Consider the following 68631-nt stretch of genomic DNA (forward strand, 5'->3'; position numbering starts at 1 on the left):
CTCACTTTTCACTTAAAGTAGGGTAAAGACAGATTCAACCCCTGTCCCCACCATCTTGGTTGCTCTTGTTCTCTCAGCTCATGAGGGGGTCTCTGTCTCCCTAGGCAGCCCTTCCGTCCACCTTTGCAGTGCGTGTTTCTGGGAGGCGACTGGAGAGCACAGTCTGAGGACGGGGCTCCGCTGTAGAACGGTCGACCATTGCCAGTGTTTCGCTATTTCACAGAACACCACTGTGAGCTTCTACTTCCTGAGCAAGTAGTTATGAACAGGGATCTGCTGTGCCCAGACACCTTCCCCGAGGGGCTTAGAGACAAGCAGGGGAAGCCAGAGCCCATGGGCACTGCCATCCTGGAGGCCTCTTGGATACAATTTATGCCTGGTGCAGGGTAAGAGAGAAAAGGTTTGGAGAGTTGTGTTTTTGCTTCTGCTTCTTCTTCTTTTTTTAAATATTTATTTTTTATTTATATACCATATCTTACTATAGATGGTTGTGAGCCACCCTGCGGTTGCTGGGAATTGAACTCAGGACCTTTGGAAGGGGAGCAAGTGTTCTTAACCTCTGAGCCATCTCTCCAGCCCCTTCTTCTTCTTCTTAATTTGGTTTCAGCTTTTCTGTGTAGCTTTGGCTGTCCTGGACTGGCTTTGTAGGCTGTCCTTGAACTCAAAACCATCCGCCTGCCTCTGCCTTCCTGAGTACAGGCGTGTGCCACCGCACCCGGCTCTCATTTTTATTTGTAAAACAAAGTCTGCGTAGACAACCCAGGGCCGGCAGTCTGGAACTCATGGTCTCCTGCCTCAGCTCACCATCACACCGGCCTAATTCATTCACCGGTCGAATTTACCGAGCACGATAAATTCAGAACAGTGTCACCGCTCTGTAAGCCCCGTGCCGTCCATCTTCGCTGTGGGCTTGACTGGATCTGGAATTACCTGGGAGACACACTTCTAGACCTGAGCAGGGGAGGCCCAGCTGGAATGTGGGTGGCACTACCCCATGGGCTGGGGTCCCGGGGAGTGTGTAGAAAGGAAAGAGTGAGCTGTCACCCCCCATCCTGCCCAGCCAGTGCCTTCCTGCCATGATGAGCCGTACCCTTCAACCATGAGCATCCTGAGTCGATTTTCTCAAGTGTGCTGTCAAGCAGCATGAGGCGTCACTGTTACAGGCACTTCCTGTGTACCATGACACCGGCCTGTGAGGTGCTGTTTTCCCCTTGTGACGATTAAACTGGCCTCAGTGGTATTCAAAAACTTGTGAGTCTGGGTCAGCGAGATGGCTTTGTGGGTGAAGGTGCTTGCTGCCAAGCCCAAGGACCTGAGTTCAAATCCTAGGTCCCACATGGTAGAAAGAGAGGCCCGTTCTGGCCTGGTCTCTGTTGCTCTGATAATACCAAGAGCAGCTCGGGGAGGAAAGGGTTAATGTGGCTGCCATTCCAGCCTATCCAGGTGGAAGCCAAGCAGGAAGCCGGAGGCAGGATTTCCAGGCCCACAATCGCACAGACACGCCCACCTCAAAGTATCATGTTGGCTATTATTACTATTATTTTGTTATTGTGTTGGTTGTGTTTTTGTTGTTCGTTTTTCGAGGCAGGATCTCTCTGTGTAGCCCTGGCCCTCCTGGAACTCGACTTGTAGACCAGGCTGGCCTAGAACTTACAGAGATCCAATGCCTCTGCTGGGATCTCAGGCGTGTGCTGTCTGGAGGCTGAGATTCCTTTTTCTGAAGAGACCTCGGGTGTGCCAGATGGGAGCAGTTTTTAATTGAGGTTTCCGAGTCCCGGGTGCGTCAAGTCGACAGCTGAAAATAACTGTAACGAGACTCCAGAAAATTACCCTCTGCTCTCCAGGTGTGCACACAGCTCGCACACACGTGAGCGTGCGTGCACGCGCGCGCGCGCACACACACACACACACACACACACAGCTATGTTGTGTCGACCAGCCTGGCCTCAAACCCCCCGAGACCTGCCTGCTTCTGCCCCCTGAGTGCTGGCAGGAAAGGGATTGCACACTGTGCCCACTGAAAAGTACAAGTTGTATTTTTAATTCATTTGTATTTCATGAGTATGGTGGTTTTGCCCGCATGTATACTTTGTGTGCCCTGTGAATGCAGTGCCCCTGGAGAACAGAAGATAGCACCAGATCCCTTGGAAGTAGAGTTACAGATGGTTTACGTCTCCATGTTGGTGCTGGAATTTGAACACAGGTCCTCCGCAAGAGCAGCAAGTGCCTTTAGCTGCTGAAGTGTCTCTCTAGCCTCCAGATCTTAAGATGGATGTGTGGAGGGATGGACTGACAGACAGACAAAAGATAGATAAAATCTTCCTTCATCCGGTTTCCTCAGCTGTGTCCCAGTTTCTCGGTCTGCCGTGGGCACGAGCCTCTCCCTGCCCACAAGCTGAAAACTAGGGATTATCCGTGAATCACCTAGCTCATCCAGCCGGTCGGTCCCACATCCAGGGCTCTCTGTGGCAATAGCTGTGCTGACTCACCCTGCAGCCATCACCCAGCCCGGGCCCTGGGCCCTTCCCCGTCAGTCACCAGCCCTGATCTCACCCCCTTTCAGCCCCTGCGGCTGGAGCGCCCTCCAAGCCCCTCTGCATTCTACCCGGAGGTCCTATGTGTCCCTTCTGACCTTTCTCTTCTGCAGACTCCGGGCCATCTGCTCCCGAAGCCTCGGACTTTATTGCCTTCTGATAATGACAGGCCTGCCACCTGCCAGGCACTCACAGCCCATTATCTGTTGCCTTTGTAACTCCTGTTAAGCTTGGGAATTGCTGCCTGCTTTGCAAACAGGGAGAATACCAAATGTATTGTGTGGGTTACACTGCATGGAAAGGAGTCAACCTGTCTGAGCAGCCTGTCTGTCTGACCCCAAGGCCTCCATCACACCTCCCCATCCACGGAAGCCCCTAGTTGTGCCTGCACCCCCCAGCCCCCCTCATTTCTGGTCTCTGGTCCCCAGCTTCTGACTGCGGAAGCTCCCCCTGCTCTCCCTCCCTCTTCACTCCTCCAGCAGCAATCTAGCCTTGCACAATTTAGTAGTTAATTACAGGGCGCTTTGGACGGGTCTCTGGTTATTTTACATTTGTCTGTCAGACTCCCAGGAAGCCTGTTAGTATCTGGTTTGGAGGAGTCCGGGTGGGGGTGCACCTCCCCTTGTTCCCATTGCCAAAAGCCATTGGCTCCTTCCTGTCACCCCCCCCCCCACGCCCAAGGTCTTTAGCAGGAACAGACACAGACACAGACACAGACACACACACACACACACACAGCTAACCAAAAGCTGCCTTCCAAATCTGACAATCACACGTCTGAAGCTGTGTGTGTGAGATGGAGCACTGGAACGCTCCGTCCCTAGTGGATGCTGGACGTCGCCTTATTGCATTATTTCCAGTTTGGAGCTACACAATCACCAGAGTCGGTGGGTGCCAGGGAAGACACTGATGTCACCACCTCCAGAGAAGCTGGGGCCAACTGGCATGAGGAGGGGGACAACTTGCTGTCTCCGTCCTAATTCTGGTCCTGCTGCCCTGTGGTGATGGTGATGGTGAAGAAGGAAAGGGAGAACGAGGAAGGGTAAAGAGGAGGAGGGAGGGATACAGAGGAGGAGGAGGAGGATGAGAAGGAGGAGAAGGGAGAGGAGGGGAAGGAGGATGGGAGGATGAAAAGAAGGAAGGAATACAGAGGAGGGGGAGAGGAGGAGGGAGGAATACAAAGGAGGAGGGAGAGGAGGGGAAGGAGGAGGAGGGAGGAATTCAGAGGAGGGGAGAGGAGGAGGGAGGAATTCAGAGGAGGGGAAGGAGGTGGGGAGGACAAGGAGGAGGAGTGGAGAATCCAGAGGATGATGGGAGGAGAAGGATAAGGAGGAGTGGGAGGGAAGGAGGGGACTAGGAAAGCTTTTGCTGCCTCAGTGGTCTGCAATGACCATTTTAGGCTGTGAGGAGTCATGCTGGGCCACCCTAGAGCTGACCTTGGTCCCCAAGTCCCTGTCCCTTACCAAAACACCTCTTGTCCTGACTGTGATATCCCCACATGGAATCTCATGACACCCCCACCCCACCCCAACACACACACACACAATCTGTTTATCTACGTGATCATCTTGGAATTAATGGCCCAGCTTTCTGCTCTTCCTTCCTATACACTGAAGAGACAGCCTCTCAGCTGGAGTGATAGCTCAGGGCTTGATGCTTTCTGGGAGGATTGGGGTTCAGTTCCCCACACCTACATCGGGCAGCTCACACCTGCCAGGCACTTCCCACGACAGGGACGCCCCCTTCTGGCCTCCGGAGCCAGCACAGGGCTTGGAGGCAGGCCGAGAGAGGGCACCAGCCAGGCCAGAGAAAGGGAGATGGAGTGAGAGGTGGAGACCCTGCTGGGAAGAGGGAACCTAGCGGGAGGGAGGAATCGCCTCCATCACACTGCCTGTGGGCAAGTCTGTACGACATTTTCTTGATTAATGATTGATGGGAGAGGGCCCAGCCCACCGTGGGTAGTGCCACCCCTGGGCAGGTGGCTCAGGTTTGTGTAAGAAAGCAGGCTGAGGTAGCCATGGGGAGCAAGCAAGCCCGTGCTTTGGTTCCTGCTGCCCCGGCTTTCCCTTGGGGTGGACCTTAAGCTGTAAGTGGACACGACCCATTTCTCTCCAGGTTGCTTTTGGTTAGGGTGTTATCGGCAGTAGAAAGCAAACCAGGGCAACACCCCCGGAGCCAAACTTCTCTGTTACAGTTTTGCCCAGAGCCAATCCTGCCGGAAGAATGTACAGAGAGGTGCTTATGTAAGAACTCGGCAGTAAGAACTTGTTTCCAGAGTCCGGGGAGGGGTGGGGGAAGCACGGGTAGGACTGGAAGGAGTTACCCCTCCTCTTGGAAAACGACAGCCACCCAGCAGCCCATCCTGAGGGCGAGGGGGACACCGGGGTGGGGTGGGGTGCGTGGTTTGTAACAGGACCAGCAGCCTGTCGGTAAAGGGAGGCGCAGGGCGAGGCAGAGATTTTGCAATTGGATGCTGAGGGCTGAGAGGCGCCGCCCTTGGGGACAGGGCCCAGAGCAGGGAGCAGGCAATGCCCCACTTGTGGGTGCACTCCGGATGGGGGGAGAGCGCTGAGGAGCTTGGGCTGAGGAGTCCAGCTAGGCCATGAAGCCAGCATGGGGACTGCAGGACCAAGACCTTGGCCCCAATTCTAAGGACTGTCCACATTCCATCCAGGCCCTGGGGTCCCTTATCAGCCTTTCGGAGCTAAACAGGCCCAGACAGCGGCTGGATGAACCAGCCGTGGGTGCTTGGCTGGGCCGGTAGAATCGCCACATTCCTGGCTGTCGGCTGACCGGGAAGGAGAGGCTGAGCCACGGCAGACAAGCGTGGGTTCCCCGGAGATGGACGAACAGGTGTTCAAAGGAGACCCAGACACCCCTCACTCCATCTCCTTCTCGGGGAGCGGGTTCCTTTCCTACTACCAGGCTGGCGCCGTGGACGCTCTGCGAGACCTGGCCCCGCGCATGTTGGACACCGCCCACCGCTTTGCAGGGACCTCGGCGGGCGCCGTGATCGCAGCCCTGGTCATCTGCGGGATTGAAATGGGTAAGAGCTTTATCCTGGGGTCTCTGCAGGGGGCTCCCGGGGGGCCGTCCGTGCAACCTTGGAAGTGCTCTGGGGTACAGAGCCAGGTCTGGTAGATCGGCCGGCAGTGAGACGGCTCAGCCAGGGTGCCCAGCTGTGAGCTGTCCTGTGCGCCAAGCCAGGATGCAAACCCTGAGGTTTGAGGGGTGGCAGGAGAAGCTGGCGACAGAAGTGGGGGGCAGCGTGGGGGTCTCACCTCTGCCCTGGTGGGCCAGGGGTGACAGTGCTGATCTGGGGCTCCTTGTCCTAGCAGGGTGGGGCCAGGCCCGGCCACGCCCACCTGCCTGGTCCCAGGCTGTAATGGGGGCTCTTAAGGAGAGGAAACATTTCTTTCAATGTTTTAGAAAGAAAAGACAGATAGCAAACTTGCAAATGGGGATGTCTCTCTCCTGTGTCGTGATGGGACGGGGTGTGGGGGAGGTCTGTGAACAGGCTTCAGCTGGCTGGGGATGAAGGGGGAAAGGGGACTGTGTTCCAAAGCTGTTCAAGGAGGGGGTCATCTCTAGGCAGAGCCATCCATGTGGACAGGGACACGCAGAGAAAGAGCGTCCCTGAGGCGACAGACGCGGGGGGGGGGGCTGCGGGCGAGGTTGAAGGAAGCTACTGAGGGGTCAAGTGACCTGAGACTATGGCAGCTGACCCCTGTGGGGTGCTGAGTGAGCCCCCAAGCTGAGTCCTAGCCCTGGTATTCCCTTCTCTGCACACGGAAGCCAGTTGATTAGCTTCCTGTGGCTCTGTGTCCTCCAACAGGGCAATCCCTGCGCTGCCCTGACCTGGGCTGGTCACAGCCTTAGTGGGCTCAGAGGTTAAGAACACTGGTTGTTGTTCCAAAGGTCCTGAGTTCAATCCTTAGCAACCACAGGGTGGCTCACAACCATCTATAGTGAGGTCTGGCGCCCTCTTCTGGCCTGCAGGTAGAACACTGTATAAATAATAAATAAATATTAAAAAGAAAAAAAAAGTGAACTGCTTGGTGACCGAGGCACAGAAGTGCTAAAAACTGCCAGCTACCTCATTTGGGGGTTTTAAGGATTCTCCAACCGCTGGGCAGCTCTGGTTGAAGGACGTGAGGCAGAAGCCAGCTGGGAGAGGAGTGTGCTAATGTGGATGTGGCAAGGATGGCGATTGGGTTTAGAATGTGCCAGAAGGTAGAGCTGACTGGACCAAGTGAAGGGCCAGCTGCTGGATCTCTGAGAAGGGCCTGCTGCACGGGCACGGGGCTGGGGCTTTGCCTCAGAGGATGACAGCAGCCCCTCTCTAAGCACCACTTACAGGCAAGGCACCTTTTCCTTTTTAATAACTTGTAAGAAACAGCGGGACATAGGGTTAAAGCTCCTACCTTACCCTGCAGCCCCAAGCTGGGCAAAGAGAGGAACAGAGATCTTCCCAGAGCTGTCTGAGGCCTGGGGCCTCTGTAGCTACCCTCTCAGCTCCCTTTCGCCCAGTGGAAGGGATGCCAGGCCTTGGATGTCAACCCCTGCAGGGGTTGTGGGCTCTCTGCCCTGGGCCTGCTAGACCCTGCACATACTCCTGCCCTCCCCCTTCTTTGTTTTGTTTTAGGCAGGGTCTCATGTAGCCCAGGCTGGCCTTGAACTCTTTATGTACCTGATAGAAAGGGGTAACCTCCCAGAGATCACCATCCTGGATTTTAACCCCAGCACTCAGGAGGCAGAGGCAGGAGGGTCTCTGAATTTGAGACCAGCCTGGTCTACAGAGTGAGTTCCAGGACTACACAGAGAAACCCTGTCTCAAAAAACCACATATATATGTATGCATGTATGTATACTGTCCCAGTAAGTTTATCGCAAGACTTTTGAGGGTCAGTTCACTTTATTCAGCTGGAGAAATAAGAAGTCTGCTTAGTCAGCCCAAGACTTCCATATGGAGCACAGGGCATCTCTTCAAGGGATCAAAGCCTAGACCCAATGTGGCTCATGAGTTTGGCAGGGTGTAAGGAGGGGCGAGGTGGGTGGACCAGTCCAGTTCAGTCATTTTACTGCCCTGTAATTTCCTGATAACTGGACCCTGATAACCTGTCCTTTGTATCAGATCCTGTTCTGAGCTTTAGGCGTATTAACTCATCCAGACCTCACAACACCCTCTGAGGGGAAAACTATTATTATCTCCCTTCACACAAAGAAGGAAACTAAGTCACAGGACAATTATACAGCTTGCCCGAGGCAATGCAAACAGCACTTGGGGAGGTCAACCTGAGCCCTGCCTGCAGAGTGGACGCTTGGATGCCTTCAGCCACATGCTGCTGAGCAGGGTGGGCCCCTGTGGGACACCAGGCTTGTGGCTGCAGGGCTAGCCCTCGGGGGAGAGTTCTTACACAGACCTGATGCAGTGAGGGGCTGGGCTGGAGAACGTTGTGGCTGCGCACACCTTTCTCCCAGTGCATGGGAGGTGGAGGCAGGCGGATCTCTGGGAGTTCAAAGCCAGCCTAGTGTACAGAGTGAGTTCCAGGACAGCCAGGGCTACTCGGGGAAACCCTTGTCTAGAAATAAAACAGAACAAAAAACAAAGAAAGTTTTGCTAAAAAAAAAAAAAAAAAAGTATGTAAAGAAAGAATAGACTTTGGGGAGAGCATTTACTGGACAGAAGGACAAGTTAGAGTGGGGACCTGTTATCAGGGGCACGGTGGGGGCCTGGACCCCAGTCTCCACATGTCACTAACCCCGGTCCCCGGCTCGGATCATGGCTCTGTTGATAGACACCCCAAGTCCCGCGGTGGCAGACAACGCAACAGTGAGCGGGCTGGCTGGGGTCTGGCACGCTCAGGTCGCGAGCCAGCCCTTCCAGACTCAAGAGTAGCCTGTCGCCGGCACACCTATGCGCGCTGGAGGGTCCTCTGGAGTGACTGTACAGATAGATCCCTAGAGACACACAGGAGTGTGCCTTCATTACCTCGGACTTGTGTATGTGATGGGAGGAGATCTGTCGCTTTTCAGTATTTATTGTATTTATTGTATATGGATGCGCGCGCGTGAGTGAGTGTGCAGGTGCACAGGCGCCGCGTGGAGCATGTGGTCAGAGGACGGTTTTCAGGAAGTTCTCCTCTCCTTCCGCCGTGTAGGTCCTGGCTCCTGTCCTTGTGGAGCTTTGGTCCTCCAACCCTGACAAGGGGCATCAAGGCAATGAAGAAAGGACAGACACACGCAGCAGAAAAGGCTGCGATGGTGTGGGCTGGGCTCCCTGACCGAGAAACGAGCATCTTGGGAGGTGGCTGTGTTTAGTATGTGCGGCTGGACGAGGAGGCGGGGCTATTATAAGCAGCTGGACGAGGAGGCGGGGCTATTATATGCAGAAGAACAAGGAGGCGGGCTTAGCTAATCTTGGTAGGCGGCGTCTCTCTCTGCAGGGGAGCAGTCTGGGACTACGAGGGGGAGAAGGCCTCTGTTCACACCATGGACAGCCACGCACAGACTCCCACAGGGCTGAGGCATGCCCTGGCCATGGCGGTGCCCATGTGAACAGCACACAGTCAGACCTCCTTCACTTGGGGCTCGCTCTGCTCCCCACAGTCCTGGGTCTGAAGCTGAGGGCACCAGGCTTGGCAGCAGGCACCTTCCACCCGCTGACCTTCCTGCTCAAAGCTGCCCCCATCCGGGGCTTCTCTGACCGGGAGACTGCCTCCTCCCTGGGGAAGCTGAGGCCGCAGAGGGTCCACCTTCCGGTCTACCTCCGTCTGTATGAAGACAGTGCCCCACGCCCCTAACACCCTGCCTGCTTGTCATCGGGGGTGACATCACCACTTCTGGGAGGACAGGCAGTCTCCATGACAACCAGTGGGGTTGCGGAGTGTCTGATATAGCCGGAAAGTGGGACACGGCCTCGGAGCCGAGTTTTCTGTATTTTGAAAATAACTTTCTTTACAAGGCATTTTCCGTGACATCCATTCATCCCTTTAGTGTGTATGTGGGGGGGTGCGCGGTGGACACCTGTGGGGGGTCAGAGGACAACTTTCAGGAGCCTGGTGTGGTCTCCTCCTACCACGTTGGTCTCAGAGTTCAGACTCGGGTCCTCAGGCCCAACAGCAAGCATCTTCATGCATGGAGCCATCTGGCCCCCCCAGAACCGACTTCTGTTTCTCATCAGAGGATAAAGATGTGGTGTTCTGGCGGCCCCTCCCCCCTCAGCGGCTGCTGTAGAAGGAGCCCAGCAAAAGATCTCCTGGCCAGCCTTCCCTCCTACCCTTTCTCACGCTTTCTTTTCTTGGGGTAAGGAGGGACCGGTTGGGGAGGATTCAAGGCCTCCGGGAAGGATGTGGGAGGACAGGGTGACAGAGGAGAGAGACCTGTGTGTCCAGAAGATGGACAGCACGGGCCAACCGATGTCACTGTTCCCGAGGGCTTTTCAGGTGGCCGGGTCCAAACTGAGGGAGGACACAATGGGCTGTGGGGGTGGGGGGCCATGCAGGGCCACGCAGCTGGCGTTCCTGGCATCACCGAGCATGGGGCTGAGGTGATCGATGACTGTTATGGCGGGTCTATACCCACAGCAGGACAAACCCTCGTGCTGGAGAGATGACTCAGCAGGTAGAGGTGCTTGCCACCAAACCTGGTGACCTGAGTTCTACCCCAAGGTGACCCTTCTCCCAGGAGCTGCCCTGTGACCCCCCCCAACCCCCAATGTAAAAGAAAGGCTTAGTGGGTTCTGACCCAGCTTCACCGGAGAAGAAACAGTGAGAGAAAAGCTTGGCACGGCACAGCACACAGATAGTCCCAGGGGAGTCAGCGAGTTCAAGGCTAGCCTTGGCTACATAGCGCATTGGAAGCCAGTCCAGGCTACTGGAGACTGGGTCTCAAAGATAAAACAGGAGTGCTTGCACCGCAGCAGGACAGGCTGTGTTCACACCCACCCTTCCTGCCTCTGAGCCCCGGTGTGGAAGCCTGCCTCGGCCAAGGCGCTGCTGCTCCTCCAGCCCAAGCCCGGCTCACAGCTCACCCCGCTGGAGAGGCTGCCTGGGTGGGCCAAAGCCTCTCAAAATAACAAAAACCAACCAACCAAAAGCCTCTGGCTTTATTGATGCGTAGCTCGCCTGCCTGCGGGCAGCTCACCCCCCTTAAAGCTGGTTTAAAGTTGATCAGTGCCTTGTTTGGTTGCCCAACAATCCCGACCGTGGGTTTCAGAACCCGGTAACCAGCCCCCGGAGGAACCTTTTACGCCCTTGCTAACTCTGCTCCCCCGGGGCCCCAGAAGTCACCGGTCTGCTTTCGGTCTCTCCAGATGAAGACATTGAACATGACGCAATTCTTCAGACTTCACATAAAAGCAAAGCAGGCGGTGAGTGAGCGTGTGCCGATTTTCGTCTGGCTTCTCCCCCTTGGCGTGATGTGACGTTATCAAGGTTCATCGAAATGTAGTATGAACTAGTCCGGGCTCCGTTCCTTTTTTACGATTGAATAATATTCCACCGGGCGGACATACCACACCTGTTTAGTCATTCTTTTGATCATGGACATCTGGGTTGTTTTGTTTTGTTTTTTTCACTTCGAGCTATTATAAATAGTGCCTTTGAGAGCGCTTCTGTCCGTTTAAAAACAAATGTTTTTTTAACCTGGAAAACACTGAGCACAGGCTACAGGATAATGGTACAAACCCCTCACATCCTCGCTATTCAGTTGCAGCCTTGACCAAGCGTGTGGCCAGCTGAGCCCTAAAATTGCTTTGTTAACTGTAGGAGGCTTTTGAAAAAACAGTAACACTTAAGGCAGGCGCTGTACCTCGGCTGGTAGACTGCCTGCCTGGTGGGCAGCAGGCGAGTTTGATGCCGGCATGACATACACCAAGCACCCCTTGAGGGGCCTGCTGTCGGGGAGGAGCGCTGCTCAGGACCACAGCTTTGCCAGCCCTGAGAACAGCAGCTAAGGGGTCCCTGGAGGCTCACTGCAGGGCTCATTGCTTTTGGGCGGGCTTTAGCGAGGAGGGAAAAGGCTTCAGACCAAAGCTAGTCTGATGCCAGGATCCACTGTCTCCATCCTCCTCCACTCTGGTTCCAGACATCATCTGTGTGTGGCTGACCACTCTGGGCCTCAGTTTACCTGCTGGACAGTGGAAGAGACACCGGCCTCCCTTTTTGCACAGAGTCCGATCTCAGGCCTTCTGCAAACCCAGGAGGCTGTTGGGAGAGCTGCCTTGATGGGGGCGGGGGAGCGGCCGGGGGCTCCTGCCTCTACAGCGCGTGTTCTAGGCCCCCTGAGGTCTGTGTGGAATTCTCTGTAGACCCCAAGCCCAGCCCCAAGCACAAGCACCTTGAAGGTGCGCACAGATGCCGTGCTGAGCCACGGCCAAGCACACTCACATTCCGTCCAGTCGGAAGGGGAGGCAGACGCACCCCTTTCTCCGAGATGGATCAGAACTTAGCTACATAGCCTCGCCTGGTAGCAAAGGATGCTAGGAAAGGCAGGCCTGCTTTGGCCCCTGGAGAGCCAATCACTGAGTAAAGAGGGGAGGGTGGCCGGCAGTCGCTGGCAACTGTTAATGGGGGGCATAAAAATGACAGGGTGCTTGTTTAGGGTACATGAGGCCCCAAGTCCAACCCCAGCACCAAGAAAGAGGGAAACTGTCCCCTGCCTGAGACCAGGTCAGAGGCTAGAAAGCCACCAGGTCACGAAGCTGTGTCGGCTGCTGGGGGTCATCTGTGGTGTCCTGCACTTGCTGGAGCTTGGGCAGTGCTTGCTCTGAGCCCCCTGCTGACCTGCTGTGCTCTCTGGAGGAATGTCCTCCCCAGCCAACATGACCATGAGCCCAGGATGTTCTGTAGAGGAGGCAGCTCTGCCACACCTCAGAATAAAGGAGCCGGCTTGACTTCAGGCAGGCACCAGGAGGGACCAGGAAGGGTACAGAGCAGAGAGCAGGACTCAAGCCATGCACGGGGGAGGGAGGGGGGTATAGGAGGTGATAGGAGATCAGACCAGTGGGTGTCTGGGACAGCCAGGGCGATCCTACCCATAGCAGAAACGGCTAATTATAGTGGCTGAGAGCAAGGGTGGAACCAGGGTGGGCAGAAGGAACCGGTCTTGCTCTGCCAGGCGCCGGAGGAAGGGGGCTGGGAGGCAGCCTACAGGCGCCCTGCCCGCCACACACACAACCCAACACGTGAGACCCGGAATGAGGCGCCCACGGCTCCGGCTTCATCCTGGGATCTCTCAGTTTTACAGGGGCCTGGGGCTCTCCAGATAGGCTAGGCTGGCTGGCTAGTGTGCCCAGGGATGGAGCTGGCTGCCCCTCCACGGTGCTGGGGTTACACTCAGCCTTTGCAGGGGTTCTGGGGGCCAAATTCGGGATCTCATGCCTCCCTGCAAGCATCTTACCCCCTGAGCCATCTTCCCAGCATCTGGCCTGGTATTTTTGACCCAGACTCTTAAAACTATCCATGTCCAGGAAGAGGGTCCCCACGGACTTTCCACCAGTGACAGGGTAGCTTTAAGGCAAAATGCTTTTATCGCTGCCTCTGCAGAGCGTGGTGCGTAAACCAGGCTCACGGCCCCTGGGGTCCAGCTGTCAGCGTGAAGAGAAACAGATGATAGGTGGGAAAGCCTGTTTGGGTGGACTGCTCTCATTAAGACAATAATAACAGTTATTATTATTGGAATGTGGTTCAGTAGTCAAGGCGGACCCACGGGAAAACAGCTGGGCCTCCAGCCAGACGGGAGCCTGAGACTCGCAGTTCCCCAGGCAGGAACTCTGAGACTCGCCAGGGCTTTCCTGGGAATCTGCTCACCCCGGCCTCCCCAGAGGCCGCCTCTCATCTCAATACAAGGGGGAGCTGGCTGGCCAGCTGCGATTGGCTAAGCTGGAGGCTGTTGCTAGGTTACCAGCTCACTGAGACAGGGTGCCTGCGCATGGGCGAGAAGCCCCATCCTCCTCCCCAGATTCGCCCTACAAGGCGAGCCTGACTCTTGCACACCCAGGAACAGAATCCAGCGGCTTACAGGGTCCACCTCAGTGCCCCGTCACCTCTGTGCGGGGGAAGGGGAGACGGGCCTGTGCTCTAACTCTTCCAGTCATCTGGAATGGCTGTTTGTCTCCTTGAGCCTCGGTGTCCCTTTCTGATTCTGAGCTCACCGATTTATCTGTGTCTGCATTCAGTTCCTGGAGTATCTGCCTAGATTCCAGGCCCTGTACTGAATGCCACTGATTCGTAAGATCTTTGTTCTTGGGAAAGGGGTAGATATTTCCAACTTAACCCAATAACGTACACGAGCATCAAATTATCTCTTTTCTTCCCTGGCAGTGATTTTTCTAGCCCGACATTTCTTTTTCTTTTTTTTTTTTTTTTTAAACTCAGCCTCTATCCCTCCGGCATAGAGGAGACGTGTTGCCAGATTTCCTCCGTAACCCCGGGACCGTGGGTGCACCCTCTCAGCCCCGCTTTCACTCTGACCACGAGTGCATTTTGCATTTTATTTTAAACTTCTGTATTTGGTGCTTTGTCTGCATGTATGTCTGTGCACCACGTGTGTGCCATGCTCCTGGAGGCCAGATGAGGGCGTCGGATCCCCTGGAACTGGGGTTGTAGATGGTTGTGAGCCACTGTGTGGGTGCTGGATATTGAATCTGGGTCCTCTGAAAGAACAGCCAGCGCCCGTAAGCCCTGAGCCATCCCTCCAGCCCCCTGCCTTGACACATCCTGAAAAGGGTGTAGGGGAGGATTGCTGCCTCGTTCAGTGAAAGCCTCATGGGCATTTACTGGCATAACCGATAATAATTCAATAAAGTCAGATATTCTTTTTTGGTCATTGGTTTTTGGGAGGCTGGGTTTCCTGTAGCCCAGGCTGGCCTTCAGTTTGCTTTACAGCAGAGGATGGCCTTGAACTCCTGATCTTCCTGGCTCTGCCCCAAAGTGCAGGGGTTACAGGTATACAGCGCCAAGTCCCATTTATGTGGTGCCGGGGATGGCCCGGGGCTCTGTGCATGCTGGGTTAGCATCCTGCCCATTGGGCAGCCTCCTCAGTCCCGTAACAGGTGTTTCTATCCACATTAAAAATATACAACCAGGCCAGGCATGGTGGTGCACGCCTGTGATCCCAGCACTCAGGGAGGCAGAGGGAGGTAGATCTCTGAGTTTGAAGCCAGGCTGGTCTATAGTTTCAGGACAGCCAGGGCTACACAGAGAAACCCTGTCCTGAAAAACAACAAACTCTCTTTCTCTGCCTATATATATCCAACTTTTGATTTTTAAAAATCACATGTGTCTGTGTCTCTGTGTCATGGAAGCACACAGCATGTGCGCTTTGTAGAGGGCAGTGAACAACTTTCTTGAATGACTTCTCTCCATCACGTGGGTCCCAGGGATAGGACCAGGCTCCATGGCCGATATCTTTACCTGCTGAGCTGTCTTGCTGGACCCTCCTTCCCCTTATTCTAAAGATGGAGAAACTGAGACTGGATAAAGGTTCTTTTAAAAAATATATTTATTTATTTATTATATATACAATATTCTGCCTGCATGTACACCTGCACAGCAGAAGAGGGCGCCAGATCTCATTACAGATGGTTGTGAGCCACCATGTGGCTGCTGGAAATTGAACTCAGGACCTCTGGAGGAGCAGTCAGTGCTCTTAACCTCTGAGCCATCTCTCCAGCCCTGGGTAAGGGTTCTTAACCAGCCAGTGATGACCACAAACGGCTTGTGTGACCCTGGGATTTGGAACGAACCTGCATAGCTCTGCAGCACAGGTGTGTGGTCACAGAAGATGGTGAAACACCAGGGGAAGATGGTGAAACTCCTGGGGTAGCTGAAACTCAGGGCTGTGGCTCCACACTGCCCTTCAGAGACTTCCCATCCCAGCACCTGCTGCCTTCACTCCTGTAGGCAGTCCCAAGTGTGGGGCTTGCCTGGGATAGATGAGGCCATAGATCATGGTCGACTGAGTTACCTGTCCGTGTGTGACCTCACGGCCAGGCTCTCACTGAGGAGTCAGGCGTCAGCTTTCTTTTCCCTCAGCGTCTGCTGAGCAAACAGAAGTGCTCACCTCTGCCCCGGAGCCTGGCTGGGTGGAGGAATGTTGGCCCTGAAGGGTTCCCAGTCTTGCTGAAGGGTTTGCAGATACAACTTCCTTACAGGCCACTGAGGAGAGAGGGGAGGCTTCAGAGACCTCCCCCGAGACCTGCGGCCTCTGAATGGAAGTAGATAAATCTAGTGGGGAGTAGATGGGGGCCATAGCCTGGAGCTTCCCGGCCAGAACAAGCTGAGCCCAGGATCCTACTTTCAAGCCCACGTTGCTGTAGTTGGTCTAGAAACCACGGCTGAAGGAGCCGGGCAGCCCGGAATGTGTCACTGCTTGGAGTGACACGAAGTACCTGCCAGAGCAACCTATGGGGGTTGGAGAGACGGCTCAGCAGTTAAGAGCACTGGCTGGTCTTCCAGAGGACCTGAGTTCAATCCCCAGCACCCACACGGTGGCTCACAACTGTCTGTACTGGTTCCAGGGGATCCCAAACCCTCACAGAGGCATACATGCAGGCAAAACACCAATGCATGTAAAATTTAAAAAATATATATTAAAAAAAATAGATTGCCAAAGGAGGGTTTTGTTTCGGCTCACAGTTTGGGGGTGCTGTCCTTTGTGAGGACTCCGAGAGAGACTTTGGCTGGTAGCTCAGCTGCCTTTCTCCTCCATCCGCCCAGGGCCCCAGCTTCTGCCATTCAGTTAACTCTCCAGAGGTTCCCGACACGCATGCCCAGAGTCGTCTCCTAGGCGACTCGGATCCTTCCCCGTGGATGGCAGGAACCACTACAGAGGCTGCTGAATGGGAGAATGCTCTGGAAAATCACAGGCGTGGAGAGAAGTGAAGGCTCCGACCCCAGCAGTGGCCACGCTCAGTCTAAGCTCTCTTGCTCTCCTCTCTCGCTCCGCTCCGTAGCCCGCTCTCCCTCTCACCTCTCTCACCCTGTGAGCGTGGCTGGAGAGTTCTGTGTGTGGACCAGATGCACTTTGAGCTAGAAGCAATCCTTCTGCCTCCACCTCTTGAGCTCTGGGACGATAGGCATGAACCATCCTACCTACCAAAGGACATTTGCTTGACCTGCAGAGTTATCCATCTCTCCTCCACATCACCAAAAAATAGATAGGAAGAGAATAAGAGAGGAGGAGAGATGGTTAGGGAACACACACACACACACACACAGACACAGAAACCAGGAGAGAAGCATCAAGATGCAGGTGGGACCTTTCGGTTTGGGCCCACGTTAAGTGTCAAGGAAGGATTTTAAACCAAACAGCCAGACAGCCGCCCCCTCCCTCGCTCCCTGGCTGTGTTTGATGGTACTCAGCTGACTGAGCCATTTGCAGACGGACAGACCCCGCAAATGTCAGTACTATTTTCATCCTCTCCGCTGCTGCTCGTCCCTGTCCCTCCCTCCCCTGGCGGGTGGGTTCTGAAGCCGCCCTCCAAGTAAGCTTGCAACACGCCGGCCTTTGACCTCGCGTTCCCACTTCTAGGGATTTGTCCCGGGCGTGGGCAGAGGATTTAGCGTAGACTATTCCTTCTGGGGCGTATTTGTTTTAATTCATCGATGTATGTCTCATGTTTAGGAGAGTTGGCCTGCCTGTGTTGGATGCCCTGAAACTGGAGTTACAGATGGTTGCGAGTGAGTCATTTATTTTATTTTCCCCTGAGACAGGGTTTCTCTGCGTAGCCCTGGCTGTCCCTGACTCACTTTGTAGACCAGGCTGCCCTGGAACTCACAGAGATCCGCCTGCCTCAGTCTCCTGAGTGCTGGGATTACAGGGGTGCGCCACCATGCCCGGCCCCTGAGAGTGAGTCACTTTGCGGGTGCTGGGAATAGAACCCGGGTCCTTTAGAAGAGTGGCCGGTGCTCTTAGCCACTGAGCCGTCTCTTTAGTCCTGTGGCAGGCTATTCTTTAAAACTGGGGGGTTTCGGGGAGCGGGTTCGTGTGCCTGCCTTCCTGCTTGAGTGAGAATGTCCCCCGCAGGCTCAGATGCTTGAATACTTGGGCCTGAGCCATTCCCAGCTCCCTGAGTATGGTTTGAACTGGGGCCTCAGCTTCTGCTCTGGCCGCCCTGTCTGCTGCGGCTTGCTGGCGTGTTCCTGCATCATCGCAGACTCTCTCCATAGTCATCATCGGTCCGCGTGCGCGAGCCTGTGGCCGGCAGAGGACGGCTCCTAGGAGCCACCTCTCACCTACCTAGTGAGTCCTGAGAAGAGAACGCAGGTTGGCAGGCAGCAAGTAGCTTTACCCACTGAGCCATCTCACAGGCCTTTAAAGGCTGCTGCTTCTTCTTTTCTGTGTGTGTGTGTGTGTGTTTCAAACAGGGTTTCTCTGGGCAGCCCCAGCTGTCCTGAAACTCACTCTGTAGACCAGGCTGGCCTCGAACTCAGAGATCCGCCTGCCTCTGCCACCAAGTGCTGGCACTCACCACTACCACCTGGATTCGGGCAGATGTCAAAGCCAGCCTGGGTTACATGAGACCCTTAGTGGAAAAGAAAATAGATATTTATTTATATAATATATATATGTATTATATATATATGGGCCAACAATAGGGCTCAGTGGGTAAAGGTCTTGCCACAAAGCCTGAGGACCCGACACACGCTCAGTAAGTAGGTAGGTGTTTATTGACAAAGGCGCGTGCATGTTTCAGGTTTCAAAAGCAAGTTACAAGCATGCACAATAATACAATGTGTAGCCCACCCCTCGTGAGAATGAAAGCAGACGACCTGAGGAACCGTCCGGACCCCTGGAGAGGGGCACTCTGAGACTTCCCGGTCTTTCTGTCTTGTTTGTCTGTTTTGAGGCAGGGTCTGTAGCCCAGGCTATCCTCAAGCTCCGGATCCCCCTGCCTCCACCTCCCAAGTTCCGGGGCCCACGGTAGACTTGTGCCAATGCCCCTGCTTTTAACTGATTGGTGCTCCCTGTGGAGTGCTCCCTGGGGCAGAAGCACGCTTCCCTGTATCACCCCCGGGAACAAGCTGACTTGGGCTGAGGGAGAGCAGGCCGGTGACGTTGGTCAAAACCCGGGGCTGGGGAGATGGCTGGGGGGTTAAGAGCGCCGGCTCCTCTTTCAGTTGAACTAGCTCCATTCCAGTGCGCACAAGCACCTCAAACTCCGGTTCCGGGGCGCCCATCACCCCTCTGACCCCGTGGGAACCGGCAAGCATGGAACTCAGGCAGACGTGTGTGGGTGTAAGTAAGCTCTTAATCCGTCCTCTGCTGAAGGCACCCACCCCTCACCCCAGCACTGGGAAGGTGGGTCAGGGGGAGGGGGGGACCCGGGGTTCAAGGTCATTCCTGGCTGCGCAGGGTTTGAGGCCAGCCTGGGCTCCGTGTAACGAGTCCCAAAAGCATACGCGTCCTCCGTTGTACCCTGTCTTCTGGTGAGTGGCCTGAAACCTTGGTAGCTGCTTGCTGGGCTTCACAGCCCTCCCGAGGGGGAGACGCTGATCGCTCGCTCGTGCCTACGCGTGGTAAGGCTGAAGTTGCTGAAACGACCAGGCTTCCTACTCCCAGGAAGGGGCGTGATCGATACGTGTTCACATCAGAGTATGGGGTTCCCACTACTCAGTGCAGGTGTGATCTGGGTGTGGGGAAGGGGTGGAACCACCTAACAGCAGCAAACCAACACTGGCCTGTGTGACTTCAGGCAAGACACTGCTCCCTGCCTCGGTTTCCCCTATCGGCACTCGGGCGTTAGACCAGTAACGTGTAATCTGAGAGCTAGCAAACGTGACAGGAACAAGCCATCCTTTTGTCTCTAACTTGCCTGCGACTTTGGGCAAATTGGTTACCTCCTGCCCCCCCCCCCGCTGTGTGCGGGTCGATTGCCAGGCACGCCCTGTACCAGACTCTCTTGGCTGCGAAGACGCAGCCCTTCCCGCCCACGCGAGGATCTTGTTGATTCGCTCTCTGGCAGAGATGCTTACGCAACCCCAGCTCCGCGGCCTCCCACGCCAGGGAGCTCATGGCTGCATAGGCCCCTGTTACATATGCAGGATGCTAACTTTATTCAAAAATCTCCATAAGATACTTGATCGGGGACTGGTGGGATAGCTCAGCGGTCCAGGCCACGCAAGGCCCAAGTTAAATCCCTGGCACCACTAGGTGCTCTTGGGAGGACCTAAGCTCACACACACACATACATACACATGAATAGAAACAACATTTTAAAACTCCAGTTATGGGAGAGGGGTTGCGGCTAAGAGGGCAGCATGGGAGAAGGTAGAATCAGGAGTTCAAGATCGCCCTAGGTTACATAGTGAGAGTGAAGCCTGCCAAGGGTCTGTGTGCTCTGTGTATGTGGCCTCTTGGGCTCCTGGACCCAAGGGTGAAGCTGTTAACATCAGTGAGAGACCCCCTCCCCCTCCCTCTCCTCCTCCCCCACCCCTTTCCCCCTGTCCAGCTCCCTACCCCTCTCTCATCCCCCTCCCGTCCTGCACTGCGGGCTGATGGTGCGCCCCTCCTCCCTCTGCTCCCTCCCCCCACAGAGGAGTACCTCCGAGTGCTGAACATGGGCCTGGCCGAGGTGAAGAAGTTCTTCCTGGGACCTCTGTCGCCGTCCTGCAAGATGGTTCAGATGATGCGACAGTTTCTGTACAACGTGCTGCCGGAGGACTCCTACAAGTTCGCCAGCGGGAGGCTGCACGTGAGCCTCACGCGGGTCACGGACGGCGAAAACGTGGTGGTCTCTGAGTACACGTCCAAGGAGGAGCTCATAGAGGCAAGGTCCCCGGCCTCCATCACGGGCGGGGTGGGGGCGTGTGAACCGCCGGGCTGGGCCAGTCCAGCCGCCTCCTCCCTCCTTCTCCCCTTCTCCCCTTCCCGGCCCTTCCCTTCCTGCCTGCATCTCTGCGGGGGGGGGGGGGTGAGGGGGGGAAGTTCCAGGAGAGATGACACAGAGATCCCTACAGCCAGCCAGAACCGGCCACCAGCAGGTGGCGACCATATAGGGACCCTCCCTACCTTCTGCCTTCACCTTGCAGGGCCTCTGGGCTGACTCTGGTGCTTCCCAGAAGTCTAGAAGTGGGCCCTGAATCCAGGCCTGGGTCCCGGTGTCCCCCCTCCCCAAATTGTAGAAAGGAGAAGGAACAGCTCCCATGCTCCCCCTCCGTCCCAGTGAGCTTTAATGGGTTGAATTACCCTCTGTAGCTCGGTGGGTTTTCTGCCTAGCTCCTTTCGAGGCCCGGGTTCCATCCCCAGCATGTAAGCAGGGCTGACTAGAAGTTCAAGGTCACCCACTACAGAGCAAGTTTGAGGCCAGCCTGAGCTACATGAGTTCGAGTACACACACACACACACACACACTTTTAAAAAACAATTAATGGGCCCTAAGAGATGGCTCCGTCTTTAAGGGTACTGGCCCTCCTCCAGATGACCTTGGTTCAGTTTCCAGAACCCACATGGCGGCTCACAACCCTCTACAAAGGGGATCCAACACCCTCTTCTGATAAGTGCTGATGAACATCCACACAAATCTTGAAAAATAAAGGGTTGGATTTTCCCTCACGGTTTCCCGCCCCGGCGTGGCACTGCACCGAGCTCCTAGGTTTTGGTGACTAATCGTGACCACTGAACGGACCCTGGTTCTGTTCAACCTTCCATCTCCTAACTTTACTCTCCTCCCCTCTCCCGGCCTCCCCTCCCCAGGCCTACCCCATCCAGGAGTTCAGGTAAACAAGTACCAGGCCCCCTGGGTGCCACCCTCAAGCCCATGGCTGCGGTCTCTCTCCCAGCCTCCCCCAACTCCCTCTCCTGCTATGGAGTCCACAGCTCATCAAACAGGCCACTTCTGCTGCCTGCCTCCTTCCCACTTCCGGCCCAGCTCTCCCTGCTTGGCCAGAGTCCAGCTCCTTTTCCCCACCCTGCCTGGCCTCCTCTTCTGAGGCCACAGCAGCCTTCCCACCTTCCCCTCTCTGCTCCTGTGCCCTCCCCTGGGGGGCTTCTTACCCTCCTTTGAGTCCAGGGCCTGGTCCAGGACAGCGGCAGGGTCGCAGAAAGCTGGTAGTCAGCGGAGACTCTGGGTACATCAAAGCCACCCGCTTTTTAAGGTTGGGGCGTCAGGTCTGACTAGATTGCCAGTCTGCTAGGTGATCCAGTAGATTACCAACCGCTCAACTAAGGATCAGAATTTAAGACTGTTTCCCAAGCTGGTACCCTGACTTTAAATTTAAGAAATTGGGAACCAGTAGGGGTCAGGGGTCAGCGGCGCCCACCTCAGGGACTGTGACATCTCAGCCCCCGTCTCCTGTCGCTTTCCAGGCTCTGTATTGTAGCTGCTTCGTTCCTGTCTACTGTGGCTTCATCCCCCCAATGTATCGGGGCGAGGTGAGTGATGGGGTGATCAGACCCTGAGGTGGGGTACGTTAAGGCGAGGACTGTTTACCTCTCAAAATTCCTAATGTAGATGGGTGCCTAGGTCTTTGAGGGGAGCTGCCTCTCGAGGTTTCAGGGTCCTCTCCCTAGACCCACCAAGCCTGTAGTGAAACCAGCAAGTCAAGGCTCCCGGGCTTGCCTGGTTTTCCCGGAAGTCGGTGTGCAGAGTACAGAGCCCGGAACACAGGAACCGGGCACCCTGACTGAGTAGACCTTCGGGGCCAGTGGGCACTGGCTTTCATGTGCCCAAGATGATGGGGACTCTGCTCCCACAGATCTGGGCAGGCCATGATCCTGCACCCCCTGGCGGGCCTCGGGGTGCCCTGAGACCAGTCCCTGGCTGCAGTCTGATGGGGTGCACCCCCTGGCCCAGACATGACGCTCTCCTCACCAAGCCTTTCCCAGGCTTACAGAGTCTGTTAGGTACAGCTCTTCCCTCGCTCAGTTCATTCCTGAGGAGACCAAGAGAAGCCGCACCCACACTCCAAAGGAAAGGGGCTGGAGACCCTGTGAGGCTGTAGGAGGGGGCTTGGTCTCTGGCGTCATTCAGAGGCGGGACCCCCACACAGAGGCCAGGACCACTGAGATGGCCACGGGAGAGCAGTCCAGGGCATTAGACTGGGAGTCGGAGGCCACTATAGACAGCCCACACCGAGCACCATTTACCTCGGGGACCTCGGGTCTTGGGCCCTGCCGTCTCACGGGCCCCCTTCCCACCTGCAGAGGTACATCGACGGTGGCTTCACGAGCATGCAGCCCTGCGCCTTCTGGACTGACTCCATCACCATCTCCACCTTCAGCAGCCAGCAGGACATCTGTCCGAGAGACTGCCCGGCCATCTTCACCGACTTCCGGATGTTCAACTTCTCCTTCCAGTTCTCCCTGGAGAACATCACCCGCATGACACACGCGCTGTTTCCCCCGGACCTGCTGGTGAGCGACAGGAGAGTTATCACGGGATCCGTGTCCCTCCCCTCAAAGGGCCCAGGGCGTTGCCATGGTTAAAGGACCACTCAGAGCAAACTGGGCTAAAGATGTGTCTCAGTTGGTGGAGTCCTTGCCTACAGCATGCATGGGACCCGGGTTCTATCCCCAGCCCTGCATAAAGCGAGCACGGTGGAGCGCCATAATGGCAGTACTGGAGAGGTATAGGCAGGAGGATCAGGAGTTCAAGGTCATCCTTAGCTGCCTAGTTTGAGGTTAGCCTGGGCTACATGCCATCCCATCTCAAACAGAGTCCTACAGCAGAATTTGCGGTCACCAAAGACCTAAAGGTTTCCAATTCGTCCGCCACCGCTTAGAAAAAGCTCTGTGGCTGTACCTCTCACATGGCCCTCCCAAGGTCCTCTGCAAAGGCACCATCGCTGTCCCCATTTGACAGGTGGAAAAAGCGAGGCTGTGAATGGTCCCAGTCACACAGCCAATGAAGGGGTGGTACCAGGATTTGAACCGAACCCCCAAACCATCCTTCCCGTGTCCCAGATGTGTGGCATCGGTTTCCCGCTGAAACATCCCAGCTCTCCCGGGAGGACGGTGTGAGCTGGGAGCGCAGGCCGGGGCCGGCGGACATGGCCCTGGGTGGGGACAGGGACGGGGAATGTGAGCTTGCTGAGCATGACCCTGGGTGGGACGGTGGCTCGCTTAGTGGCTGTGGCCTGGTTCATTTTCCTGTGTCACCACCTAGATCCTGCAGGATTACTACTACAGGGGATATGACGATGCTGTTTCCTACCTGCGGAGGCTGAGTGAGTAGCTGGAGCCTGAGGAAGGGTTGGCGAGGGAGGTGGCAGGGGAGCGGAATAGCATTCTGGGTAGAGGACAGCGTCCTGTAGCTGTAGCCAAGAAAGCTGGGCACGAGGACAGAGACCCAGCAGCCTGCACTGCCCAGGACTGGCACACGAGGGCAGTGGCTGGGATGATTCTAAACATATTTACAAAACTGAAGACGAAGCCAGGGCTGGAGGTGCAGCTCAGTGGGTAGGGTCCTTGCCTGGCATGCGCAAAGCCCTGGGTTCGATCCTCACCTGGGTAAGACCCGGGTGGTGTAGGAGTGAATGCCGGCTAGAGAGGACAGGGGTTCAAGGTCATCCTTGGCCATCTGGCTTCTTCCAGGCCAGCCTGGGCTGCTCAGGACCCCATCTCAAGTAGGCGTGACTAGTTACCTTTGACAAACTGATTGACGTCCTGTGTTGGTCTGGGAAGGGGGCTTTTATCAGAAGACCAGAGCGAGTCCAGAGATGATCCCTCAAGCTCCATGAAGGCGGGGAAGCATCTGAGGAGGCGGGTGAAAGGCCTGCCCGTGTCTAGGGTTAACTCCTCAGAACTGATGTCACAGGGAGGGCGTTCCAGGGCAAAGGTGCTTACCAAGGCTGGCCCAGCCTTCCTCCGTACACTCACACTACAATCCAGGCAGAGGTATAATATTCTGTCATAGCCATACAGAACGCTTGGCTGCCTGCCTTTGAGTTCCAAAGCATTTCTTATTCTGACACATCTCTTCTCTGCGACTTAAAAACAATTCTTTGAGCCAGCCGTGGTGGCGCACGCCTTTGATCCCAGCACCTTTGGGGAAAGAAATAATATATACTAGAAATATATTAGAAATATATTATTTCTTCAGATTTGCTTCCTGCCTTCTCCGGCTCCCTTACCTTCTCCCCTCAGTTTCTCCAGGTCCTTTCTTCTGTCCAGGCATCCAGGGACTTGGGAAAACAGAATGATGGGCGAGAGACAGACAGACAGACAGACAGAGGACAAACGAGACTTGGGTTCTGGAGACTAGCAGTCCCCAGCCCCACCCCCAAGCTGAGTGTCCTTGGAAAAATCTCTTCCCGTCTCTGAGTCTTGTCTCCAGTTTTGTTACGAAAGGCTTGTACCCAGCTCCTGACACCTTAGGGGTGTTCAGTAATGAATCTCCTGGGGCCTCAGTTTCCCGACCTGTGAAGGAGGGGACATGGGAGGGACTACCTCAGAGAGTTTTGCTGTGAGTACAAAAGGTTTCACATCAGGGTCCCGCACCCCCGTTTCTCCCGGAGCCTGGAGGATGGGGACATTGGCCAGTATCCTTTGGCTACCATCTGGGGAGCCCTCCACTCTCTCCTGAGTGATGGTGTTCGCCAGGGACTTGAGGTTGGTAAGATCCTATGACTTGATACTTGAGATTTTGGAGGCAACTCCATTTCCCCAGCCAGGGCACACCCCTCTGCACAGCTTAACTAACCGGGCAGGTTCCTGTCTCCTGCAAAGGAAGCCAGGGTTCTTCCTGGGAGCCGTGTAATGCACACACACTACACCAGGTGGCGCCAGCACACACTCACGAGTCCATCCATCCATCCATCCATCAGACAAGGCTTCTGGGATTTTTTTTTTTTCTTTCCCCATTTTGGTTTTTCGAGACAGGGTTTCTCTGTGTAGCCCTAGCTGCCCTGGACTCACTTTGTAGACGAGGCTGGCCTCAAACTCACAGAGATCCACCTGCCTCTGCCTCCTGAGTGCTGGGATTAAAGGCGTGCGCCGCCTCGCCAGGGGTTTCTTGGCTTTGTCTCTTGGCACCGGACGTTGGATCAGGAGCTACTGAGAAATTCCTGCTGGTACCAGAGCCTGCCACTTGGAAGCACTCAGATTGCTTGTCCGGGGGCGTGGGGAGTCACTCACAAGGCCCAGAAAGGTCTCCCTGGACCCCTCCATCTCACTCTCACCCCCCTTCTCCCCCTGCCTGGCTCACCCACCCAGTCACCCCTGCAGTTAGGAAGCCTCTGCCCCGCCCCCGGCCCTCCTGGGCGCGGGAAAGGAGAGGCGGGGAGCTGAAGGACGCCAGCCAGCGCCCACCTGTGCCCGGGGGGCGTCCAGCACTCCCTCTGACAAGGCCCTCCCCCACGCGCACCATCATGGCCCTCATCTGGAGAGGCCTGAAAACCTGTGTTTAATTTCCAGGCCGGGTGGCTGGGGAACTGGGAACGGGGCCATCAAGGTCCTGTAGCAAGTTTGAGGCCAGGCCTAAAAATAAAACCAAAAGTTCCTGGACCCGTTCTATGATCTCCCCGAACCCCACCTCTCCTCCCTTCCTTAGGGCCAACCCTCCCCCCCCCCCCCGCACCCGATCTTCTTGCCTCCCATCACTCTGGCGCACTCTGACGCCCCGTGGTTTCTCCCAGACGCCGCGTACCTCGACTCTCCCAGCAGGAGAGTGATTTTCCCGCGGGTGGAAGTGTACTGCCAGATCGAGGTCGCCCTGGGCCACGAGCCGCCACCTCGCAGCGCGCCCCGCCTCCCAGCACGGAGGACCCGCCCTGCAGACTCCGAGCAGGTCCAGGTCCCAGGGGCTCCCCAAGAGGACCCGAAGGATGGCCGCCCCCCAGCACCGCCGCCGCCTGAACCCCGGCCCGCGGGGTTGGTAGAGGCCCCCACTTCGCCACCAGCCTCTGAAGGTGAGCCATCGGCCTCTCCCCAGCCAGGCCCAGCCGTGGGCACCCGGCTGCCCACCGGCCCCTGTGACGTTCGCCCAGGAAATCTTAGCACCCCAAACCCGAGGCTAGGAGCCAAGGATGAAGCTCAGCTCTCGGCTGCGGACTCGCACAGCTCCAAGGCTGGCTCCTCTGTGCCTGACGCACCTCCCCAGAGCCCTCATCCATCCAAACTGCTGCTCAGACCCTCCCAGGAAGCCAGGGCGGCCCCAGAACCGCCACACTGCAGTCCCTCACCGCCGCCGCCACCACCACCACCACCACCACCACCACCCGCCCTCCCGCCTGCAGAGGAGCTGGACCCACAACTGCCCACAGGTACGACCCTCCCTGCTTGGCCCTCAGGGCAGGGCGGGTAACACTAGCCCCAAAAGGGGATACTGACAGGCTACTTGTGTGTTTGCGCCAATGTCTCAAAGCTCAGCCCCTCCCTCTGGCAGTGAAAACGGCACAGGGGGCTGGAGAGATGGATGGTGCAGAGGTGGTGAACAGTCTGCTGTCCCAGAGGACCCGAGTTCAGTTCCCAGAACAGCGCGTGGCTCACCCCACTTGTGATCCCTCTTCCGGATCCCAGGGCACCTGCGCTCACACACACACACACACACACACACACACACACACACACACACCCCTACCTCCCATTTACACAACTAGAAATACGTCTTTTTTTGTTTGGTTTGGATTTTGGAGACAGGGCTTCTCTGTGTACCCTGGCTGTCCTAGAACTCAAGAAATCCTCCTGCCTCAGCCTCCTGAGTGCTGGGATTAAAGCTGTGTGCAGCCACCACCGCCCAGCTAAATAAATCTTTAAAAAAATAAAATACATTTAATATTGATATCATGGGCTTATTACAGTAAAGCCTTTAATAACTAGAGCCATCTATATTTAGAACTCATACAACTTACACAAGTGTTTAATCAACAAAAACAAACTCGTGGGAACCCGTGAGTTTGATTTTCCCAGAACCCACATCAAAGCTGGGTAGAGCAGCACATGCCTGTAATTCCAGGGCTGGGAGCATGAAGACAGGCAGATTGCTGGAGCTCACTGGCCAATGAGCCTAGCCAGATCAGAGAGAAAACATCTCCAAAAGATGATTTAATCCCAGCACTCAGGAGGCAGAGGCAGGTGGATCTCTGAGTTCGAGGCCAGCCTGGTCTACAAACAAAGTTCCAGGACAGCTGGGGCTACACAGAGAAACCCTGTCTTGAAAAACTGGGAAAGGAAAAAGAAACAAAGGCAAGTTTTCTTGACAACAGCACCTCACCGCCGTGTCCCTGGATAGTCTGGCTTTCGTTATGTAGAGCAGGCTAGCCTCGAACTCAGAAATCCCCCTGCCTCTGACTCCTGAGTGCTGGGATGAGAGGGGTGCCGGCCCACATCTGGCATCCTTGCTGGTTTTAAACACTCACCATTGCAGTTTGTGAAACAACCCCGTTCCGGGTACCTGCCTCACACCTCCCGTGTACTCACTCCCGCTACAGGACCTCCCCGCTCTTCACAGCTGACGGGCACCATGGCACCAGGTACCAGGAAGGAAGCGCCCCGAAAGCCTCTGCCGTAAGTTTCTCCTTCCTCGGGACGTGCTGTCACCTTTGCTCAGCTAAGCGACACTTCTACCCTTTCAGCTGCCTGTCAATCAGCTGCCTGTCAATCAGCCGCCTGTGTTCTTCCCCTCTCCTTCCTCCCCAGTAAGGTGCTGTGTGGAGCATGCCTGTTGATGGGGGCGACGCCATCCCCCTGCCTCCCTCCTGCACACACTGGGTACACCATGAGCACTCCTAGCCCCGGGTCTTATCTTGGGTGAAGCCACGGTTGGCAAGGTCTAAGTGGTGGGTGCCCCATCCTGGCCTTGGGTCGCCCCTGATGATACGAAAGGAAGTCTCAAGGAACACCTTTGAGGCTGGCATGGTGGCGCGTGGCTTTAACCCTGGCGCTGGCGCTGTAGCCTTGGTGTGATGTGGGGAGCCGCCTCCTTTGTCTGAGTTGTCTCGACACCATTATCTCTGCAGTCGTGGTGGGGGGTGGGGGGAAAGATGGGGGATTCTGGAGAATTTCTAAGAGATCTCTGGGAACTACATTTGCCAGGATCCCTTGCTGGTTGGGTAACAGATTGGACAATGAAAGATCAGCAGGGGGGCAGGGGTCAAGCATATGTTGACCCCCCCACTTTAACTGTCTTTATTGTTGGATGTGAGTCTCAATACGTAGCCCAGGCTAGCACTGAGCTGGCAAGCCTGCCTCTGCCTTCAGAGTGCTGAGAGTGGAGGGTGTGTTACCGTCACCTTGCCTGGCATAACTTGCCGGTCCCTCCACCTGGGAACAGCCCTGACAATGGCTGGGCTCTTGGGCATTCTTCCTTCGACATCTGTATGTGTTACATCAAGCTTATTAAGATGTATCGGAGTTGGGCGGTGGGGGTGCACGATTTTAATCCCAGTGCTTGAGGAGCAGAGGCAGGCGGATCTCTGTGAGGTCGGGGCCAGTCTGATCTACAGAGCAAGCTCCAGGACAGCCAAGGCTACACAGAGAAACTTTCTCAAAAAAAAAAAGAAAAGGAAAAAAAAGGGTCTGTATCTGCCATCATTATGTGTAATTTTATGTCTATGCCTGGGGGGGAGGGGTATCGCTGGGAGATGGCTCAGGGGTTATCACAAACTGCTCCTGCAGGGGCCTGACCCAGGTCCCAGAAAAAAAAAAAAAATCTTAAAAAAAAAAAAACCTTTGGCAGTTTGTGTAAGTTAAAGTATATAAAGTGTATGTGTCCTGTCTGTGTGGTTTTAACCTCCTTGTTTAGTGCGTGTAAATTTGGGCTTCGTCTGTGTCCTTGGCCTGGTTACTGCCCAGATGAATAGCTAATGATAATCAGGAATGTTTGCTGGGGAATGCTACCCCTGGCCTGGCTGGGCCTCCCGGGCTCACGAAGGGCTCTGATGGTGGCAGACGCTGTCCAGGCCTTAACAAACACCTCCTCGGTCCCTTTGCCCAGGGAGAGCCCTGCCGCGCATGCACACATGGCAAAAAAGATGTTCAAGAAGAAACAGAAGACAAATGCGCCCAGAGAATTCTCCCAGAGAAACCCTCGGTCCAAGAAGCCGGTGAGCAAAGCGCAGTGAGCGCCTGGCTGGTGGGAGAAGGTCCCTGCTCTGCTGGCTGAGCTCAGAGCTCAGGTTAGGACAAGCAGGCTCCCTCCGAGCCTCCATTCTCTGATCTGCAAGAGAGGGGTGACCCGGCCCAGCAGCCTGGGAGGGCGCAGCACAGGCCGCTTGTGAATGGGAAGCCACTGAGAAGACGGCGGGGTCCTGAGCAGAGTAGCCCCAGCTACCCTAGAATCGACCACGAGGACCACGCTGGCCTCAAACCCACTGACTCTGAACCCGTGATCCCCTTCTGTTCCCAGCTTTCCGGTCCTGGATTTATAAGCACACAACCTATGTCATTCTTTTACCTTACTTGCACAAACAGGAAGTTGCTTATGACCACTCTTCAATCCACTTGGTAGAAATTTCTTTAGACACCCATTTACCTACTGTCGGTCTTTGTGTGTGAGTGTGTGCTGCGGAGGTCAAAGGGCAACTCTCTGGAGACGGCCCTGACCTTCCATCTTGCGGGTCCCAGGGATGAACTCAGGCTGGCAGGGTTCGGGGCGCGTGGCTCTACCCACTGAACGTTGCCCTGTCCTACACTTTTCCTTCACATCCCTCTTGGGTCCATGGACTTGTATTTTATTCAGCTGTCGACTAGTCCCTCTTCTCGGGTAGATGCTGGGGCCCTCCCACCTGCTCGCAAGTGACGCGTGATAGAGGAGCCTAGGGGGTCTGCCTGTGTTTGAAGAGCAAGGTTTGAGGCTGTGTCCACGGCAGCCACAATGTTACCCAGGACCTGGTGTAACCTGCCAATCCTTGAGTCCAGTTGGGACCCCTGAATGAGAAACTGTGGTCACCAAATAAATAAACTTTAAAGACAACAACAAAACCTATCCACGAGGGTGCAAGTCGGGCTCAGCAGACACTTGTGATTTCCCAGAGAGGGAAAGTTCCTACCTTGGGGTCAGGTGACGGTGAGGCTCGGGACTCTAATTGCTCTTCTTTCCCCTCACGCGTGTGTCCTTGCCTTCTCCTCGAATCCAGGTCCGCTCCTTGCCCACTCGACTTTCCTCCGCTCCCCACTTCCAAGACGGCTTGGGTCACCTACAAGCCCCATCCCAACCGGATCCAAGATTACAGCTGCCCTGAGGTATGGAACTCCTCTGGGCGTCACCCAGGAGTGGCCCTGCCTCTCCTGTCCCAGGGGGCTCTGGCAGCCCTAGCACACCCCCTAGCTTCATTCCCCTCCTTCCTGGCACAGCCCTAGTCAACCCTAGCCCACGTGTGTCAAGACGACAGCTGGGAGCTGAGGGTGGGGACACACACCTTTAGCCCAAGCACTTGGGAAGCAGAAGCAGGTGGGTCTCTCTGTGGTTCAAGGCCAGCCAACACTACATCATGAGACCCTGTCTCCAAAACCAAAAAAGGAAAAGAGAAACACAGAACGAGAACAAGAGAGAGCAAAGCAAGCAAGCAAGCTGGGACAGAGGAGGAGGAAGTGAACACCTATAATTCCAGCGCTTCAGAGGCAGAGCCAGAGGCAGGTGGATCTCTGAGTTTGAGGGCAGCCTGGGCTACATGGCAAGTTCGAAGACAGCCAGGGGTACATAGCAAGATCCTATCTCAAAATAGGATGAAGAGAGTTACATCGATTTTGTTAAGACGGCGGTTCTTAACCCGTGGGGATAGATACCAGATATCCTACCTCAGATGTTTACATTATGAGTCAGAACAGCAGCACATTTAAAGTTAAGAAGTAGTAGCAAGGGGCTGGAGAGATGGCTCAGAGGTTAAGAGCACCGTCTGCTCTTCCAAAGGACCTGGGTTCAATTCCCAGCATCCACATGGCAGCTCACAACTGTCTGTAACTCCAGTTCCAAGGGATCTGACACCTTCACACTAATGCACACAAAATAAAATTAAATAAATTATTTAAAAATAAAATAAAATAAAAGCATTAGGAAGGTTGAGAGCCACTCCTACACTCCTAGCTCCTAGTGGCACACACCTTTATCCCAGTACTCGGGAGGCAGAGGCAGGGGGATTTCCCTGTTCAAGGCCAGCCTGGTCTACAGAAGTCCAGGACAGAGCTACACGGAGAAACCTGTATCCAGTCCCCACCAAAAACCCCACTCCACTGATGATCCAAATAGTCCTCACGTGTGTGACCCGCCCATGCCCGCACCTGGCATCGGGCACTACCCAAACAACTAACTGCCCTGAGCTCTCTGGAAAGCACCTACCCTTCCTGGGAAAGCAAGCACCAATTAATCTTTTAGAAACTGAGTAATATTGCAAACACCTTTTAAAATCACATCCCAACGGGCACTCCCCTTGCCAGAGCAGCTAAGGGCTCTGGCATGATAAAGCGAACCCCCCTAAACTGGCTTTTGGAACAATCCTAGATCCCTGGTTTTGGTCAAGTACAACAGAGGGAATGTTCCTGGAAAGGAGGCCTGGGTGGATCGAAAGCGAATCATGTCCTAGGTGGGGGTGCTCAAAGGGTGACTCTCTGTCCTTTCTTAGGGAGTCAGTGGACAGAACTCCTAGGCCGGAGTGACCTCAGTGCCCCGGAGCCTGCATCTGGCCTCCCGCCCAGGCCTGGTGGGACCTCAGCCAGGCAGTGCCGCAGACCTTCTGCTCCCCCGCAGTGTGTGCTCCTTCCTCTGAAGAGACTCCCGCTTCCAGTCTTGAGGCCCTCCCCCCCTTCTGCTCTGGATGGACAGACAGACATCAACACAGACCACTCAGGGTTCATTCGGGAGGAGGGACGCAGTCTTTGTCTTGTCTTTGTCCAATCAGGGGCAAGCTTATACCCTGACTACATGTGATCAAGCCCATCCTGTGCCTTTGGGCAACCAGCCTTGTTTACAGAAGTGAAGACACACGGCTTGTTATCTTAGGTGAAAGACAGGCCCCCACAATTCTCCGTCCTTGGTGGGAAAGCGGGGCTGTCAGGTTAAGCACATTTTTGTTCTACAGAGCTCTTAAGCACAGTATAATTAAAACTTAACCCTAACTTTAGCCCTCATACTCTCAAGTCCCCAGCGGGACTATTGCAGACCCAGGAGAGCAATTAATTAAAAAACGAAATAAAAAAGACATGACAATTCCTAGGTATGGTGGAGGAAGTTTACTGTAGATATCTGGGAGAAAACAGCCAGAGGTATCAGGAAAAGTCAGGAAGTCTACGCTGTGGCCTGCTGTGAGGCAGAGTCACCCTGGCTCACGCTCTCACCCTAAGCCCATCAGGCAGAAGGTGCTCCTCAGAAAGGACGCCATCCCAGCCGGGCCCAGCAAGGGGGCCCAGGCTGCCCACAGGCTCCACCAGCACTTGCTTAACAATTATTCAAGAGCAAAACCTAAAGCCAAGGTTGACGCTCATCTATAAACTGGACTTAGCCACTGAGGACCAAGGGGTAAATGGAAGCAGAGAAGGGGGACCCTGTGGCAAAGGGGACCTTGCGGGGAGCTATACTTGAGTCATTTCAGGGAAATAAGCAATTCAAGCCAAACTGAAGTATACAAAGGCAGGTTTTTGGAGAGGGCTCTCTTGGCCTCTTGGTCTGCCGCTTCTCTCTTGTTCCACTTGACTCCCCTGCTCTTCCTCTCTCGATCCCCACCCTCATCTCATGGCCCTGTTCACTCTGTCGGTCATTTTCCAGTCTGGACTCCTCCTGGTGCCTCTGGCTTTCCTCTCCCTCATATCTACAGCAAACTTCCCCCCCAGCCATGTCCTCATTTATTCGGACACATAGCAGGGAATGGCCTCCTCCCTCATTCGCACCATCTTCATGGACCATTGTAAAAGAAAGATGGCTGATGCAGTCTCTCTCTGCCTCTCACCTTGACACAGGGCTGAAGAGAGTCGGGTCAGGAGGGCACTGTCTCATTTCCAACATTACCAGCCTGGGAGCAGATGGGAAGCCCGGGACTCATGACCACCTCCCAGGACCCCTTTGTTACTGTGTCAGCATGGAGTCACCCCAAGGATAGGGCATTTGAGAAACGTCCAGAGAGAACCCAGGGCAGAGACGGGGCGGCTGTCCCCACTATTGTGTAAGCTCTGACTGCCCTGGATGGGGCTGGGTAGTGGCCATCTTGCCTCTACTGGATGGCACAGGAACAGCCATTTTGTCTCCACTGGATGGGTCAAGGGGGCGGCCATCTTGCTTCCCTGAAGAGATCTAGATCACACTGACAGAGTCAGTGTCTATACTTGCCTCAAACAACACAGTACAAAAATGAGACCTGCATCAGGGACTCATAACAAATACTCTACAGCCTGGAAGGTTATGGCAGCAGAGAAGAAACCATGTCCAAGGTTTGGAGAGGAGGGTGGGTGGTAAAACTGCTGCTCTGTGCCAGGCAGCTCCAGCTCCACGAGATACTGCGCCCTCTTCTGGCCTCTGTGGGCTCTGCACGCATATACACAACCCCCCCATTATTAAAAAGAAAAACAAAATCCTCATATAAATAAAGGAAACTGTACAGTTGGGTGTGTGGTCGCACATGCCTGTAACCCCACCTCTTGATAGGCAGAGCAGAACTGCCACAAGTTCAAGGCCAGCCTGGACTGTGTATGAGACTGATTGTCTTAATAATAAGATTAAAGAAAAATAAACTATGTACAAAAGGTTTCTGACCCCTGTTTCAGAACTTTAGCTCCTGGGGCTGAAGAGATGGCTCAGAGGTTAAGAGCACTGGCTGCTCTTCTAGAGGACCCAGGTTCAATTTCCAGCACCCACACGGCAGCTCACAACTGTCTGTAACTTCTGTTCTGGGGTTCTGACACCCAAAACTATGCACAGATAAAACAGCAATGGACATGAAATGAAAAATAAATCATTCTGTGCCACATCCCTGAACACTGCCTGAAATAAACCTATGAAGAGGTCACCAAGTGCCTATAAAAAAACAACCTCAATGCCATCAAGAGAAAAAAAAAAAAGGATTCTTTTCATTGACCTTCCTGAACGGATGCCTCCAGCTTGAGAGCAGCCTCACCTGAGAGCCCAGGCCTCCCTACCCTCATCCTTGCTGGGAGCCTGCCACACCACCAACAGTGTTAGTCTCCAAAGCTATCAAGACTCGGCCTGCCATCCAGGCTACCCTCCCCCACGGCCACACCCTCCTGCCAACCACCCAGGGAGCCCATGGCTCTAGCACCTGTGTGTGGACTTGTGACAAGCGGCCATCCGGCCATCCGCGTCTCTGGCCAGCTGGGAGTAAGGCACAGCCTCTTACACCCCCAGCTCACAGTTGTGCAAACAGACCCACCCGCAGAGGAGGCGTCCACAGCCACCAGCTGGGAGCCTATCGCCACGTCCACAATGCGCAGAAAATGTGTCTTAGTCTTAGTCAGGGTTTCTAGGGCTGGTACAAAACACCATGATCAAAAAGCAAGCTGGGGAGGAAAGGGCCCACACTTCCACATCAGTGTTCATCACCAAAGGAAGTCGGGGCAGGAACTCACGCAGGGCAGGAACCTGGAGGCAGGAGCTGAGGCAGAGGCCACGGAGGGTGCTGCTTCCTGGCTTGCTCCTCGTGGCTTGCTCAGCTGCTTTCTTACAGAACCCAGGACACCAGCCCAGGGACGGCCCCACCCACAGTGGGCTCTGCCCTCCCCCATGGATCACTAATTGAGAAAATGCCCTGCAGCTGGACTCAAGGAGGCGTTTCCTTGACTGATGACTCCAGCTTGTGACAAGTTGACACAAAGCCAGCCGGTACAACCCCTTGTCAACCTGACACGCAAATGTCACGAACAAGCTACACAACCGTTTTCTTACTTGTCCCCAAAAATCTCACATTAAAAACAGAAATATCTTTAAAAGGGTTTTATTTTGTTTTGTTATGTTTGTTGTTGTTGTTGGTTTTTTGTTTTTTTTTTTTTAATTTTCTTTTTTTGGGGGTGGGAGGGAAGGAGTGTTCTCTGTGTAGCCTTGGCTGTCCTGGACTCATTTGTAGGCCAGGCTGGCCCTACCTCGGTGAGTGCTGGGATTGAAGGTGTGTGCCACCATGCCTGGCTAAAAGCCCTATCCTTTACAAAGCAAACACAGTGAAATTTCATTCCCGGGCAGGAGAGATGGCTCAGTGATTAAGAGCTCTGTCGGCTCTTCCAGAGGTCCTGAGTTCAATTCCCAGCAACCACATGGTGGCTCACAACCATCTAAATCCTCTTCTCCTGCCCTCTTCTGGCCTGCAGATGTACACGCACATAGAGCATTCAAAATAAATAAAATCTTAAAAAAAAAAAAAAAAAGAACCTGAACTTTTAAAAAAGAGCCCAAAGTCTCTCAACCGTGGGCTCCAATAATGCACTTTCTTACTTCCAGGGGAAAAAAAAAATCAGGGCACAGTCACAATCAAATCAAAATCAAGCCTCAGCGCTCCACTGTCTGGGATCCACACAGCATCTTCCGCGCTCTCGTCTCCAGCTCTGCCCTCTGCGGCGCACGAAGCTCGTCTCTGGGGGTGTTGGGGAAGCACAGACCCGGGCCATGCTGCAGGGGGGTCAGGGCGTCCGGGCTGAGGCTGCCGACCAGCGGCTGATCCTTGTGCTTGCGTGGCCTTCAGTCGGGACTCTGTCCATCCAGACTCAGGATGTCCTGGGAGGGGGGAGGGCCGCAGCCCACGTCAGCGCGGCTCCCTCCCGCCATCCACACCCTCACCAGGCCGGCCAGCCTGGGCAGCTCCCCGCCCGCCGCGCACAGCGCGCCCAGTCCTTCCACCGCGGCTCCGGGCTGCAAAGCCTGCGCATCCCAACTGCACCTGCCACCTCCCGGAGGCCCCCCAGGACTGACGGGCGCCACCGCCCTCCGCCTCCTGCTGGCTCCTGTCGCCGTGTTTGGCGCATTTGAACTGAGGCCGGAAAGATGGCTCAGCGGGTTAACGCCACGAAGCCCGGCGAGCCGACTTCCATCCCCAGAAACCACACGGCAGAAGGAGAGAACAAGGTCTCCTCCGGCCCCCACGCCTGCATGCCGGTACATGCGCGCACATACAGTAAACAGGTAACATTTGGATGTGTTAGTGCCCCGTCCGCACATGCTCCTGCAGCAGAGGGCACCACACCCCTCTCTAGATGGCCGCGAGCCGCCGTGTGGTTGCAGGGAATTGAACTCAGGACCTCCGGGAGAGCAGCCATTGCTGCTTAACCTCTGAGCCCTCTCTCCAGGCCCCCGAAAGAAAACTTGACTGAGCGAACCAGGACAGCCCGGAGATCCCCTTAGAGGACCCGCCAAAGCCTCCGCCTCTCACCTGCCGGGCCTTCCTGGACAGGAAATGGGCGTAGCTGTGCCCCGGGTACTGGCCTCGGGTCTGCATGAGGGTGCAGATGGCGCAGCTGTGGTTGGCGGCAAACTTTTTGAGCGAGCCGAAGGCGCAGGGCGGGGGTCTGTCGGCGAGGCTCCCGGCGGCCCCTGAGAGGCGGGCCCTCTGCCCGTCCAGGGCGGCCACCAGCTTCCGGAGCGAGGCGTCCGAGAACTCATGGAAAAAGCGCCGGAAGCTGGGGTGCTGCCGGATCTGCGAGGGAGGCCGAGGTAGGTGGTCAGCGCGGCCGCGCCCGAGCCTGCTCCCCTTCGTTAAATCCCCCTTCATTAGATCCCTCCCCCACGCCCCACTTCCACACGGCGTGGCTTGCAGCTGCAGGGCTCAGCAAAAAGCAAAAACACAGGCACGTGGGCCAGATCAGCACCCAGAGCGCGGCACTCGGAGCCTCCGCTTGCTACAAAGATGGGGCGACCAGGTTCCCTTCTCCAAAACGGGTCGGGGTAGAATGGGGACAGTCCACGCCAAACATTTCCCGGGGTCTTAGCCCGTGCTAAGTCCTTCTGGTCAGTTGACCTCGCTTCATATCTGGACAGCTGGGGTCTCCCGGGGTCCAGAGTCCCTGGCCTAGGGGTCTGCCTGAGTCCCTTGAGGCAGGGTCCCTCACTGACCCTGGAGGTAGGCTGGCCGCCCGCTGAGCCCAGTGACACTCCCACCTCCTTGTGACAGCGCTGGGCCAGCAGGTGCACGAGGCCACGCCTGGCTTTTCTTTACGGGCGCGCTTGGGATTTGAACTCAGGCTGCGGGCCTGCTGGGGGAGCACTCTTCCCTGCCGACCTGGCTGCCCAGCCTGCCTGCGCTCTGTTGTTTTAAGCTACCGTTCTCCTCACCTGCCCCGCATTAGGGCCCTCCGAGCAGGCACGGTTTGCTCAAACAGGAGTTATCCCTTTTGCAGAAGCGGAAACGGAGGCTCAGAGAGGCCAAGGGACGTGACCAAGGACACTCAGAAGGGGAGGACGGAACCCAGGTCTCAGAGGTGGGTACACGAGCACCTCCCCCACGCCCTGTATCTCACCTGCCTCCCTAGCTCACTGTCCACCTCTTGGAGATCCTCCACCAGCTTAGAGATGATGAACTCCTCTGAGGGAAGGAAGGATGGATGAGAGGCTGTTCCCAGTGACACACACACACACACACACTCACACGCACACGCATGCCCACGGCAGACTGCCACAGCAGCTCAGCTGTCCAGGTAAAGACCTCCTGTTCATTGTAGGCACCTGTGACCAAACTCAGCTCCCGACACCCGGGGAATCCAGGGCCCCTGATGTCAGGGATGGAAGCGTCAGGCGCTGCCACAGCTGAGAGTGGCTTGGCTGGCTTTCGGCCCTTTGGTGCTGATTTGGGCTGGGCTCGCTAGAATACGTAGGAAAACCCACGGAGAGGTCATTACCGACCCTTCACGGCTTGAATCGGGACCAAGGTGGGACCATTGACACCGGTGGCCTTGACTAAGGCCTCGTCTGTACCCTAGCCCAGCAGCCCTGGTTTAAACAGCACCTCACTGCTCCTGTCCCTGCTGCTGGGCCTCCTGGGGGAGTCAGGGTGTGTGTGGGGGGTTCGGCCACCTTTTCCACACCTAGGGGCATTCCCTATCGGCAGGGGCTACCCTAGCGGGCGCAGGGTATACTCACTGGATTCGAAGGCTCCCTCGGGTGGCGTCCCCTCCTGTGGTGGGTGACTTCTGGTTGGGAAAGGTGCTTCTGGGGACCCAGCTGGTCCTCCCCCTGCAGCCCCCGTCTTCTGGAACTCCAGGCCTTCTGAACGGGATTGTAGAAGAAAAAAATTAAAAATGGGTGGGTTTGGCATCCATCTCAGTCCTTGCGGGGGAAGGACTATCCTTTTCCATGTTCCCTCCCTGCCCTCTGCTTCCCCCACAGGCTGCACTCTAAAAAGCACGTGGACGGGCCCATGGCTCCCACTCAGCAGCCACCCCCCCTTTAAATGTGCAAGACTTGGCCCTGTCAGTCTGAACGCCACCTTCCCCTGTTGTCAAATGGAACTCTTACGACAGGCCTGGCGTGTTAAATGAGATGGCACTGTGTTCATGCTGTATACAGCAGGCACTGCATAAGTGCCAGGGAATCCTTGTATGCCAGCGGTCCTCAGGCCTCGAACTCACAGAGATCCGCCTGCCTCTGTCTCCAGAGTACTGGGATTAAAGGCGTGGGAAGGCACGGCCCTCGGTTACCATGGTAACGCCCAGCCTGCTCACCGGGGCTGCCGGAGGAGACGGAAGCCCGGTGGCCGCCGACGCACATGGGCAGGAAGGTGTGCCTCTTGGGCGGCTTGGCCTCCGGGCTGCTGGCGGCGTCCGGAGTCCCCGAGGCCTCCGTTCTCTTAGGATCCTCGGAGCGGTGTCTCCTGAGAGAAAAGGCTCTCCAGAGGTTGGATTTCTTCCCGTGGTGTGCCTTCACCCTGCCGGCTGGGGCCGGGTTTTCTCCGGCCTCCTCTGCCTCCTGCTGTGGAGACGGAGTGAGAAACTGAGTCAGGGCTCCTGGCCTCCAGAAGGTCAAAGGTCAACTGTGGCCTAGAGGGTGTGACCCAGCAGGAAGGGGGATGTCGTCTGGGGGAGGCAGGAGGGATGGGGTCCCTAGGAGGGCAGGTTAGGGGGACAGGGTGTCTCACCTGCTCTCCTTTCTGCCCCTCTGCATTCCGGAGCAGGGCCAGGATCTTCCGCCTGAATTCTCCTACGAAGAGGACAGGGTTCCTTACAAAGGCCTCCGGGGCTGGGCCCCGGGGCCACACACACCCCAGTGCGTTACAGGCCGAGCTATCTCCCGGGCGTGCCCCCGCCCTCCCCCAGGTGTGTGAAGCGTCTCCGGATGTGTAAGACCTGACGATATTACACACCCAGGCCTGGCTCTGCCAACCATGAACTGATAACCTTGGCAACATTTCCTTTTCTCTGCATAGCCCTTTCCTGTAGCCATCCCAGTCCTCCAGCGTCTGCTGACAGGCCTGGCCCCACTCCCACCCCCACCCCCACGCTTTACAGGCTGTCATTCAATTAGCACCTCCAGCAACTCTCAAGGGCCACCCTTGCAAAATGAGGAAACTGAGGCTAGCAGGTCAAGAGTGCTCCGGGCCAATGCTACCTCCACAGCCTGGGACTTCCCACAAGGAGCTTGAAATAGGCCTCGGCCTCCCTCTCTCTGCCTCAGTTTCCCTCCTCCAAATGGCAGAGTCAAGACAGGTTTTGTGTGTGCACGCGTGTAGCATGTTTGCGTGCGCGACTCTGAGGGGCAGGGGACTAACTGGATTCTGAGGCTCTGTCCAGCAGCGGCTTCTCCATGGGTGCCCGACATCCCGCTGATGTGTGGAGCTCAGAGGGCAGCGAGCCTCCGCCGTCCACAGACAGGCTCTCGACGGCTCCGGGCGCCTCTGAGTCTGGGGAGCAGAAAGGCACAGTGAGCCTGTGTGTCGGCCGCACCTAGCAGCTGGCCCTGAGCTCAGGAAGGTGCCAGTGCACCCCACCCCTGGGCTCTGCCAGGGACAGTGAGCTTCCAGGCTGTGCCAGGCATGGAGCTCTGGCTACACAGATCAGCCCATCTGCAGCCCCCAGGGCCGCTTTTCCTTGGCTTCTCGGCCCTTTCTTTCCACGGGGTGCCACTAGGGGACAGCCAGTCCCTTAGAGCCAGCTCCCTGGCGTGAACTGTCCATGGCCTAACTGTCTTGGGTGAAAATCCCTCCTCTCCTGTCTCCGAATCCATGCTCTCTGAGCCAGAAATTCTCCTGGCAACGGCGTCCCACAAGGCCCACCCCATCCATCTGATGCCCGGGAGGAATCATGTGCCCTTCTCCCTCTGTGTTTGCCCGGCAAACATTTCCACCCCCGGTGCCACACAAGGTGCAAGCCTGTAATTCTAGCCTTTAGGTAGTAGAGGCAGGCAGGCGAGCCGTTCAAGGTCATCTGTGGCTACACAAGGGATTTCGAGACCAGCCTGGGCCATGCGAGACGCAGTCTCGAGGCGAACGAGCATAACAATAACTATTAAACTAGAGTGGTTCGCAGAAACGTAGCTATGAGCTTCCATTCTTTTCCCATCCCCAACCCTCCCTGAGGCTGCTCAAGGCCTAATGCCCACCCCAGCCCTGGGATGATGCCCGAGCTAGAGGCAGCTGCGGTTGCTATGGCAACTGGTAGACTTGCGCCTGCTCACCTTGGCTGCTGCAGGTGGATGTACTCTGGCTACTGACACACAGGGGTAGGAAGCTGGGCCTCTTGGGCCGGGTTTCCGGGGCCTCGGCAGCGGCTGCGCCCCCTCTCCTGGGCTCCTCGGAGGCAAGCCTCTTGAAGGACAAGGCCCTCTTCAGGCTGGATTTCTTCTCCTGGGATTTCTTCCTTGGGGGTGGTGTCGGTTTCTGTGGAGCCACTTCTGGCTGAGGGGCTCGCTCTTGCTGTGGGGGGAGGGAAACTGAGTCAAGCCCCAGACCTTGAGGAGACGGTAGAGGCAGCTTCGGACAGGGAGGGTCTGGAGTGGGAGGTGGCTTCGGGAATTAGGGACTGGGGCTAGCTGGGAAGGAAGGACGGACAGGTGGAGCACGAACCGGGAGCTGCCGTCGGGTTCTCTGACGCCTGCGGCTCACCTCTTCCAGCTGGTCTCCCGCTTTCTTGAGCAGCTCCACTATCTGCCAAATGACTTCATCCTCTGCAAGAGAGCACACGGACCACCACCCGTGAGCACACAGGTGGTGTTCAGATCTGGACTCCCAGGGCGACCGTGGCCAGTCCGGGCCCCCAGGGATCCAGAAGAGCTCATCAAAGGTTCTGAAGGGAGAACTGTAACTTTTAAAAATTTGACTTATTGGGGGTCAGAGGACATCTTTTGGAAGTGAGTTCTTCTCTTTCTATTATGTGGGTCCCAGGACTCGAACTCAGGTCAGAGCAGGGTGGCCCGCTCTGCCTCACACAAGGGCGGCGTGCTCCCCCCACTAGCTGTACCTGAAAGGTCTAAGGTGGCTGGGGATTGAACTCAGGACCTTTGGAAGAACAGCCAGTGCTCTACACCTGAGGAAATTGGAGCAGCCCAAGAGGTATCCAACCAGCTGTTGGACAGTTCTTTCCATTTTTCCGTCTATCTGCTTTATTTATTTAAGCCCAAGACCTCTTACCTGATAAGCAGAATTCCTGTCTAACTATGCCTTCAGCCCCTACTCAACAGGTGGGTGGCAGGTATAGACAGACAGACAGACAGTTGACAGATGACAGATGAGTGGAGTCTTATGTTGCTCAAACTGACTTCCAATTCCATCTGTGCCCGAGGATGACCTTGAACCTCCGATCCTCCTGCCTCTACCTCCTCAGTGCTGGGATTACAACTGGACACCTCCACACCCCATGTATGGGATGCTGGTGGGGGGGGTAATGCCAGCTCTGTGCATGCCAGGCAAGCATTCTGCCAGCTGAGCTGCATCCCCGCCTGTCTTCCGTGTGTCTGTAAGCTTTAGGAGACTGGAGGCAAAGTGCTGCTCCCGTTGACACGGAGGCCAGAGCGCTGGCCAGCAGCCTTTCTGGTGCCTCGGCCTCCCCCCCCCCCGCCCCCGCCCCTGCCCCCGTTAGATTCTGAAGTAAGTTCACAGTGCCGGAAGCAGCAGAATGGCCAAGAAGGATCTGCCTGTGCCTTGAGACTTGGCCTGCTCGGTCTCAGCGGCCACCCTGAGTGACCCCTCCAGTCTGGCACTGCCTCCTACCCACAAGAAAAGAAGGACCCCAGCCATTTGGACTCACGGTCAAGCTTCTGGGGGTCCTTTTCCGAGGGGGGACCCGCGGCTTGGGCAGGTCTGTCTGGGGATTCAGCATGGCCTCCTTCAGTGGGTAAGGCCCCTGGAAAGCGAACCACATCAAGGAGAAGCCTGATTTAGTGACATTCTTCTGACCTTGTCAACCCAAATCAGCGTGAGCTCCAGAGTGACAGGCCAGGCAGCGGCCACCCCCAAGCCTCACCCCAAATCAGAGACTGGCCAGGATTTCCAGGTGAAAATGGGATGTCTCAGGCCAGGGCCCCCTCCCAGCAGCTCTCCCTGAGCCTCCTTCCCATCACAGTCACAGTGTGGCTGCCCACCAGAGCCTCCAGCTGAGGCCTCTGGGGGCAGAAGAGACTTCCCTCCACACCCCCTGACATGGGAATGCGCTTGGGGGTGGGGGGGAGCCTACCCCCTCCATTCTCCCCAGGAGTCAAGGGCTCCAGGGGCAGCCACTGCAGAAACCAGAGCCCCAGATTTCCTCTGTGCTGTTTGTTCTGTTTGTTTGTTTTTCAGGACAGGGCTTCTCTGTGTAGCCCTGGCTGGCTGTCCTGGAAATCGCTCTGCAGACCAGGCTGGCCTCGAACTCACAGAGATCGAGTTCTCTGCCTCCCAAGTGCTGGGACTAAAGGCCTGGGCTACCATACCCAGCAGCAGATGTGTTCTTGACGGAACAGGGTCTATCTATCTAGAGAGCCCCTAGCGCGACCCCACAGGCCTGTGTTGACCTGTGAGGCAGCAACTATTTTATCTCTTGTTTTTTGTGAATGGGGGTGGGGTGGGCCCCTAAGTTGGCAGCCCTGGGCCACAGGCGTGTAGAAATCGGTGGCGCCTCTGTTGAGTTGGTGTTAAGCATTCAGCTGTTCACAGAAACATCCCCCCACCCCGGCTGTCCACACCTAATCTTGGTTGAGGACATCTAGTGAACAAACTTAGAGCAGCCTGGCCCTCAGGTGGGACAGTGGGGTTACCCTAATCTGCTCACCCCCGCAGCTCAGCCCCAGGTCTGCCTCCTCGGCTTCTATCTCAGAGTTCTGGGGCCCTCGAGGCTCCTCCACATCGGGCTTCCTGTGGCTGTGTTTCTTGCGTCCGGCTCTCTTCTCCTGGGACTTCTTACTGAGGGCTGGCTCCTCGGCCCACTCCGGAGGCTCGTTCCTCTCGCCTTTGGCCTTTGACTTCCTGTTGGCCTTTTCTCTGGGCTCCTCTAACCCCAGCAGCAGGAAATTCAGGAACATTCTCACCCAGCCCTGCTGGGCCGGCTTCGGGGGCCTCTCTTTCTTGGTGTCTTCTGAGGGGCTCTGCTCGCTGGGGAGAAGCTGTCTCTCCTCTTCCAGAGGGAGGGCTGTGGCAGCAGGGCCCCGAGCTTCTGTGGAGGGAGGTGGCTTCCCAGAGCCTCTGGCGCCCTCGCTCGCTGTCCTCCTGCAGCTGGGCCCGGAGGGGCACCCGAAGTTCGGGGACTCAGAGGCCTTCCTGGGAACCTGCCGGTCCAAGGATTGGACTCTCTTATCTGCTGGAGGCTTCCTCGGGCCCCTCAGGGTCTCCAGTGGTCTACAACCAAAACAAACAGCTCCCTCAGGAGGCTGACCCCTGCCCACTTCTATTCCCAAAGCTCCTGTCACTGTCACTGTGAATCCGCCCTCCCCTGGTGATGCCTCCTTTGAAGCCCTGGAGAACCCCACAGGGAAGGAAGTCGCTAGTCCCAATTTCCAGGGAAGGAAAGGGAATCAGATGCTCAGGCCAGTCAGTGGCTTAGCCAGAGTAGCCTGGAGGAGCCCAGCTCCGCCCTCACCACCTGTCTCCCTGCAGATGATTTTGGGTTTATGACTATCAAGTAATTAATTTGTCAAAAGGACCTTGGTTCTGGCAGACACGGAACACTCACACGGCTCCTCCAGGACGCTGATATGGTCGGATTGAGAATCAAAGGCACTAATGCTCACAGAGAAAAGCAGGGCACAGGGCACCCGGCACCAAGTCCTGTTCACGCCTGAAGGCTCCCAAAGAGCCACGCTGATGCTCCTGAGCTGTCAGCCATGAGGGGAGCAAGGGGCCTTCTGGGTTGCCTCCCTCCCTCCCCTCTCCTTCCTTCCTTCACTTCAGTGTTGGTTTAGAGGCAAGTTCCCACTGCTGCAGCCCAGGCTGGCCTTGAACCCTCAGCCATGCCTCAGTCTCCTGGCCTGGCCTGCTGCATGCTCTGACCAGCAAGCTGTCCTACGATCCGTGTACTTTTCCAGCACTGGGGCTGGAACCCAGGTCCTTGAACAAGCTGGGCAAGTGTTCTGTCCCTGCGAGGCCTGCCTCTTCCACCTGGGCCGCGTCCCTGCATGGTCCCTGCATGGTCCATCATCTTTTTGTTTCATTTTGTTTTGTTTTTGAGACATGGGCTCTATATGGCCCTGGCTGTCCTGGAAATCAATATGTGGACCAGGCTGGCCTCAGGTTCACAGAGATCCTCCCAAGTGCTGGAACTAAAGTTGTTGTTTTTTTTATCATGCCCAGCAAATTTTTTTTTTTTAAATTAAGTACGGATACATGTGTCTGTCTGTGCATGTGTGCATATGTGTCCAGAGGAGGGTACTGAATCTCCCTGGAGCTGCAGTTACAGGCTGTTGTGAGTTGTCCTATGTGGGTGCATCAAATAAATAAATAGATGCCATGAGCTGGCAAGATGGCTCAGGGTTTAAAAGAGCATACTGCTCTTCCAGGGGCCCAAGTTCTGGTCCCAGCACCCACGTCACATGGCTCACAACTGCCTATAACTCCAGCTACAAGGGGATCTGATGCCCTCTCCTGCCTCCACAGGCGGCAGACACTCGCACTCGCGCACACACACACACACAGACATAAACACACGGTAGACACGCATACATGAATAAAATAAGTAAACACAAAGTATATATTTCCATCACATCCCTTGCTTTTACCAAATAGTTAATTTCTATAAGTGTATTCTGCCTGTATGTCTAGCGCAGAGGCAAAAGTAAAAATCTGGAATTGTGTTGGTGAGATGGCTCTGGGGATAAAGGTGATCGCTGCCAAGCCTGAGGATCTGAGTTCAATCCCCGGGACCCACATGCTAGAAGAAGAGAACTGACCCTGAAAAGTCGTCCTCTGAGTTTCACCTAGTGCCATGGTGCGAGTATACACACACACACACACACACACACGCACACACCAGCCTCTGGGGTGGGAGAACTGGACCCCCACAGCAGAGCACCCATCACCACAGGCCATGGAGACCTGGTGTCTCGCATGAAGGAAGGGAGGCTGTCCTCGGGCCGGGGGAGGACTCGAGCATTTTGAAAAGCCGTGCTGGTTACTTAATGCTCTGTGAAGGGACCATCTGGGCTGCGTAGGGCCTGCTTCTCCTGTGGCAACTAAGTTCCCGAAAGCCCAGAGGTCGGCTGCCTGACTTGCGCTTCCACAGTGCAGCTCTGCGGGGGATAAGGGAAGGAAAAAAGAAAAGAAAAGAAGGACGCTATCTGACCTTCCCCACATTCACTTCTTTCGGCTTTTACCACCTCTGGAATCCTGCCCGTCTGGAGCTATGTAAGGATACAGGGCAAGACGCCACGTAGATCCAAAAGAGAATGTGCTGGTATTTACACTGATAAAGCCACGACTCCAGGGCGGGGCTCAACGGCCGCCTTTAGGAGGCTGCAGGCTTAAGAGGAGACATATTTAGAGCAACGGACTGGCTGATGATATTAATCAGATCAAAGGAAGCTGGGCCAGAAATACAGTTCCAAAAGCTGTCAGGGCTTCCGATGGCCGGATCTCTAGCAGAGACCATGAAAGTGGCCGAACGTGCAGGGTGCCACAGTCAGTGCCTCAGGCTCCTCATCTTCCCTGAGGTGGCCTGGCACCAGGGGCCCATCCCACCCAGGTGGAAGAAAGGGGCACCCATCTTTAAAGGGGGGGGGGTGTTGCCATGGAAAGCTTTCCCCAGCTGTGGTGGTGAGCTCAGCACTCTCTCTCCCGCCTGCTGCTTTTTCACGATGATGTTTCCCAACGTCCCCAGCAAAGGACCACCCCAAGGGTCCCCAAGACCTCCTGATGCCAAGCCCAGAGACTTGGGGGGGACCGAGAGACCCACCTCCCCAAATGACACAGCCACTGATCTCTGAGGTGCTCTCAGCATGAAGTTTTGCCCAGCTGGGAATCGCAGATGACTTTCTTCCTCCTTCCCCTTTAGCTTGCTTTGAGCCCATGTCTGGATGGATTGTAGGGGAAATCCTGCCCTGGCCCACGTTGCCAGGATACCCAACCACTCCTGTAAACACGTTGCTGCCTCCACGGCTGACAGCAGGCTTCAGAACAAAGTCCACCCTAGCCAGAAATGCCGGGGGGGGGGGGGGGAGAGATACACAGATCACAGAGCCTAAGGTAGGAAAACAGCTCCAGTGACTCACCTCACATCCACAGGAGCTGGCGTGGCTGTGCTTGGCATGTTTTCTAATCTCTGACCTCATCGTTACATTTGCCTGGCCTGTTACTCTCAGGCCACAAAGTACTCCATCCTCCATGCCTGTAGGTACTCAACACACGCGTGTGCATGCACACACACACACACACACACACACACACACACAGAATTCAAGCCTGCCCTAACTCAAAATGCCCAATACTGTCTAAAATTACACAGCCAAACTTGCTGCTGGCCACAGCTCTAAGGTGCCTAAGGGATGCCTGGCCAGAGGCCTCCCTGCTGTCCCCACCCCTGGCCAGGCAGGCCCTGGGTGTTTATGAAACAAACAACTACACAAACACACGGTAAGCCCTTTCACCTCTGTGATCTCACTGAATCTGACGGCGCCCTGTGACTCAGCCTGTCTGGGGGGGATCCGAGGTCCCCCAGCCTCTGACACACTGTCAAAGTCCCTGCGCTGGGAGCAGAGAGCTGGCCCAAAACACTTTCTCCCCGTCCAATTTCAGATCCTGCCTTCTCACTCCTGTCCCGAGCCACGTCTTCTGAACATGTCACACATCTACATGTGTGTACGTGGGACAGACATGTGGACCCCAGGCACAAAGACTACGAACATGGAGCGGGCCTGGCAGCTGGGTCGTGAGGGAGTCTCCCTGGAGATCTCCAGGCCTCCACTGTTGTGCCTGAATGGGATGTGCCCGTTCTGTGCTGAGCTCACCCCTGGGTGTGGGAACTGTCAGACCCACGACCCACACGGTGGCCCCCGTAGCCTCTGAGGGCCTTCCCGAGCAGAGGCTGGGCCTAAGGGACATCCATCTGCCTCGGGTGGCCTTCCTCACACAATGAGAGCAAGCCACCAAGCCCTCTCCGTTCCAGCCTGTCGCCTCACCTGCCCCAGACCTGCTGGTGATTCCTGGGCCGCTCACACCTGAGCTCGCTTCCCTGATGCTCCCCAGCTGTCCTTGTGCATGTCAACGCTGTGGGGGGGGGGCCAGGGCCACACCCAGATGGGCAGAGGCTCAGGGCCGGACCTCATCTGTCCGGGCTCAAGGAGAGCCCCAAGCAGCCAGAGCTCCCTGCGTTCTAAAGCATGGGAGATTCTCTTCGTACATGTGTGTGCATGTGCTTGTGTGGTGTGTGTGTGATGTATGTGTGTGTGGAGAGCAATGTGTGTGTATTGGGGTACCACGACACACACGTGGCTGTCAGAGGACTCATCCTTTCTTTCCTCCCTTGTGGGTTCCAGGGGCTGACCTCAGGGTGTCGGGCACCTTCTGAGCCACGCTGCTGGCCCCTGCGCCGTCTTTTTAAAATATAAGAAGGCAGATCCTCTCAGATCCGCAAGCTGGAAGCGGAACCAGGCCTGGGTTCCGGTGGATTACCCATCACGTCCTCTCGGGACCCTGGGATACCCACCTGGGGCCCCGGCTCCCAAGGCCTCCACCTGCCACAACCCATCTCAGGTCGCTGCCGTCCTTGGACACCCCTGGGCTGGGGTTCCTGGTGCTGGGCATGGCTCTCCCGGTCAGCAGAAGTCCTTCGAGGGTCAGATCCGCTGCCAGGGAGAAGATGCTGTCTTCATGCCAGGTAGCGCTTGAGGGGTTCACGACTTCTGGGTTCTATATATCATGCCCCCAGCTGGTACCGCCCAATCCTCCGGGCTCTGCCCAGGAGACAGAGGGGAGGAACCCACACAGTTTCAGTCCACAACTTCCTTATTACACCTGAATCCCGGGACGAAACCAGCTCTCGTGACTGGTGAAAGCGAAAGCAAAGCTTTTGTTTGGAAACTCTGTGGCGTGAGGGGGGTCCTGCCTGACGACCCCTGGAGAGGGAAGGGGCTGGAGGGACAGGCCCAGGCCGTGGATGGGATGTGTGCAGAGCAACCCAGAGACAAACCTGCCCGTGGGAGCCATGTGTCATTGCCTTCCACGGAGCGTGGGCTCACCACCGACTTTTCTTTCTGTTCCTGTTTTTAATGTTTGGGTTTGTTCTTTGACAATTTCACACGAGGGTACACTGTATCTTGATCATTTCTACGCTCAAATCTCCCACCCGTTCTCCTCCAGCCGCACCAGCCGTTGCCACTCCTGCCTTCCTTCCTTAACCCTTTGAGGCCATCCAGTTAAGTGCTGCCTTCATGGCGAAAGGCCAACACCAATCTAGAAAAATGACCTCTCTATCCCAGCAGCCTTAAAAATCAAAAGCTCCTGGGGCTGGAGAGAAAGTTCAGTGATTAAGAGCATTGGCTGCTCTTGCAGAGGACCTGGGTTCAGTTCCAAGCAATTTACAGTCATCCATAATTCCCGTTCAAGGGGATCTAATGCTTTCTTCTGACCTCTAATGACACCGCACATACCCCCCACATATACATACATGTAAGCAAAATGCTTATACACACAAATCTTTAAAAATGTGCTTTAAACACGCACATACATACATGCATGCATGTACATTGGCCAGATTTCCTGGTGCACTCCTTTAATCCCCATACCCGGAGGCAGAGGAAGGCAGATCTGGTTTAGAGCTGTTTAGCTACATAGTAGGTTTCATGTCCATCAAGGATAGTGAGATCCTGTCTCAAAAAAAAAAAAAAAAAAAAAATCAACAGTGAGCTTTCTGTCATGTGTATTTTGTCACATCAAAAAGAAGCCAAGGGCTGGAGAGACGGCTCAGAGGTTAAGAGCACCGGCTGCTCTTCCAGAGGTCCTGAGTTCAATTCCCAGCAACCACATGGTGGCTCACAACCATCTGTAATGAAATCTGGCGCCCTCTGCTGGCCTGCAGGTGTACATGCAGACAGCATTGTATACAGAATAAATTAAATAATTTTTTGAAAAAAATAAATAAATAAAAGAAGAAGAAGAAGAAGCCAATAGGGCTGGGTGTGGTTGCCTTTAATGCCAGAACTCAGGAGGCAGAGGCAGGTGAATCTCTGTGAGTTCAAGGTCAGCCTGGTCTACAAAGCAAGTCCAGGACAGCCAGGGCTACAAAGACAAATACTGTTTCAAAAAACAAACAACCCAATCTAAAACTGCACTAATAGCAAGGATACTGCTTACCGACTTGTGTACAAAACAGAATGGGCCGGTGAAGCAGCATACTGCCCGTGACTGTTGATGATCTAATATTTACTATTGATTTGTCTTTCAGTTAAGCAGTGGTTATTCCTAAACAGCCGTGTACCCAAATCACCACACAGAGACAGGGGTTTATTTAATTAACCTACAGCACAGTTCTGGGCAATAGTTACTCCTAAACCTCCAAGCCCCGCATAGCTTCCTCCCATTCAGATTTCCCACATTACACTTGCTTTTAGTCACCTCTTAGGTAGGTTCATCTCTCCTCATGTTTCCCAGTCCTTTCCTCTCAGACCTCTCCTCCTACTCCTTCTTTCTCCTCCCCTCTGGACCAGGATGTCCCACCCTATTCTCTCCATTGCTCAGCATTGTGGCTGGTTGTCTTATTGACAACACAGAGAACAAATGGTGGCGTGTTTACACAAACTTGAGACAGGCGATGCTTAGAATAAACCTAAAGCAATGTCGGGACTGAAACCAGCCAGTGGGGTAGAGAAATCAGCATGTGAATGAACAAGAGCAAATTGTGTACATTCCTCAAGGACATTATGTTACTCAAGAGGCTAATACAGGATCAAGAGTTCAAGGCTAGCCTGGGCTATAATAGTGAGAACTTGACTCAAAACCCAACAACAGGAGCTGATGTGGTGGCACATGCCTTTAACCACAGAGGTCTAGGCAGTTGTCTGTGTGTTCGGGGCCAGCCAGGTCTACACAGTGAGATCCTATCTCATACAAACAACAGCAACAAAACCCACAGGGAACAATGAAGAAAAGAAGAAGGAAGTATATAAACTGGCTGACATGACCCACCCAAAGGTTCTTATTGTAGATATAAGGAAGAAATCAGCCGGGGGCATCTGGAAGAGTCCAGAGGAAGTAGTAGACTGAATGTGGTCAGCAGACTGGACCTGGCCATGAGAGAAGAAGTGGGGGGCGGGGAGGAAGACAGAGAAGACCAAGTGTGAGGAACAAGAAAGGGCCTAGAGAGAGAACTAAGAGGAGAGAGAGAGAGAGAGAGAGCAGAGCCAACATAGCAGGGTTATAAGGAGAAATGGGGGAGCTGGGGGAGGGGAGTTCCCGAGCTGCAGGAGTTCAGGGGGAGGGCAGGGATGCTAGCTAGCATGGCCTCTGAAATGTGTGACAGGTACTTGTGAGACTTGAGGGAGGCTGGGTCCGCACAAGCTTTACCACGCTAATGGCACGACAGACAGCCACTTGTTCGGTCTGTTGGTGGCAGAGGGGACCCCGGCTTCACAAGTCCCTGAGGAGTGCTGGCTCTTGTCTAACCTGCCAGAATTTGGACCTGAGAGGAAGGAAGCAGAGAGGGAGGGAGAAAGGAAGGAAGGAGGGCAGAACGAGAGAGGCACAGAGGGGTGGAGGAAGTGAAGGACCCAGAAACCTCCTTTGCTCTCTGACCGGCTAGTGCAGCTTGGGTGGTCCTGGCCGTTTGTATAAACCGGGCCTGAGCGGTTTCTTCTTGCTCAGCTTCTCCCGATGCTGTGTGAGAGCCTTTGAGGTTCACTCTCACCCATCACACTCACACCAGTGTGATACAGAGGACCAGCCTCAGGGAGCTGCTGCTGCTGCCGCTGCTGTGAGCAGACACTTACCACCTCAGAAAAACAGGTCTCCCTGAACGGTACTGCAGCTCCACTCCTGGGTACCAGTCGGCCAGGAGGGCCCAAGCAACACTCCCAAGAATGCATCATCAGCACAATTTGTAATAGCCGAACCCCTCCAGATCTTGAAATATCCAGTCAGGAAAAGGAATAAGTGACAGTAAATTCACACATAGAATTCTTCCCCCCCCCACACACCCTTGTGGGCCTGTACCCTCTAGCGTGGCATGGCTGTGTGTGACCCTGGGCACGGGACAAGCAATAAACTTGGTCTTGAATGAAGAGTTCTGTCTCAGGAGCAGTTTCCAAGAACAAAGCTAAGAAAAATTCCCCAAGTGACCGTGCTGAGCATGGGGCGTGGGGCGTGTGTGCTGCCCGTGAGTCTGTCCCCATTCTGGCAAAGGGATTTGCATATAGAAATAAAGCTGGCAGTGGGAGTTGCATATAGAAATGAGGCTGGCCATGGAATTTGCATATAGAAAGAATTAAGGCTGGGCCCTCATAACCTACCTCAGAGCGGAGAGCTCTGGCAACACCCTTTCTAGCCTTTTCTCTAGACCCCTCAGATTCCAGGTTGGCTCTCACTGGATTCCCTAACGAATGAACTAGCTTCATCAGCCAACGCCTCCCGGTCTCCTCAGCAAGGGGGGCCCAATGAAAGATGCCAACCTCACACTTCTCATGCTCTGTGGGGACCAAGGACCGCAGGCTCCTGCCAAGAGGTGTTCTCAGGATGCTCCTTCCTAAAGAACACAGGCCCCCCTACCTCAAGGCGGAGCCTTCCCCTCCCCCACAGAGGCTGCTAGAATTCTCTTCCCTCAGCTGTTTGTGGGTGTCTGGCCCTGGCTTTGGCAAGCCTGCCATTCACCTCCAGGGGACCCACTGCTCCCAAAACAAGAAGGATTTGCCAATTGCTCAAGGTGTGCCAGTCAGGTCTGTGCTTCAAGCCTTTTTCCATCCATAAATGTTTTGGTTTGGATTTGGGTTTTTAATTTTTTTTTTTTAATTTTTGAGACAGGGTCTCCCTGTGTAGCCCTGGCTAGCCTGGAACTTGCTATGCAGACCAGGCTGGCTTTGAACTCACAGACAGCCTTCTGCCTCTGCCTCCAACAGCTGGGTTAAAGGAGTGTGACCCCATGGGTGACCGTGGCAGCTCTCTTAACCCTTACAGTGTAAACCCTCGGAAGTGCTTCTTGCTAGAACACACTTGAGGAAATGAGGCTCAGAGAGAACACTACAGCGACGCTGACAGAAACAGCAGATGGAAGGCGGCAGGCCCTGGTGAACAGCCGGGTTCTGCCAGCTGCCGCACATCCATGAGAGCCTGAGCTCAATTCTCCAAAACACGGGTCAAACCAACAGCAAAGCAGACGCCGAGGCAACCGCTAGCTTATAATCACTGTGGGGGGAGGCAGAGGCACGCGGTTCCATGCAGCTTGGTGCCTGGCAAGGCTAGGCCACCCTGGGTGCCCCCTGCCAATGGGAGGCCCACTCTCAAAAGCAAAAGGGGATGGCTCCTAAGGAGTGACATCTCAAACTCACATGTGTATTCCCCCAACACACACAGACATACGCGTGCGCGCACACACACACACATACATACACACACACACACACACACACACTCAAAACCAAACCCGAACCACTCAGTTGGGAGCCAGGCATGGCAGCCCACACATCTGTAATCCCAACATCCAGGAGTTAGAGGCAGGAAAATCAGAAGTTCAAGGCCAGCCTCAGCTATAGGAAATTCAAGGCTAGCCTGGGCTACATGAGACCCTGTCCCAAACAAACAAACAAACAAATCCTCTGTTTTTCACCCAGCATACAGGTTTATCTTTGCTTCCTCCTTTCTGGGCTCAGTCATCGAGATGGCTCAGAGGATAGAGATCATTTGCTCCCTCACACAAGATATGCATGGCAGGTTTAACTAGTGAAAGTCCTAAAACTCTGCTTACAAAAATGCTGTCAAGAGTAAATTGTTGGTTGGTTGGACAAGATCTCTAGTAGCCCAGGCTAGCCTGGAACTCAATGCGCTGCTGAGGGTGACCTTGACTCCTGAGCCTCCACATCTGGAGTGCTGGGATACAGCTGTGTACCCCGTGCTCAATTCATGGGCTGCTGATCCCAGACCCGGGGCTCCACGGAAGTTCAGTACTCCATCAGCTGAGCTGTGGCCTCTCTCCAATGCGCCCCCCTCCCACCAGAGCCTCCCTCCCGAGGCCTGGAGAGCCAAGGAGTTCCTTTTCTGCATCCCTGGCGGCTGGAGTTTCAGGGGTGACTTGGAAATCCCACAGGGGAGGCCTGTGGCCCTGTTTTCCAGGGACAAGATGAGATGGAGCCATTTTCCCACAGGAACGGGCACTGTGAAGGATAAGCCCTTTCTCCTCAGCCACGGGCCAGGCCATGTGTCCCCAACGGCGCCCCACTGTCTGTAGCGCAGCCATGAGGAGCCACCCTGCCTCACTCCGGAGCCCTATCTGAAACGTTCTGACTCTAATTCATCCCATAACTTTGTCAGCCGGGACTCCTTCCCCGTGGGATTAGCTGGAACCCCTTCCTTTTCCAGCAACCGAGCCCGGTTCACTCCAGTCCACCAAGGTCACTTATCTCCCTCCAAGATAAGCGAAATCGAAGCTACTGGGGGAAAAACACGGCACAGCTGTGACTCAGCTTGTTATGGATTTCCCAATAACATTTTAACCAGCTGCCTCTTCTCTGGAGACCATTAGCAAAGTACACAGACTAAACCGGTGTGCCAGGCTGGTCTTGCCTCGGACTTGAGGCTCACCATTATTTTTTTTTTTTAAAGCAGGATTTCTGGCAGTTAGATGAAAGCCAGTGTCCCTCTGGCAGAAGGAACACATGGACCCATTAACATACAACTGCCTGAGCTGCTCCAGGCTCCCTCAGTCCCTAGTCACAAGTACCTGTACATTTCAAAGCCCCTACCTGGGGTTTCCTGGCCCTTACCACCAACCAGCTACAGCTACCCTCCCTAGTCCTCCTCCCTCTCAGGATGCTCCATTCTCCATCTCTCCCTATCTCCCCATCTCCACCATTCTCTCCTGCTCTCCTGTTTCCCTAGCCCCAGCCACATCCACTCTGCTGGCCCTGTTCTGTCTGCTTCTTCCTCTCTCTGCTCTGGACCCTGCCAAATGCTCCTGGCTGTTCTCTCTCTCCTTAACCGTCGCTGCTCAGTCCTGCCGGCAGGACCCTGCGTTGCTGCGATTGGAGACAGACACTACTGCACCTGATGTTCTTCGGTGCTGTGGACAGAACCCGGGCAACCGACTCACAGCATCCCCTGGCCGGACGCTCTACTGTGGTGGACTACAGAGGGAGACCACGTCCTTCCATCGTGGTAGCAAAAGGTACGCTTGTGGCGCAGACAGACACACGTACAAAAGGGCAAGAACCAATTAAAAGGCCTTTTCTTATGAGTATTGAGGTGGACAGTGGCACTTTGCTTTTCAGCGATACGATGTATTACACAGATATCCCATAAGCTCTTGTTGTTGTTTTGAGACAGTCTCAAATTGGCAGCAATCCCTCTGCCTCAGCCTCATGAGTGCTGATTACTGGTAGGTATGAGGCATCACACCCAACTCTTAAACTCTTGATCTATGTGTCAGAGATAAAACTAGATCCTCACTCGAATGCCAGGCCTTTAGCCTGGCCAGGAAGAAACTGCTATTATTACCAGGAGGACCTGACTCCTCCCAGTTAAAGCTGAGCCTCAAGGCAGCAATCCCTCTGTCTCATGCCAGGCAAAGGGCACCTCTCTCCTTCTGGGAACTGGGACTGGCAGGGAGAAATGGCTTGGGAGGGAACTTGAAGGGAATAAACATATTATCTCAGAAAGCAGAGCCCTCCCTCTCCATCACACAGGACAGACGCCCCAACCAACTGACAGAAAGCTCTGTCAGCCGGAACTGCAGGAAGTGCCTCAGGGATGGATTTAAGGACTGAAGAGGAGACCAGACCCATTGGCACTGGTCTCCCCACAGAGAGAAGCCACCATCAGCCTTGGGATAAATTCCCCAGCAGCTCCCCTTAGAATAGCCCCCTGGGACCAGGTCTGGGGAGATGGCTCAGTGCTCAAAGAGCTTGCCATTCTCAGGGGAAATCTGAGGAACCGGATCATCGCCACACATCAAAACATGGTAGTAGGCTAATTTATCACAGGGAAGCCTGAACAGGCATAGCCCGGGATGGAGACAGTAGGATGGGAAATTGAGAGATGAACACGCCAGGCTGCAGCCTGTAGATTGGCCCTTTCCTGGAGGAAGAAGAAATCCGAAGACCGTCAGCCAGAAATCTCGGCATCAGAGTGTCCGTTTGCCTCTGAGTGTCCCTTAAACAGATCCCTGGTGTGTGGCCGCTCCTGCCACCCGTGGGAGCCCAAAGCAGCTGGAAACCGAGGCCCAGGGTCACACAGGTAGACACTGCAGAGAGTGACATCGGCTGCTGCCAGAATCCTCCGGGTGGGAAGACGCTACGTGAGAATTGTACCAACTGGCTCTGTAGTCAGCTCCTTGTCTCTCTCACCGGGGATCTCCTGCCCTCGGCTCGGGTCAGACCTGCTGTCAAAGTCCTTTCTCTCACTCCGTGGCTGATAAGACCTGAGTCGGTGAGTCACCCTCTGTCAAGAGAATGTAACCTTTACTACAGATCACCTTCAAGCCCAAGGACCGGGGGAGGCCTGGTCTGTTCTGAAGTGTTCACGGGTCCTGGGTGACCCTCCATGCCGGGCCCTGGGGCTCCGGAGGTGGCTCTGAGCGCCCTCCTGTCTGGGGGAGCCCTGATGCCGGGTGGGGGACTGATCGGCTAGTCGGGTGCTCCGGAGGCCCCGTGGTGGATTCTCAGGCCTCGTGCCAACCACCCAACCACCCAACAACCCTCCGCCCCGGAGCTCCGACGGGCCATCCCCATCCCAGCCCCCGCCTGAGAACCTTACTGGAAAACAGCTTCTTGCTCCGAACTTCTGGGATTTCAGGGGTCATAACAGAAGTGGGTGGGGTGGGGTGAGGGCTTCCAGATACTCCCCCCCACCCCAGCCCTGTGTTTCCTTCATTGGAACATCAGTCAACACCAGGCTCTGCTGGGCTACACACCCTGACCCAGTTTTTTTGTCTGTTTTATTTATTTGTTTGTTTGTTTGTTTATTTATTTATATTTTTTATTTGAACTATCTCTGTATACAGCCCAGGCTATATGTTCAAATTTGCAGTCCACCTGCCTTGGTCTCTCAAGCGCTGTTTATATAGGTCAGATCTGCAGGGCCCTTCAAGACACTTTATGATGTCGGTCTGTTCGCTCGTGATTTCCCGGTGGGAAGGGGAGGGGAAACGTGGCAGGCTGTAAACCACGGTTGGTTTCTTCCTCCGGCCTTTCCCAGCACAGGGCACACTTGGTAGGACCAAGGTTGACTGGTTGCTATGGAAACAAACAAGAGCATCTGTCACTCATGGGGGGGTAAGGCGACAGAGGCTGCGGGAAGAGCTGGTGCTGGTGGAGAGCCATTCCTGCTTTTGCAGAGCTTGGCGCCTCTGAGGGCTCTGTCACAAGCACACACACGCACATGCACAGGCAGGGCTAGCTCTGACCCTTAGCTTAGTCCTGGCGTGTCTTTCTCAGCGCCTACTACCGCTCACATTATGTGACATTGCACAAGAAATAGTGGTTAAATGGATGACCCGGCCCTTCCACTTGACGGCTGTCCCTCTTCAGCGTGACCAGCTGAGCAGAGGGCACACTCCCTTCCCGGAGACCCGAGGCGGGCGTCACCGTGGCCACGAGGGAGCGAGGGAAGACCCACCTTCCCAGTGCCTCCAGACGAGGGCAGAGAAGCTGCTGGCACGCATGTGTCCCTCGCCTGGTCCGCTGAGCTTCCCTCCGCTGAGATGTCCCTGCGGGCCTGGAAGTCCTCCTGCAGAGCTTGCCCAGAGTGAGGAGGTCCGGGGGCACCCACAGAAGCACACCCCCGGCCGCCATGCCAACACAAAGGGGCTCTGCGCCTCCTGGTGGGCACGGCTTTCAACTACAACAGGGAAGAGCCATTTGGAACCTGGGTGGCCCCCAATCGCATTTCCTGGCATCCTCCTGCCTCCGCAGCTACCCTTTGGAGGCCTGCGACTCTCCTAATGGCCACTTTCACAGGCACCTCCAAAGCAGAATTCCCAGCACCATCTGGTCACTCTCCGGGTCTTTTGGGCCCTGGACCCTTTCTTGGGCCCAAGACAGCTGTGTTGTTTTTCCTGCATCAGTGAACCTTGTCCAAGCCAGGGTACAGCCTGGTCATCACTTCCAATTCCCAACGCATGAGCAATTAGCTTGCAGGCCCAGGGAGTTCAAACCATAAAGGGGACGATTAAAATGGTTTTTATTTTTCTCTTTCTTTTCTTCTTCTTCTTCTTTTTTTTCTCTTTGTAGCCCTGACTGTCCTGGAACTTGCATTATATACCAGGCCGGCCTTGAACTCACAAAGATACGCCTGCTTCTGCTTCCCCGAGTGCTGGGACTACAGGCCAACTTAAAATATCTCTGAAGGCCTGGAGAGATGGCTCAGCAATTAAGAGCACTCGCTGCTCCTGTGAAGGACCGGAGTTCAGTTCCCAGCACCCACTGCCCGGGACTCCAACTCCCAGCAATCCGAAGCTTTCTTCCAGCTTCCGCTTCCTGGGGCACTTGTCCTCGTGTGGGTGCACGCCCACGAATAAATAATGAATGAAATCTAACGGATATTTCTTAAATGCCCACACTGTGACCTCAGGACACACTTTGAACCACGTCCTCACCCTGCACCTAAATTTGGCTTGGTTTTGGTTTTGTTTGTTTGTTCAGAGACGGGGGAGAGGGAACTGGGGGAGAGGGAACTTGACACCTGCTTTGAGAAGTCCCCTCCCACTCACGGCCAGTGTGTGACCTGTTTCACAAGCAGCACTTGACTCGGCTTGGAGTGTAAACACTGAGTCAGAATGACGCTGGCTGCTGCACTCCGGCAGAGGCAGACGAGTAAACAACCGCCCGGTCTCAGCCTCGGGGAGCAGGCGGGTAACTTAATCCTAAAAATAGGAAGGGCCCCGCCCTAGACATTTATCAAAGCAGATGGGGCTGGAGGAGCGTGTGCACGGTGGTCTCAGGGGAACCAGGAAAGGTTCGACCCCGACCCCTGAACCCCAGGAGGAGGGACAGCTAACCCCAGAACATCAGTGTGTGTGTCAAGGGACCCCCCACCCAGCAGAGATTTTCCCCACCGTCCCAGTTTGAGCTAAGTCAGCTCCACACTCGCTGACCTGGCCTGGCCCGGTCATCCGCCCGTTGGCCCGAAGTTTGTTCTGCCCCTACGCCTGGGGCTCCCTGCCCCAGCTTAATTGATGTGCCCACTTCCAGGGGAGCCCATCTCTGACCCTCCCCGGGGGTGGGCAGAGCGAGTGTGCTCACACGTGTCTGGCGTTTGTCTGTGGGGGTTGGAGCCGGGCCTTGGATCACCTGGAGCTGCTGGGAACTCAGGTCCTCTGCGAGAGCTGTCAGTGCTCAAGGGCTCTCCAGCCCTCTGTCTGTCAGCTTCCTGATCCTGCTTCTCAGGGGCGCCGCCCACCATGCTGTGGCCTCCTGGACCCTTTGTGGCCCTTCTGTGACCCACATATGCACATAGGTATACGCTGTATGACGTGCGACGTGTGGTCTGAGAATAAATATTAGTTGTTAAGGCTGGAGTAAGGCTTGGGTGTGGTGGTGCGCACCTTGAGGCCTAGAACTCGGGAGGCAGAGGCAGGCGGATCTTTGTGAACTCAAGGCCAGCCAGGGCTACATGGTGAATTCTAGGCCTTAACTTTTAAAAATAAATAAATAAATAAATAAAGTAATAAGGGTGAAGATGGCTCTCGGGCGGGAAGGAGAAGGTACTTGCCAGCAAGCCTGAAGACCTAAGTTCAAACCCAGGACCCACAACCCCCTGGGGAGGATCAGAATGATCATGAATGCATTCTGTATTCATCCACCGCCATCTGTGCCCACTCCTGCTTTGTGCGGTGCTGGGAATCGAACCCAGGGCCTTACGCCTGCTCCACAAGGCTCCCTACCACCTGGGCTACATCCCTTGGCCCCCTCCTCTTTGCTGTTCATCTCAAGATTCCTGCTGGCCTGCTGTCTGGCTCCCAGTTCCTGAGAGCTGTCTGGGCAGAGGCAGATGACATCCGTATGGGAGCTGATTGGCACAGCTGGAGAGCTCAGGGCTGTCCCCAGGGAGTGCCCACTGCTTGGCTCCCTGAGCAGGGCTGGATGAGGGCTACGTTGGAGGTGCGTCCGTGGGTGCCCCTGGAGGGGCAGACTCGACCCCATGCTTCACTAGTACATTTCTGTTCCCAGGATGTGGAAGACACACAAATACAACAATTCTTGGATTGGGCCCCGGAGAGAAGGCTCAGCTTAGGGACGCACACTGCCCTTGCCTTCAGGCTGGACAGCTGGAACTCCAGCTCCAGGGATCCGATGCCCCATTCTGGCTCCTGCATGCGCAGGTACAAACCCACACAAATGGGAGCTAGAAGCACAGAGGGGACAGGGTGGGCAGAAGGCGTGACTGGCAGCAGTGTGGGGAGCTGACGGCTGGTCACAGCCATCCACAGAGACCCAGCCTCTGTCCCGTGAGGGCCGTTTGCTTATTCCGGTTGGATGGGACAGTGAGTCAGTCTGCTTGACCCAGTTTCTAAAACAGTTACGTGTTTACGAACGGCCACACCGAGGTCTGAATATCCTCAGACGGTTCAGTAAACATGATCATGGGGTCCCAGGCCGCAGGTTCGGTTTTAACTGGAGCCGGCCTCCATGCCCCGCCCTGTTGTCTTGCTCCTGGATCCTGATGGCTCCAAAGACCCAGCCGAGGCCAGGCGAGGCTCCGTGTCCCTCCTCCCCGGGCGTGAGGTGACAAGGACACTCACACACATCTGTGGACACACCTCTGCATGGGTGGGCCGTGGGTAGATACAGCCCCAAAGGGTGTGGTCAGAGGCGGTGGGACCTGGGAGAGCGGAGCTGACCGTTGAGACGCACTGAAGTGGCCTGCAACAGCCAAGTCTGCTCGGAGCCTCTCGTGAACTCAAGCCGCCCGGGGTGGCAAAACCCTGTGTTTCCATAGAGGCCAAGAGCATAGTTCAAGCACGCGGCTGAGCAGCCGCAGCAAGCAATAATGAGCACTCCAAGTGAACCCACGCCTATCCGCTACGGGGTGGGGGTGGGGACAGACGTTTAGGTCTTGAATTTATTGTTATTCTTAGGCGTCACGTTAAAATTCCTACGGGGCTGCCTCCACGTAACTTGTACCACCTAGGAAGCCCTGTCCATCCCCTCCCCCACACAGCCCCCCCTCCAGGTCTGGCTTGAAGCTATACTCACCACTCACCGTCCACCTCCCCGCCCCCACCCCAGGGGGCCACAGCTGGGCCCATGACCAGCGTCACCACACCAGGAGGCTTTGTGTGTCCGTGTTGACCAAGGCGATGGTTAATCAATCCTTCTAAACCCTCCATCGTCCCTCTGTGGCCTCTCTCCGCCTGTTAAGTCACACCTCACATTCTTGACAAAATTTATCGCATTAACAAAACAAGCAAACAAACAAAAACAAAACAAACAAACAAAAAAGCCAAAAGCAATTTGAGCTGGGGGTCTGGGGAGGTTTCAGGACAGGGATTCTCTGTAGCCCGGGCTGTCCTGGTATGCGCTCTGTAGACCAGGCTGGCCTCGAACTCAGGGTCTGCCTGCATCCCTGGGATTAAGGCCTGTGCCGCCGTCACCACCCCGCAAATAAAATGAATTTTAAAAACACGTAAACACACAAACAGACACTCTTTTGAAAGAGAGAAAGGAAAGGACTCCTGGACCCTGGAGTCCGGTCTGACGGAAGTCTGTGTCGCTGTTACAGTTTTACTCGCAGCTCCGCCCTGGGTGGTTCCGGTTGATCCCAACCAGAATGAGCAAAAAGCGCGAGAGACAGACGGGAGCGGGCAGAGGCTGTGGCCTCTCGCCAGCAGCTCTCACGTGGTGCCCCCGAGAGCAGGGTCTCCGGGGCCTGAGTCAGCACAGCTGAGCTCACAAGCTGCCTCCTTCCGCTGGTTCCCGCGAGGGCAGGGATCGGGTCTGGGCGCCAACGTTATCACTGCAACATATTTAATATAAGGAGAGAAGTTTATTATGAAAGGGACGGGGAAGGGCGTCCAGAAAGACACTGAGAGTCGGAGACAAGAGGAGGGAGGGAGGAGGAGAGGGAGAGAGCGCCTTTATCTCGCGGGTCTCCACTGGGCAGCTGCTGCAGGCAATGACGTCAGGGGTTGCTAGGCAACAGAGATGCAGGCTCTCTGGACCAACCTAACAGTAACCTTCCCCACCCAAGGGAGGCTAATCTTGTTCAAGGACGGCCTAAGGTCTGGGACTTGTGACAGCCTAACTACACACACACACACACACAATTAAAAACCAAAAGGAGGGGCTGGAAAGATGGCTCAGAGGTTAAGAGCATTGTCTGTTCTTCCTAAAGGTCCTGAGTTCAATTCCCAGCAACCACATGGTGGCTCATAACCATCTATTATGAGATTTGGTGCCCTCTTCTGTACATGTACACAGACATTGTATACATGATAAATAAATCTAAAAAAAAAAAAAATCTTAAAAAGAAACCGTTCAGAAACTGCCTGTGAACTTGCCCTGCCAGTTCCCTAAACCCCGCAATGTGACAGCTGGCAGCGCAGCCCTGAGGCCATCCAGAGACTTCCAGAGTGTACAGGAGGATGCCCAGGGCTTATACCAATTACCTCTCCAGCTTCTTCTTACGCACTTGGGAAGAGTATTAAAACAGCCAGTTCCTGTCAGCTACCATGGTGTGTGTGTGTGTGTGTGTGTGTGTGCATATATATAACATATGTGTAAATATGTGTATATATTTCTCTGTATGGTTGAGGGGATTCGGGTTAAGAGGGGTTTTCATTGTAATTCTTTTCCTCTTGTTTTGAATACCTATGCAAAGGATTTTAAAAAACATATTTTATTCTGTGTATACGCACAGCCTGGGCACAAGTGGGGGTCAGAGGACACCTTTCTGGAGTAGAGTCTCTCTTCACGTGGGTCCCTGGAGCTGAGCTAAGTCAGCCATCGTCAGACTTGGTGGCAAGCCCCTTTACCGGCTAAGCCCTCTAGACAACCCGGAAGATTAGCAAGATGGGATCATTTCCCTTTGGAAGGACAGGGTTGAGTGTGTGTGTACCAATGCAAGTGGAAATGTGTAACTTCCTCTGCAAAAGGGGCACACCGAGGTTTTGCGCTCAATAAAATATTTATTCCTTTTATAAAAGTAACACTACACATTAAACACTCAGAATGCGCACGCACAGAACTTGTAGTTATAAACAAACTTTCTCGGGACTGGAAATCCCTTTGAGGGGTTAGGAGGGGAGACAGACAAAGCCTCGAAAGAAGAGTGAAGGCAGAGGGGACAGAGGAGACCTGGGAAGCCCCCCCCCCCCCCCCCGTGAGCCGCCGGCAAGGAGAAAGAGTAGTAACTGACTCAGCGCCAGCTATCTAGAAGGTGCGCTTGCTGGGCAGACAGGAGGCACCCAGAGAACATGGGGCTGGAGAGTTGTCTGTGGGCCTCGCCTCGGGGATGGGTTCAGGCGAGGCCCAAGGGAATTTCAGAGGCAGGATGGGTTCCACAGGCTTGAGAAAGAATGAATCCAGCGGGTGCAGGAGCCAGGCCTGAACGGATGGTGGGGTCCGGCGTGGAAGCGGCTGGGCCAGCGCTCAGCTCTGAGTAATGGAGACCCCGGCTCCTTCCAGCTTTGCACAGAGCGGTAGCAGCTGGGAGGAGGAGGGTGGGAGAGGGACCCCTCTCCAGCAAGACCCCGTCCCCTGGGAAGCAGCCTGGAGGGCAGGGCTTGTCCGGCTGTCCTTTACAGCAAATGGTTGTTTCAGAAGAATTGCAGCAGCACGGGACCCCTCAGGAACATCAGCGCCACCAAAGGAGCCAGCGCCCCACCGGGCTCCTGTGGAAGATGCTGTGCAGAAAGACAGTGGTCTCGTGGGTTAGGTTGCCAATTTGGGGCTGGCAAGATGACTCCGCAGAGGAAGGCACTTGCTGGCAAAGCCTAACAATAAGGAGGGAACCGACTCCACAAACCGTTTCTCTCTCTCTCCCCCTCCTCCCGAGCACGCCTCCCAATCACTAATGAGAACCAAAAGAACGACAAATTTAATATACTACTACAAAACGTTAACTCAGCCCAGCCCCGCTGGTGAGCGTGTGACTGAAGGTGACCACCACAATCCTTGCGGACACTTGCGGGACCACCGGACACGCATGGGGCACTCGTCCTCCGGCTCCTGGTGGTATTCCAGAATCCTTCCTGGCAGTCTCAGGGAAATAAGCAAGGCCCCCCTTGGGCTCCAGGGACCAGGCAGACAGACATACATAAGTGACAAGCAGAGGCAGATCCTATCAGAGCTGGGAGGGACAAAGGCCCTAGCACTGTCTGTGGGAGGGTCAGCAGGGAAGGCATGACACCAACAGGGCCTCCTGGGCCTCCTGGTGGCTTTGTCTCACTCAAGAAGGATCCTGGCCCCAGGGAAGGTGGCACTCACCTGTCACCCCCCCTCCCAGGGAAGGATAGGGCAGGAGGGGCAGCAGGAAGTTTTGTGGAATCCTGGGCTGGGACTCCATCCCCGAAGGAAAAGCAAAGAGTTAGCAGAGCATGGGGGCATACGCCTTTAATCCTGGCCCTCAGGAGGCAGAGGCCGGTGGGTCTCAGAATTTGAGGCCAGCCTGGTCTACAGAGCAAGTTCCAGGACAGCCAGAGCTACAAAAAGAAATCTTGCCTTGAAAAACCAAAAAGAAATAGCAAAATAAAGAGCTAGGAATACAGCGTAGTCATAGAACACTTGCCTGGCATGGTGAGGCCCTGGGTTCAATCCCCAGTGTGTGTCAGGGTGGGTGGGTGAGGGTAGGGGGGTGGGGTGTCAGGATGGGTGAGGGTGGAAGGGTAGGGGGGCAGGGATGGGACAGAGGAAGAGCCCATGAGGGGACATCAAGGCCCTTAATGTCTGCTGACGATTGTATGTTTTTCTTTGGGGTTCGCTTTTTGTCTTCGGAGACAGGGTCTTGCTGTGTGTCCCTAGCTGCCCTGGAGCTCACTCCTTCGCCTGTAACTTCCGCCTCTGCCTCCTGCGTGCTAGGGCTGCACGGCTGCTCGGCTGCACGGCTGCACCATTGGCTTCCGCTACTGTTTCTTCCTGCACGGCCACACTTACTGGGCTCCTCCTGGCATTCTTCAGATGGCCACGCCTGCCTCAGGGCTCAGTGGACCTCACAGCCCCTCTCTACACCCGCCCTGAACTCCTGGAAGGTCTCTCAGTGAACCTGCCCTTCCCTCTTCCATTTTTGAGATTTAAAAAGAATGTATATGTGTGTCTGGGTGTTTTAAACATTTATTATGATGATGTTGATGAGGAGGCGTGGGTACCCACAGAGACCAGAGGTTACTGAATGCCCCTGGAGCTGAAGTTACAAGTGGTTGTGAGCCTCCTTGTGCGGGTTTCAGGATGTTGAATTCAGGTCCTCCGGAAGAGCAGAACATGCTCTTAATTGCCATTCTGTCTGGCATTCTGTCTGTAAGTATGCCTGGGCAACATTTGCATGCAATGCCCACTATGAGGCCAGAAGAGGGCAGCAGTTCCCAAGAAACTGTAGTTACGGTTGTGAGCTGTAACTATGTGGGTGCTGGGAAATGAACTCAGGACCTCTGGAAGAGCAGCCAGTGCTCTTAAGCACTGAGCCATCTCTCCAGGCCCCAGCAGGGGTCACTCTTAAGGGGCTGCCTCCCTTTCCCCCTGTCTTTTGCTCCCAGACACTTGCTACTACCTGATAATTACAGTCCATTCACTGTCTCCGTGGGAAACTCCATTAATGGAAATCCACCAGCAACAGAATAAGGAGTATGGACTTGGTTCTGTCAGTAACTGAAAACACGAGAGACTTTGACCTTTCTGGAGCTGGCATCAGTTAGGGAAGTTGGATGACTGCCCCTCCAGCTTGGCCAGGAGAAAAACCAAAGAGTGCATAGATAAATCACCAACCACTCAGCCACTCAACTGGTGGCCTCAGGCAGGCCTCCACGTCTCTGAAACCCAACTGCTCCCCTGGCATGGGCCCTGTGGTAATTCACTGTGAGGGAAGTTTCCTCAGAGAGAAGGGACTGGAAGCCGGCCTCCTTCCCTCCTCCTAGCAAACTCTGAGTTCTCCCTGGCATAATTCAGAGCTCGGGGAACAGTGCCACATCCCAATCAGGCTAATCTGGTTAAATGTAGAGACTGTGGTCTCCGAGGGGCTGGTCCCAGTGCCCGGGAGGGACCCACAAAGGCACAAAGGTCCTCACAAGGCTAAGAGGCCGAAGTGCGATTCTACTGGGATTCTCTTGTTTTGCTTGAAACAAGACCTCAAGGAGCCCAGGCTAGCCTCAGACTCCCCGTGTAGCTGAATTCCCGATCCTCCTGCCCCTTACTCCCAAGTGCTGGGATTACGGTCTGAGCCACCACACCCCGCTTACCCCTGGTTTATTGGGGCTTGCTCCAGGATTACAAAATTTGAAGGGAATTTTGTATTGTCTCCACTTGGGCCAGGTTGTAAATAAAGGCAGGTGTGCTAATTAAGGAGCCTCGGTGGATTTCGGGAAAAGAAGGTGGCTCCAAGGCACAGCATCCCCCCCTCCTCGCCATGGAGCCTCCAGGACCACTGTCCGCTGCCCACCGCAGCTGAGTCTAGGGTATTACGGCTGTGAGCTGTCATTTCTGGGCACCCTGGCTACCTGGCCGCCGTGGTCCTGTCTCTTCTTCCCTCCCCTCCCTGGCGGGTCCCTGCCAGGCACACCATGCTCTCACCTCCTGGATCATCCCCCGATTGACACTGTCCCCAATGTGTCTCAGCTGCATGGTCAGCTCCTGGATTTCTTCCGGCTGGTGACGGTGGCGGTTCTGGCTGGTGTCGCTCTCCTTCGGCTGAGAGACTGGTCTGTGGCCTGCTCGGACAGAAGCATTCAAGAGACAGACTCTGCAAGGCCACCTCCAGCCATTCAGAGCTGTCTTAGCATGATGCGATTGTGTTTATTTCCTTTTCCCTTCCATTGGAACAGGGATGTGGGTGAAGGCACGTCACAACTCCGCAGGTCTGGATCTTTTCTTTTCTTTTTGTAACTTTTTGTAATTTTTTTAAAAAAGATTTATCTATTATGTATAAAGTGCTCTGCCTGCATGTACACCTGCTGGCCAGAAGAGGGCACCAGATCTCACTATGGATGGTTGCGAGCCACTGAGCCACTGTGTGGTTGCTGGGAATTGAACTCAGGACGGGTTAAGTGCACTCCAGCCCAGGACTGGATCTTTTCAGTTGTCCGGGATGCTCTTTGTTTGGGTTTGGTTTGTTTTTCATTTAACATCTTACCTGGGGAGACCTGCACATTTATTTCCTTGCACCCACAGACTGCTTTTGAACCACGAGAGAGTGAACAACTCATGCTCGTGGGTGCTTTGGGAACCTTGTCAAGAATAAAGTTCAGGAAGGAATCCCCAAATGTTCCAGGTGTGGGAAGAGATGTAAATTACGGCTGCTGAGGCTGGAGGGATGACTCCGTGGTTCAGAGCACCGGCTGCTCTCCCAGAAGAACTAGGTTTGCTCCCAGCACCCAGACAGCGGCTCCCAACCATCTCTAACTCCGGTTCCAGGGGCCCTGACGCCCTCTTCTGGCCTCTGTCGGCACCACACACACACAGGCAGGCAGGCAAAACACTCAGACACAGAAATTGCTTTAAAAGTGGCTACTAGTGAGTGCACAGGGACCTCGGTGCCAGGACTTAAAGAGACGCACTTGGCGGGTTGCGCTGCTCAGCGGGGTTCTCAGCGCCTCCTCACCTTGGCCTTGCCCCTGGGGCAGCCCGGAGGCGCCAGCTCTGCTAGGAAGGCAGAGGTCATGTGCCCCCACTAAAGGGATGCCTCCCTCTCCTTCCCTCTCCTTTCTCCCTCCCTCCCATCCTCTTCTCTCTCCCTCCCTTCCTCCTTCCCTCCCTTTTTTTCCCTTCCCTCCTCCTCCCTCCCACCCCTCCGCTTTCTTAATTTTTCAGACTTCATTTTTCCTTCTCATTTTTCACTTTCTCTTTCTTGTTTCTTTTTGTTTTAAAGGTGTATTTTCTTGTATTTTCTTTTCAATCCCGAGTGTGAGTGACTGGCGGCCATGAGCCACCCGGGTAGACACGGGGAACCATCTCCCATCCTTGTCTTTTAATTTTGTTTTGCTTCGTTTTTATTTTTGAGACAGGGTTTCTCTGTGTAGCCCAGGCTGCCCTGGCACTCACAGAGATCTGCCTGCCTCTGCCTCCCAGAGTGCTGGGATCACAGGCATGCTGATTTGAAGTTTCTTAATTAGTTTTTCCCCCTGTGGCTCGGGGCTAATAGAAACTACAAGATTTGGTAGGATGAGGCCGCTGGCAACAAAGAGATGAGTTAGTCTACCACTGTTGTCCTGTAGTTAATGTTTATTTTTTTTATTTTAAATAATTTATATTTTATTTACGAGTATGTGGGGTGCGGTTGCCTTTAGAGGCGACACGAAAGAGGGTTCCAGTTTCCCTGGAGTCACAGACAGCTGTGAGCTGCCATGTGGGAGCCGGGATCCACCCAGGTCCTCTGCAAGAGCAGCCTGCGCTTTTAACCCCTGAGCCATCTCTGCAGCGCCTTCATTTTTAAACAGTGCCTGAGTTTATGTTTCGAATGCGAATAAAAACACATACTAAGTGAAATGCTTCCCTGAGCTTGACGCTCAGCCCTTACCTGGGTTCCTTGGCATAGCTGGAACTGGCGCCCGCTGACAAGTCCGGTCA

At 55.1% G+C, this 68631-nt stretch overlaps 2 protein-coding genes and 3 long non-coding RNA genes across 10 annotated transcripts; 3 read left to right on the forward strand and 2 right to left on the reverse strand.

The window, feature by feature from the left end:
* Nucleotides 1–4664: 4664 nt before the first annotated feature.
* Nucleotides 4665–35305, forward strand: Pnpla1 (patatin like phospholipase domain containing 1). 4 transcript variants are annotated; one of them, XM_060369176.1, is made up of 11 exons: nt 4665–4777; nt 5209–5580; nt 20075–20307; nt 21846–21911; nt 22683–22892; nt 23644–23704; nt 26114–26740; nt 27908–27983; nt 29413–29521; nt 30554–30659; nt 32036–32625. In XM_060369176.1, exons 2-10 carry the CDS (start codon nt 5376–5378, stop codon nt 30656–30658), a joined length of 1692 nt encoding a protein of 563 aa, XP_060225159.1. In that variant the 5' UTR covers nt 4665–4777; nt 5209–5375; the 3' UTR covers nt 30659; nt 32036–32625. The 4 variants fall into 4 exon arrangements, with proteins under 4 accessions (XP_060225159.1, XP_021489156.1, XP_021489155.1 ...); XM_021633481.2 differs by lacking the exon at nt 4665–4777 and having other exon boundaries at nt 4837–5580; nt 29413–29535; XM_021633480.2 differs by lacking the exons at nt 4665–4777; nt 32036–32625 and adding an exon at nt 33366–35305 and having other exon boundaries at nt 4840–5580.
* On the reverse strand, nt 20034–22687 carry LOC132648320 (uncharacterized). Its single transcript, XR_009586690.1, has 3 exons — nt 21800–22687; nt 21534–21701; nt 20034–20147 (listed from the first exon to the last, which is right to left on the reverse strand). It is a non-coding gene; the product is annotated as an uncharacterized LOC132648320 (long non-coding RNA).
* Nucleotides 35306–35353: 48 nt separating the features above from the next.
* Nucleotides 35354–48608, reverse strand: Bnip5 (BCL2 interacting protein 5). 3 transcript variants are annotated; one of them, XM_060369178.1, is made up of 12 exons: nt 48432–48608; nt 43572–44134; nt 42573–42668; nt 41432–41493; nt 41005–41242; nt 40100–40231; nt 39470–39531; nt 39057–39303; nt 38476–38601; nt 37857–37921; nt 36773–37036; nt 35354–36120 (listed from the first exon to the last, which is right to left on the reverse strand). In XM_060369178.1, the coding sequence occupies exons 1-12, from the start codon at nt 48527–48529 to the stop codon at nt 36085–36087; spliced, it is 1989 nt and encodes a 662-aa protein (XP_060225161.1). In that variant the 5' UTR covers nt 48530–48608; the 3' UTR covers nt 35354–36084. The 3 variants fall into 3 exon arrangements, with proteins under 3 accessions (XP_060225161.1, XP_060225160.1, XP_060225163.1); XM_060369177.1 differs by having other exon boundaries at nt 41393–41493; XM_060369180.1 differs by lacking the exons at nt 35354–36120; nt 36773–37036; nt 37857–37921; nt 38476–38601 and having other exon boundaries at nt 38947–39303; nt 41393–41493.
* Nucleotides 36914–38844, forward strand: LOC132648321 (uncharacterized). Its single transcript, XR_009586691.1, has 3 exons — nt 36914–37053; nt 37737–37817; nt 38722–38844. It is a non-coding gene; the product is annotated as an uncharacterized LOC132648321 (long non-coding RNA).
* Nucleotides 48609–54480: 5872 nt separating the features above from the next.
* On the forward strand, nt 54481–58452 carry LOC132648322 (uncharacterized). Its single transcript, XR_009586692.1, has 3 exons — nt 54481–55091; nt 55609–56350; nt 58153–58452. It is a non-coding gene; the product is annotated as an uncharacterized LOC132648322 (long non-coding RNA).
* The last annotated feature ends 10179 nt before the right edge of the window (nt 58453–68631 follow it).

The sequence above is a fragment of the Meriones unguiculatus genome, chromosome 16 (assembly GCF_030254825.1).
Source record: "Meriones unguiculatus strain TT.TT164.6M chromosome 16, Bangor_MerUng_6.1, whole genome shotgun sequence".
NCBI classification, from domain to species: Eukaryota; Metazoa; Chordata; class Mammalia; order Rodentia; family Muridae; genus Meriones; species Meriones unguiculatus.

Coding starts and splice junctions, on each gene's coding strand:
- Pnpla1 (XM_021633481.2), top strand. CDS start 5,376: ATGGACGAACAGGTGTTCAAAGGAGACCCAGACACCCCTCACTCCATC. Junction 26,741..27,907: donor GGACCCACAACTGCCCACAG/GTACGACCCTCC, acceptor CTCCCGCTACAG/GACCTCCCCGCTCTTCACAG. Junction 27,984..29,412: donor GCGCCCCGAAAGCCTCTGCC/GTAAGTTTCTCC, acceptor CCCTTTGCCCAG/GGAGAGCCCTGCCGCGCATG.
- Bnip5 (XM_060369177.1), bottom strand. CDS start 48,529: ATGCCCAGCACCAGGAACCCCAGCCCAGGGGTGTCCAAGGACGGCAGC. Junction 41,494..42,572: donor GGACCCCCAGAAGCTTGACC/GTGAGTCCAAAT, acceptor GCTCTCTTGCAG/AGGATGAAGTCATTTGGCAG. Junction 41,243..41,392: donor GAACCCGACGGCAGCTCCCG/GTTCGTGCTCCA, acceptor CTCCCCCCACAG/CAAGAGCGAGCCCCTCAGCC.